General features: G+C 34.7%; 3 protein-coding genes across 4 annotated transcripts; all 3 read left to right on the top strand.

The window, feature by feature from the left end:
- The first annotated feature begins 36611 nt into the window (after window positions 1–36611).
- LOC141692366 (putative NADH dehydrogenase [ubiquinone] 1 alpha subcomplex subunit 5, mitochondrial) lies at window positions 36612–39863 on the top strand. Its single transcript, XM_074497175.1, has 3 exons — window positions 36612–36755; window positions 37035–37417; window positions 39442–39863. Exons 2-3 carry the CDS (start codon window positions 37099–37101, stop codon window positions 39630–39632), a joined length of 510 nt encoding a protein of 169 aa, XP_074353276.1. The 5' UTR covers window positions 36612–36755; window positions 37035–37098; the 3' UTR covers window positions 39633–39863.
- Window positions 39864–40469: 606 nt separating this feature from the next.
- On the top strand, window positions 40470–44498 carry LOC141692364 (enoyl-[acyl-carrier-protein] reductase, mitochondrial-like). 2 transcript variants are annotated; one of them, XM_074497174.1, is made up of 11 exons: window positions 40470–40633; window positions 41005–41056; window positions 41171–41268; window positions 41546–41677; window positions 42129–42272; window positions 42349–42451; window positions 43081–43180; window positions 43390–43466; window positions 43553–43631; window positions 43891–44006; window positions 44366–44498. In XM_074497174.1, the coding sequence occupies exons 2-11, from the start codon at window positions 41019–41021 to the stop codon at window positions 44457–44459; spliced, it is 981 nt and encodes a 326-aa protein (XP_074353275.1). In that variant the 5' UTR covers window positions 40470–40633; window positions 41005–41018; the 3' UTR covers window positions 44460–44498. The 2 variants fall into 2 exon arrangements, with proteins under 2 accessions (XP_074353275.1, XP_074353274.1); XM_074497173.1 differs by lacking the exon at window positions 40470–40633 and having other exon boundaries at window positions 40677–41056.
- Window positions 44499–68538: 24040 nt separating this feature from the next.
- LOC141691975 (uncharacterized) lies at window positions 68539–69872 on the top strand. The gene is made up of 5 exons (XM_074496723.1): window positions 68539–68788; window positions 68874–68880; window positions 69020–69128; window positions 69209–69483; window positions 69557–69872. Exons 1-5 carry the CDS (start codon window positions 68539–68541, stop codon window positions 69870–69872), a joined length of 957 nt encoding a protein of 318 aa, XP_074352824.1.
- The last annotated feature ends 2217 nt before the right edge of the window (window positions 69873–72089 follow it).

Here is a 72089-nt window from a genome sequence, read left to right as displayed (position 1 = left end):
GAAGTCCTTATAATCTTGAGAGTTTCTCAAGGAGACAGTCATGGGTTTCCATTCCTTTGGCAAGGATCTTAAAAATTTAAGATTTAAATCCTTCACCTGGTACACTCTACCATACAGCTTCAGTCCATTCAACAGCTTTTGGAATCTATTGAATGTGTCATTTAAAGATTCATTTTCTTCAAAATGAAAATACTCATACTGTTGAATGAGAAGCTGCATTTTGTTTTCTTTTACTTGTTCTGTACCTTCACACAGTAGTTGAACTGTGTCCCAAACCTCTTTGGCAGTTGTGCAATTTATCACATTATCAAACATATCCTTGTCAAGACCATTAAACAAAATGTTCATAGCCTTCTTATCCTTGTGGACTTCTTCTGTGTCTTCCATTGTCCATTCTGCTCTAGGTTTTGGAATGGATTGACCAACAACAATTGTGGCTGTAGCAACTGTGGCTACTTTGTGGGGAATGTGAGGACCATTCTCAATGCAGTTTACATAACCTTCATCTTGGGAGAGTAGATGAAGGTGCATTTTCACCTTCCAATGGTGATAACTGTCTTTGTCAAGAACTGGGATTTTTACTCCAATATCCTTCTTACTCATCTTTGTTAGTTTCCAAGAACTTTAAACTCTTTGTGTGTCAAGAGCCTGCTCTGATACCAATTGTTATTCCTAGTGAACTAACAATGAGATTTACAGAAGGGGGGTTGAATGTAAATCTCAAAACTTTTTCAAGTTTTGAGCAGTTTCAAAGGCTGTGTGTTTAAGATAAACAAGTGTGTGAATTGCTTTAAGCTTACAGACAGATATATATTCAAGCACAAAAGTACAGAACACAACAGACCTTAAAAACTTTTCTGGTGGATTTATTGTTCCACCAGAGATGGTTTTTCAGAAAATCTGTGATTCAAGAAGTTGATCACAGCTGCATCCTAGTACAAACTAGATAATTTTTCTCAAGATTTTTCTAAACAGCTCTGGAAAAATTCTCTTCTAATTACTAGCTGCTACTTGGTTTATATAACACCAAGTTTACAAGTGAAGACAAAGATAAAAAGTACAATAATAAAATAAGTTCTCCACTTGTTTCTTCTCCATTTTACTCCAGTGTATTGTTGACTATTGCCTCTTTATACTAGAGTAGAACGGCTGCTTTTTCTGATGTTCCTGAAATAGGCTACCACATCTCAGTTGTCTCTGTCAACCCATGTGCCTCTGTTTGTAGGTACAACTACCACTTGTCAACTGCTATTTAACAGAACATCCGTTGAAGCCTTCATCCGTTGATGGCTTTATCCGTTGATGTGTTAGCAGTTGAAGCTCTATCCGTTGATGCACTCATCCGTTGAAGGATGTTATCCGTTGAAGCTTTAGAGACATCCGTTGAAGCTTTGTTTCTCATCCGTTGAAGGTCTTTAAGTTATCCGTTGACACCATTTCATTTATACAAAATTACAAGGCATGAAATATTTACAATTGACCTTCCTATCTGCATATCCTTTAGTAGTCAACATGACTTATAATTTCCCTCAACATTTAAGAATTATATCTCAAATTCAGAGACTGAAATGTGCTACAACACTGGACTTATTTCTAAGTAAAGCTACACCATCAACGGATAGCCAAAGTGGTCTTATCCGTTGAGGCTACAAACACTAGATTTCTACTTAAGTGTTTTGTTAAGCATATCATTAAACTAATGCACATATATTCCTAACACATATATTTTTAACATATTTTTATTATAAAAAGTAATTAAAATGTATATATATAATTTTAAAAGAAAATATTGAATATAGAATCGCTTATATATAAATAATCTATATTGATATTACATATTTAGATAAGTTCGAATTATGATGAGTCAATGCATTTTAGTTTATTTTGAATTTGAAATCAGAATTTGGACCATTGTTCAAAAATACTCGATATTTGACTACATGACCCGGTCGAAAAATATCGTCACATTCTACGTTTAGTAAATTTAAATTACAAGCTCGACGAGAATATCTTACCAATAATGTGAAATTTTTTAATATCTTATGTTAATATAAATTAATGTGTTTGAGGTCTTTATAAGATCAAGTCAATTGATTATTTGTATTAAAATTACTAACTTCACCTGTAGTGCATTATTATTTTTGGGACTTGTCCCGATTTTAAAAATATTCAAAATTTGATACGAGATCTCACGAGATTTATTAAAACTATGATGATATATTAAAATCAATTTATTTTTCATTTTTCACTTTAAAAAACTAGATTTTTAAAAAGGGAATTTGTCTAATATATCCAAAATTAATAAGGCATTTTACAGATATGTAACATTTTGTTCAATAATTAAAAATATATCATATAGTTAACCTTTAACTCATGTATAACTTATAAACTAATATTAAATTATAACAATAAATATTTGTATACTTTATATGACTAGAATACCCCTATTAGTATTATAGTTGGTGTTAGATAATTTACTAACTTAGTTTTTTGTTACTCCCTGTATCTCTTGGTATGTAATTAGTTTCTATATTTGGCCTTTAAAAAAAATCCACTCATTATAAGATTTCAGAAATTTAGGTTTTGTAGAGATCACGTAGTGACCAATTCTATATGTTACGTGTATCACCTTAAGAAACAAGAATTAAGAAATAATAGCTTTTGATTGTTAGTTTTTATTCTCTTTTTTTATGAAACGTTTCATTTTTTTGTTATTTTAACATCTTGAGTTTCTTTAGTAATATTTGTATTAGGAATTCAAAAAAAACTTCAAGTTCGTAGCTCACAAACTAAGATATGCAATTTTAAAAATATTATTGATTTGGTTTTCAAGAGTATAATCTTTTTTGTTCTTTTTTAAATTTAAGTTTTTTTTTTAATTTTCAAACTAACAACTTGCACATCATTGTTGATTTTTAAATAATTGATTTATATATTACTTTGTATCAACCAACACTTATGTTAGAAATATGTTATAGGCTTGATGATAACTCTATAAAACACTCTAACTAGATAAGTTAAATGATTTTGTAACCATCAAAGTGATTGAGTAGCTTATGTTTAATAACTCTGTAGCACATTCCTTTACACTATAATATCTTAGAAGTTTAAAAGTTGATAGAAATGCCAAGTCATGTTGACTACTAGCAAGATATGCAGAATAGGCTTGCTAATTGTGAATAGATGATGCATTGTAATTCTGCATAAGTGAAAGAGTATCAAGTGCTAAGGAAACACTATTAACGGATAATCTGCAAAGTCCTCAACCGATGACCCAAGCCACCTTCGATGGATGATTCATAACAGACTCAACGGATAATGTTGAATGTGGCGCCCTCCAAACCCAGGTCAGAAGTTTGGGGTCCACACACACACCTTTTTTATAACCTGCTTATAACAATAATAAAGATAATAATAATATATGCAGTGATCCTACTTACCAATCACCACGGACTGCAACAGGTTAAAGTATGCACACAAGCCAAACACACTAATATATTACAAACCGTTCAAATCCCAATCATTCAAACTCAAACTGAGTATTAAACTTTATTACAACTTTTACAAACTTAAACTATCCCAAAAGAAGCCTACTAACTCCGCTCAATCAACCTGAACCCCTAGCTCTCGCACTGGACTGGGGGCCGCGGTACCAACTGGTTCCTTCTTAACTGGAAAAGAACAGAAACAATATCGCACAAATGAGCTAACTAGCTCAGCAAGTCACAATGACAAAACTGAGAATAATGATCATCAGGTGAACATGATTATGATATCAAGTGAATAATGGATTATGATTTAAAATTGGATATTATACTTTTAATTTAAAAACCAAGGTTAGGATGCTGATCAGTCACACACTAACCCTGAGCAAGGCACACAACATTGATCTAACTACTGGATCCAAGACACACATTGGCCTAACTTGACCATTATATGGTCTGACCACGAATCTGGTCCACAATTTTATAAAAACAATTCAATTCTAACATAATAACAGAATAAGAAATAATAAACAATAACCAGAATCATTAACAACAATAAGTGTTTAACAATGAAAGGGTTTCAATCCTTGTAAAGATCAATAAGATAATTTCAAAGCTTGGATGTTGGGTAATGAAAGAATTGGATAACAAAGGAATCAACATTTCAGGGTTTCAAGATTTGGGCTTTCAAAGCATAGGATACAATGTTTGAGTATATAAGTAATTCAGTTCAGTGTTTAGGATTTTGTTTGCATGTATTTGTGGAGTAGTATCGTGTACTTGAAGTTCGTGTTCGGGTATACAACAATCAATGGTCTAGAAAGAATCAGGTTACGACTCAAGATCAATAACTGGAATTAAGGTTTAGGGTACAGTGCTTCAAAGCACTTGCAATATCAACAAGACTATCAAGTATTACAATATCTCGAGAAAGTTCAGAACACTTGCCTGGTATTAGCTTACTACACTGTACTCGCTTCCAATCACAACCGTTTTACTCCTCAACTACCTGTTTCCCTTTCCTATGTCTTGCCTCTTCTGCTCACATATCATAAGCATCTATCAATAATCGACTCATAGAGTTCTATTCAACACATACTTCTATCTACCCTTCGTTTTACCCAAATCCGATTAACGGATTGAAAGTTATGCAATAATCAAGTAAACACCGAATATATAGACCGATAGTCAATCAACAAGTCACGTATAGCACATAATACATCACGTAATCAATGATATGTCATTTATAAAGAAGTCTCGGGTCATAAATAGGTTTTCGGGTATTTAAAATGATTTTTAAAATATTTTTCGTAATTAAAACGGGTTGTTGGATCAATTTCGGAATAATAAACAGTGTTTGGTTGGTCAGTTCTGGCTCTGAAACAATTTTATTATAATTATCGAGCCTTGGAAATAATTTAGAATAATATTTTAAAGCTCGAAACTATTTTTCGGAATTTTTAAATCATTTTTAAGTAATTAAATCTAATTGAATAATTAATTGAAATCAATTAATAATTAATTAAATCAATTAATCAATTAATTTCCAATTTAATTGACCAATTAATCAATTAAAAATTAACTGAATTAATTAACTAATTAATTCGGATTTAATTCTGAATTAAAAATAATTTTTGGAATTAAAATACTATTTTTTTAGAATTTTCAGAAATTAAAAATGAATTATTATAATAAAAATAAATAGGAAATATGATTTTTAAACATTTTATAAACAGGAATCCAATTTTTGAAAACTTTGCAAATTACAGGGACTAAACTTCACCATCTTCAAAAATACAGGGACTAAACTGCAATTTTGCAGTTCCAGTCGCCGGAAAATCGGGGGTGGCCGGAGAACTCACTTCCGGCATCCTCCCACCACCATCACCTCCAGAATTAAACTACATATTACCATGAACATATCCATGCAAACAAATCATTCTAATCATCCCTGTTCTGGCCGGAAATTGGCCAAGAACATCGCCGGTTTCCGGCGAACATCGGGAATTTTAAAAATACAACTCCCTACGATTCAAGCATCCTCTGTTAATGAGCTATATATCAATCGATTGCAAATTTCATAAGGAACACAACCCACTATAAATCATCAGTTAATAACCCCTGAATCAAAAACCCCCAAATTTCAATTGAAAACATTCATACGGGTTATAAACCCTAATTTTGAAATTCGAAAATTAAACCCACTTTTGAGCATGTTATTGAACTCCAAATCAGACGTATGACATGTGAAAATCATCAGGAAAACAAGCTCTACAACATGCAATCATCAAATCATACAAACATTCATCCGAACAAAAATTCATATTTTTAATAAAATAAATTTGAAAATAAATAAATTTCCAGAAAATAAACCTTTGATTCTGCAGGTATATGGATTACAGATTCTGATAGAACTTTTCAAGACCTTCAAATCCAGTACTCGAGCTTTTCAAACAAAGATCAATAACACCTTCAAAAGTTGATTTGATTCTTGGAACAATTTATGAATATATGATTAGTCTCTGTAAAATTATATATTTATCTGTCTACAAATGATTTTGATACGAAATAAAATACGGTAGAAGGCTATTTATATTTATAGAAAATTAGTATCCCGTTGGATCAAAACGGTACGTTTATTTATAAAAACTGATCCAAACAGTATCGGTTTTCGGGATAATTATCCAAACCAGTACAATTTGTACTGCGGTCTTGGTCTCAGCGCCTGGTTACAGGTATTACGAAGTGATAATTGGGATAGTTTAATAAAAAGCTCCCGTTTATCGAAAATACGGGTTTTATTGATTTACCGAAACGAATATTGTCTCGAAAATGTTGTACCGGGACCCGCGCAGAACAAACCGTACGCCGGATCGAAAAAGTCGAAACATGGAATATGCTCGGAATATTACAATTAGGTTAGGAAGGAGTTCTCGGAAGAGTTTCGGGTTCCAAAAACGTAACAACGGGTGACGTCGGTTGGTTCCCGTTTTTATAAAATAGATTTTAATTACCCGGAAAAAGATTTTAGAAATTTCATATGATTCTTATAAATCCATAAATCAACATCAAAATCATTAGAAAGATATGACAATTATCTATATTTTATTTTGGACATATAAAAATTAAAATACTCAATTAATATTATTTTTGAATATCCAAGTCCAGATAACACTTAACAATTATCTCACAGAATAGATACTGAACACACATAATAATTATTTAATAGCAAAAATAATTACACGATATATCTCGGATATTACACTGAAGTCAAAAAGAACAATCATATCTGAATAGCAGTTGAAAGCGACTTGACAGTCACATGGGTTGATTGTACATAAATGGAATGTGGTAGCCTGTAATCAAGATTATGAAGATATAGAAGCATTTCCATGTTCATGCAAAACAGGGACGTTCAAAGATGCTATATCTATCTGGATTGCATGGGACAGAGAAATGGAGCAACATGTGATTAGACCTAGATAATAGACGTATGTTTTGTCTTATCACATATGTAACTTGGTGATATATATAAACTAAGAGTAGCAAGATTTAAAACATCAATCGATCCATTGACACAAAAAATACAAGCAAGAATAAGAGAGCATTTATAAGCTGTATCTTTAGCACTCTCAAGTTAAGTTTGTAAGAACTCCTGTAAGCAGCTGTGTGCTTTTGCATCACAGAGATCTTCTACATTTATATATATATCTGGTGGAAAAATCAATCCACCAGAAAGTTTTTAAACATTTTTGTTTATTTACTTTGTGCTTGAATACTTGAATATTTCTTATCCGCAACTAGCTTATTCAAACACTGTTATATATATACATATATTCGTAAGAAGTTTTCAAAAATCCAAAAGAAACCAGAATTCTATTCAACCCCCCCTTCTGCAATTATGTTGTTAGATTATTCGGGAATAATAATTGGTATCAGAGCAAGCTCTTGACACACTAAGAGTTTAAAGATCAAAACAACTAACAACATGAGCAGGAAGGATGTTGGAGTGAAGATCCCTTTTTCTGGATAAAGACAAATATCACCACTGGAAGGTGAAAATGCACCCATATCTCCTCTCTCAAGATGAAAGGTATATTGATTGCATCGAGAAAGGTCCTCATGTTCCTCGAAGAGCTGCTACAGACACTGATGGAGCTGTAGGCAATGAGCAAAGCATTCCAAAGCCTCAATCTGAGTGGACAGATGAAGATATTGAGCAAGTGCACAAGGATAAAAAGGCTATGAACATTTTGTTCAATGGTCTTGATAGCGATATGTTTGACAATGTTATCAACTGTAAATCTGCTAAGGATATTTGGGATACAATTCAAATCATATGCGATGGAACTAAACAAGCGAAGGAAAACAAGATGCAACTTCTAATCCAGCAGCATGAACACTTTCATTGTGAGGACAGTGAATCTTTGAGTGACATTTTTAGTAGATTTCAAAAACTACAAAATGCACTGAAGCTGCATGGAAGAGTCTATCAGAAAAAAGATTCTAACCTGAAATTCCTCAGATCTCTACCAAAAGACTGGAAACCTGTGCCTGTTTCTCTCAGAAACTCTCAAGATTATAAGGAGTTCACTTTGGAAAGACTTTATGGCATTCTGAAAATTTATGAGCTTGAGTTGGAACAAGATGAGCAGTTAGAAAAAAGAAGGAAGAAAGGAGGATCTATTACATTGGTAGCTGAACAAGAGAGAGTGAAAGAGATAAAGGTCGAAGTTGTGGAATCTACACCAAGCTCAAGGGTTTGTGAAGGCAAGGGAAAGGGGCTAATGGCTGAGGACGAAGACCATCCTAGTCAGGATGAAATGGAGGACATAGATGAACATTTGGCTTTTCTATCAAGAAGATTTGCCAATCTCAAATTCAAAAAGAATTTTGGAGCAACCAAGTCAAATAGAAACATGGTGGATAAATCAAAATTCAAGTGTTTCAAATGTGGCTTGAGTGGTCATTTTTCCAATGAATGCAGAAAGCCCAATTCTGAGAAAAAGAAATTTGAGCCCGTGGATTACAAAAAGAAATACTTTAAATTTCTCAAACATAAAGAAAGGGCTTTCCTGACTCAAGAAAATGACTGAGCAGCAGATGGAGAAGATGAAGAACCAAGCTATGTCAACCTAGCCCTGATGGCCAAATCAACTGAAGCAGAAGTCAGTTCTTCAAGAAATCAGGTAATCACTACTAATCTAGCACACCTTTCTAAATATGAGTGTAACGATGCTATAAATGACATGTCAACTGAATTATATCATTTACGTGTTACATTTAAATCACTCACTAAAAAAACACAAGAATTAAAGATAAAAATATGTTCTTAAGTGAGAGAAATGTTGTGTTAGAAACTCAGTTCGTTGAGTTTGAGAAACTAAAGATAGAGTGTAAGATTGCAAAAGATGAATTGACTGAATCTTTGAAGAAAGAGGAGATTTTGAGAAAGCAGCTTGAACGAGAGCAAGAGGTAATCAAAGCTTGGAAGTCACCAAGAGATGTACATACCCAAATTGCTAAAGTTCAAGGAATAGAGTCATTCTGTGAAGAAGACTGGAAAAAGAGCAAGGAGAAACTGGATCCTGAGTTGGTAGAAGGTGTATCAATGGATGTGGAGTCAACGGATGATGAAGTGTATTTGTCGATAGTCAAAAAGGATTATCCGTCGAAAGACAGGGAACCACATTCGTTGATAGAAGAGCCTATTAGCAAAGCCAAGCTAGCTAAACTGAATGAGAAATATGGATCAATTTCCAAGAACTTTGTTACAGGAGATTTAAGTCAAGCCAAGCAGAACAAAAGAGTAAATGTGGGGCATCTGTCAATGAAATAGTTGAGTGACAGATTGGAGAAATTTGAGGTTAAGGAAGATTCTAAAAGGAAGAACAACAAGAATGAGAAAGTAGGAATTAACAAACATGACAACCACACACATGATAAATATGCACCAAGAAAAATATGTGTTAAGTGTGGCAGTGTTAATCATTTATCTGTTAATTGCAAATCTGCTATGCATGCACCCATGTCTGCACCTCCCTCATTTTCCAACATGTCCACGTTACCAATGAATGTCATGCCTATTATGCCTGCACATAATTTAAATGTCTAATTTGCTAATATGCCATTTCCATAAAATCTTTATTATGCTGCATTCAATATGCCACAAATGCCTTTTAGCATGCCTTACTAGAATAACATGTTTGTACATTTTATGCCATATCATGTTGATCAAAAAGTGCATAATAATTCTATAATTGATCATGGGATTCATAGTCAATCCCCGAGGACTAAGGTTGATTCTCAGTCACCTAAGTATGATGGTGGAAAGTCTAAGAAACCTAAGAAAAAAGCTAACTAGGCAGGACCCACGGAAACTTGGGCCAAAATCAACTTGATTTGATTTTGATGTGCATGGAATCAGAAAGAATCTTTGGTATTTGGATAGTGGTTGCTCAAGGCACATGACTGGAGATTCTACCCTGCTCACTGAGTTCAAGGAGAGAACTGGCCCAAGTATTACTTTTGGAGATGACATCAAAGGGTATACTATGGGATATGACTTGATTTATAAAGACAATATCATCATTGAAGAAGTTGCCTTAGTTGATGAACTCAAGCACAATCTACTGAGTGTAAGTTAGCTATGTGACAAAGGCAACTCAGTAACATACAATTCAGAATCCTGTGTTGTTACAAACAAGAAGAACAACAATGTGGTTCTCACTGGAGTGAGAAAAGGAAATGTGTATCTAGCTGACTTCAACTCATCAAATTCAGAATCTATCACTTGTCTTTTCAACAAAGCAAGTCAAGATGAAAGTTGGCTATGGCACAAGAAGCTGCCTTATCTGAACTTCAAGACTATGAATGAATTAGTCAGGAAAGACCTAGTCAGAGGCATTCCTCAAGTTGAGTTCTCAAAAGATGGACAGTGTGATGCCTGTCAGAAAGAAAAATAGATCAAGGCATCATTCAAAAGGAAGCTTGAATCTACAATTGAAGAACCACGATAACTATTGCACATGGACTTATTTGGACCAGTTAATGTGTAATCAATCTCAAAGAAAAGAAATTTCCTAGTGATTGTGGATGATTTCTCAAAGTTCACTTGGACATATTTCCTAAAATCTAAAGATGAAGCTAGTGAAATCATTATCAATCATGTATGGCAAGTCAACAATCATCCTGTGTTAGGTCACACACACTGTAGAAGGGGGTTGAATACAGTGTTTAGCACAATCAAATTGAATATAAGAACTCAAGTAACAGAAAACATATTTTATTCAACACAATAAACTCTGTTACAATATGGAACTATCCTCTCTGAGTGATGAACAAATTATCACGAGAGCTGTTAGGGTTACAAAGAATAATAACTTCGATAATGATAACACTTATAGTGTAAACCCTATGCCTGTGTTTATATATTACACAGTTACAAGATAAATTCTAATTGATATGGAATATAATTATGCTTCCTAAAATATATCAACTAGTTATCTTCTCTTCCAAGTATTCTATTCTTCATAGAATTCTTTCTCCATGCATATTTCTTTCTGTCTTAGTCTCGATCTTCTTTCCTTTCAATCAGCCGCCTGCCTTATCTGAAAGTCATCTTAAGTCCTGATATTATCTCCTGATAAATATCTTCTGATAACTTAAGTTCTGATAACTTAAGTTCTGATATCTTAAGTCCTGTCTTCAGTATAAGTGTTGATTTCCAGTTAAGTATTGATTTGTCCTGTTTAAGTAAGATCTGAAAACTAAACACAAATCATATTACACATGACATTATCAAATATATCTAACAATCTCCCCCAACTTATAAATTAGAATAATATACAAGTTCAACAGATATTTGATGATGTCAAAAACATTAAGTACAAATGCATGAGAATTTGACTAGATAACTACAACTTACAGTCCTTTCAGCTTTACCATCTTTAACTTCTTAACAGCTTCAGTCTGTATACACTTCAGAATTTAAGCAGTTGTAGATCTTTAACTTGGCTTCAATTTCTGATCTCTTTGATATCAGGAGTTGTTCTGAGATAGTTCTTCAACAAACATCTCTCAACATATTCAAGTTCATTGACCATCCTCCTTTTAGCATTTATCAATTCAGCTGTATCTTCACCAGTTTGAAAAATAGCTGCTCTGAGATCATTTATCTTAGCTTTTCTTATCTCCTGATCTAGTCTGATTAGATATGCCTTGTCAGACTCTAGATTGAATTCCACAACCTTATAACCCAGAAAAGTAGTTATAATCTTAGCAGAGTTAGACTTCATTTCCAACAATATCACCTTTGTGATCTCTGTACTTGGGACAGTATATGCTGTCAGACTTTACAAAATAAAGCTTCTTCTATCTTTGAATTTGAGACTTTAAATAACCTGCAGCACTATCTGTTAATCTGTCTTTCACTTGAAGTAGGAATAGAACATGTTCCAGTTCCTCAAAATACTTCAGTGGTATAGCATTCTGCCTAATCTGGTATACCTTTCCATCTATCATAAAATATAACAAGATATGTTCTTTCAAAAAGGGATGGTAAATCATTTGTACAGATTCAAGTCGATTCAATCTTTCAGGAGTTGCTCCAACACCTGGTTCACTTAAGGAAGTTGGATCATTGGTAGTGTTGTGTACTCTTCTTTCATCAGAACTACCCAATCCAGATTTATCTCTTGCTTCCTTTCCTGTAACAACTCTTGCTTCAAAACCACTTGTTGCAGTCTTCAAAGGTTGAGCTTGTTTAGCTTTGGTGAATCCTGGTAGGAGTATTTTTGAAGGTTTAATATGAACAATGTCAGAGGTTTCCTTTTCCTTATCTTCTGAAATCAAGCCAACTTGAGCTATGTCAGAGGTTGCTTGCTTCACTGTCATATTAGAACTTACTACATCTTGACTCTGAACAACATGAGCCATGTCAGAGGTTGTTTGAAAAATATTCTTATGCATCAGAGTAAGATTAGCATCTTTTTCATCATCAGTTATTTCTTCATCCATGATTGGCATATAAACCTTTACAGGTTCATCAACTTTTTCTTTGCACTTGGACCTTGGATCAATTTCCAATTGTGATTTGGCTTTGATTACCTCAGAACTCGTTCTTTCCTTTATCACAATACCCTTAGGTTTTGGAAATTTCTTTTCAATAACAGAAGCTTTAGATTTTGTCTTGACACCTTCTGCTTTGAGTCTAGCTTCTTCTTCCTTTAGACTCTCAAATTCCATTCCTGGATTTTCTTTAAGAAATAACTCCTTTGAAATTTCTTCATCAAGTTCCAGATGTTCACCAGAACTTATCCTTTTACCAGTATCAGAACTTATTCTTTTCCCGGTATCAGAACTTGTTCCTTGACTTGTAATTCTAGCTTTACTTGATGAAAATCCTATGCCTTGACCTCTACCCTTGTAAGAGTTTCCCTGGTCATCATTTCCATCATCCTTTCCTTTCAGTGTCTGAATAGATTTGCATTTGGACTTAATCACTTTCTCCCCCTTTTTGGCATCAGCAGGTAAAAGAAGAGAGACAAGCAATTCCACTGAGAATTGGATCTCATTGAGTTGAGTTTGCTGAGAAGCTTGATTCATTAGAATTTCAGAAATCTGAGCTTGTTGCTTCTCCTGAGTTTTCTCAATGTTGGCAATTTTATCAAAGGAGGGCTTGAAAAATCTGTTCTTTTCAAGTTTCACATTCATATCTTGCTGGATCAAGGTTTCTTGAATTTTATTCACCTTGTCAAGAGTTGTTGAGTGTTGACCTTGAAGGTGCCTAGTACTCAATGCAGTAACTCTCAGTTGTGCTTTAAAATCATCATTTAACAGCATTTCAACAACTTTTGTCAGATGCTCAGCAAGAATCTTTTCAGAAGGAACAAAACTAACTGTGTTCCATTCCTTAGTCCACTCCTTTCCTCTAGGAGTTTCACTCCAAGGTGCTGGTGCTTCCCCTGTAACAAACTTCTTGACTAAATCAGCTTTATTAACTGTTTGTTGAGGTGCATGTCCTGATGGACCAGCTGCACCAACATCTAAATTAGCAGCAGCTTCACCAGTAGTTTCTTCATTTGCAGCATCAGAACTTGTAGATCCTGCAGTATCAGCATCCTCTGATAAAATAACAGTATGTGAGGCTATAGAGGCTTCAACATCATCCTCAAAATTCTGATCTGCAGCCAGGTTCTGATCAACATCCAAAAGTGATGTTGTTGGTGGAGTGAGTTGAATTGGTGGAGCTTCCAAGTACAAAACCTCAGGCACAATCAGATTATTAATATCAATTTCAGCACTTGTACCCGGTTCTTCAGTATGTACTGGATCAACTATAGGTGACATATGAGGTGTAGGAATTCAGTATTGAGCAGTTTCTTATTGTGCAGAAAGAAGTGATTCAATAATAATTGGTTCTATTGAGATCGGAGATTCCTGATCCCCTTCCTTAGCTGCTTCCACTACATCCTCTGAATCTGACTCAACTATGTCCCTATGAGCTCTCTGTTTCTTTAACTTTTTTAAAGGTGGAGACACTGTAGGAGCTTTATCATCAGAATTTAACTCTCTAAGCCTTTTGAGGGGCCTAAAACTCCCAGTTACAGTATCTTTCTGAGAAGAAACCTTCTCAGCTTCTACAACAACAGGTTCTGAAATTGGAACCTGTTCCTTAGCATCTGATTCATCTCGCAGAATAATTCTCCTTCTCTTATGTTGAGTCTGAAGTACTTTCTTAGTCCTCTTGGATCGGGAAGATGAAAGCTTCACTGTCGGATCTAAAGGTTGAGGTTGAGAAGTTTGAGGTGTTTGTGTAGAGGTGGTAGGTGCTGATGGATGAGGTTCTGATTGTTGGACATCAGGATATAGTTCAGTGTATTTAACTGGATCATAGGTTATTAAGGCTTGTTTGACAGATAAAGGAACTAGGAGGGGTCTTAACATATCCTTCTTATTATCAGTAGATAATAAGTCATTAAAAGCTCTTTTAGCTAGTCTGAATGATGAGATTAATTCACTAGCTGATTGGGGCTTATTATCACAACAAAAACTATAGATAAGCTGACAGAATCTAGCAAAGTAAACAGTATTTCTGTCTTCTGTCATTGTATCCCCAATAAAACCTAAGACAACACTTGCATAATCAAAATCAGTTTGATTTATGAGAGCATACCCGATTTGTTGGCTGAATATGGGGATTATATCGAAATTAGAGCATTTGTTTGCAAAAGCCTTGGTTATGCAGTCAAAGAAGAAACTCCATTCCCTCCGTATGTAAGATCTATTCAACTGACCCAGCTTTGCCAATGTCCTCTCATACCCCAGACTGACCATCATGTTTTGAAGAACTGGCTCTTCAACAGTAGAATAAACACAGTTCTCAGGCAGCTGTAGTGCTTGTCAAACCGTAGCCAATGTCACGACATGCTCAACCTCCCCTGATGAAAAAATAATACTTGGGGACCCTTGAGCACCACCATCATCATATACTCCGCTTCTCCAGAACTCCAGCACTTGAGTACCAGAGACTGCATCAGGTTCGGTCAGAGCGTACCCAATATCAGAACTAGCAAGAAAGTCCTGAATGAAGTGAAGTTCTGATGGGGCTTCTGACTTGCTAAGAATAACGGAGAAGTTATTAGGAACAAACTTAGCTCCATCAAAAATTATGTCTTTTGGTGCCATCTTTGTAAGAAATTAAGTAAATAAGAGAATGTTTGCAAAGTGTTTGTAAAAAGTCCTGAGAGAAAAACAGCTTCAGAAAATAAAAGAGAGAGAGAGAGAGAGAGAGAGAGAGAGAGAGAGAGAAAGTAAAAGAGATTTAGAATAGAAAAGTAAGTAAAAGATTAGAAAATCTTTTATCTCTCATATATATACTCTCTCCACTCAAAAGTCATATTTTTGAAGTATGAGATACACTTTACACCTGGCACCATATGAACAGTCAGTAAACGGTTAGAATGAGAGTTAATGGGCACGTAAAAGAAGCAATAATTACCGTGCACATGCAGTTTTTCAGGACATACACGTTAACCACTAACCCATAATGATTTATGACTGTTTTATCTCACATTAACCTATATTCTGTAAAAATATTATCGTTCAGGTAATGACCAAAAAGAAACCAAGTAAATAAATACTGTCACGTCAGCATCAAAACTTGATTATTATCAGGATTTAAAAGTCATCAGAATATGGCTCCTTAACTCGAAAAGTGAATGTGTATTCCTGTAATTCTTCATACAAATACTGATATGGTTTCATCAGAACTTAATCATCAGAACTTCCATCAGAACTTGTCCTCAGAATTTATGCAATCTGACACATAGACTGTTCATCTAAAACAATATTTATCACCACAGTAATTTTCATCATTCATATGAAGTGTAAGTGTGTGCATTAAGCTAAATATCAGACAAAGAGTAAAGTTTGATTCACTTCAGTACATCTTAGAAATAAGGCATAACTAAGAACTTTGCTCAAAATCTGTCATTATTCTGAAGTCTACTTTAGAATGAGTTCATGCATGAGTCCACCTCAACTGTTTTGTGCTCATTTTATGCATCTTTTGAAATTCCATTTTACAGTGGCTTCTCAGTGTAAGTGAGTCACGACTGCTTATCAGAATTTATGTTGTTATCAGAGTATTTCTCCAGTAATCATAGAGTGTGAAAAGTCACCAAGAAAATTTTATTTTGCTTTTCTAATGCATATTATTTAATGCCAGCAATGCACTTGGGTCTTCCCTTCCATATTTTTACTCTAGATCTCAAAGGAGTACCTGATATTTATTTCTTTTCTTTTTCTTTTGATAAGTGAGGCTTATCAGCACTTAGTACATCCACCAGATTTACGAACATCAGAACTTAACAGATAAGAAGCATTATTCTAGTTTTTGACTTAGTAATAAGATACACAAAGTAAACTTAACTAACCTCAATATCAGAATTTGCTTGTATTAAAAGATTTCCACATAAACAATTACTTCAAACATGGGATCTTTAGTATATTAAAGACTACTAGGTCAACATCTAGCATAGTTATCCTCATTGGATTGAATAGTCACAGAAACATTCATATCACTATCAGAGTTTAGAAATTCACATCAGACAACAATCAGCACTTAAGTAATTTTCAATTTAAGCACAGAATACACAAAGATAGTAATATATGTAAATACTGATCATAAAGTCTGATCTATCAGAACATAAACTAAGCAGATTTAGAGAAAGAACCTGAAACCATTCTAAGTTCATTTACCAATCTTGTAAAAGTAGCTTCACACAGTGATTTTGTGAAGATATCTGCTAGTTGTTGATCTGTTGGAACAAAATACAATTCCACTGTACCTTCATCCACATGTTCCCTTATGAAGTGGTACATAATGCTGATGTGCTTTGTCATTGAGTGTTGAACTGGATTACCTGTCATAGCGATAGCACTTTGATTATCACAGTAAATAGGGATTTTAGAAAATTCTAACCCATAATCCAGTAACTGATTCTTCATCCAAAGAATCTGTGCACAACAGCTTCCTACAGCAATGTATTCTGCTTCTGCATTTGATGTGGAAATCGACTTATGTTTCTTGCTAAACCAAGAAACCAATCTGCCTCCAAGAAATTGGCAGCTTCCACTTGTGCTTTTCCTGTCAATTTTGCATCCTGCAAAATCTGTATCTGAGTAACCTATTATCTTAAAGTCTGATTCTCTAGGATACCACAATCCCAGATCAGCTGTACCCTTAAGGTACTTGAAAATTCTTTTCACAGCTGTTAAGTGAGGTTCTCTTGGATCTGCTTGAAATCTTGCACAAAGACAGGTAGCATACATGATATCAGGTCTACTTGCAGTTAGATAGAGTAGTGAACCAATCATACCTCTATAATCAGTAATATCTACTGATTTACCAGTATCCTTATCCAATTTTGTTGCAGTGGCCATAGGAGTGGATGCACTTGAACAATCTTGCATTCCAAATTTCTTCAACAAATTTATGGTGTACTTAAATTGACAAATAAAAGCTCCTTCTTCGTTCTGCTTGACTTGAAGGCCCAGAAAATAGTTAAGTTCTCCCATCATACGCATTTGATATCTTGACTGCATCAGCTTGGCAAACTTCTTACAAAGTCTGTCATTTGTATAACCAAAAATGATATCATCAACATGTATTTGCACCAAAAGTAAGTCCTTTCCATGGTTGAGGTAGAACAGTGTTTTGTCAATAGTCCCTCTGTTAAATCCACTTTCCAGAAGAAACTGAGCTAAAGTCTCATACCATGCTCTTGGAGCTTGCTTAAGGCCATAAAGTGCTTTATCAAGCCTGTAGACATGATTGGAAAATTTGGGATCTACAAAGCCTGGAGGTTGTTCAACATATACTTCCTCTTCCAATTCTCCATTAAGAAAAGCACTTTTCACATCCATTTGAAAGACTTTAAACTTCTTATGAGCATCATAAGCCAAAAATATCCTTATGGCTTCCAATCTAGCAACTGGTGCAAATGTTTCATCATATTCAATTCCCTCATGTTGAGATTATCCCTTTGCAACCAGCCTTGCTTTGTTCCTTGTAATTATGCCATCACTGTCAGTTTTGTTTCCGAACACCCATTTTGTACCAACAACAGACCTGTTCTTTGGTCTTGGCACTAGGGTCCAGACTTTATTTCTTTCAAATTCATTTAACTCTTCTTGCATTGCTTGCACCCAATCAGCATCTTGAAGAGCTTCTTCCACTTTCTTTGGTTCAGTCTGAGAAAGAAAAGAATGATAGAGACATTCATTTGATGTAGTTGTTCTAGTTCTGACACCTGCATTAGGATTTCCAATAATTAAGTCAGGTGTATGTGCTTTAGTCCACTTCCTTGCAGATGGAAGGTTTTCTCTAGAACTGGATGCTCCCCCATGATCCATGCTGTCTCCATCAACATTTTCTGATGCTCCCCCTGAAATTATGCTCTCTGAGTTGGATCCTTCAGAATTTGAGTTTCCAAAAATATCAGAACATGAGTTTCCAGAATTATAAGATTTTGGCCCATCAGAACTTGAAGAGCCTGTTGTAGGTTCTGATGCTTCTTGAGATGTGGTTGGATCTTCAGTATGCTCCCCCTGCACAGGTGCATTTTCTTCAGGCGTAGTCACCACAGTTTCAATAACATTAGAGTTTAATCCATCGGAGTTTGCAGTATCAGGATTTACAGAATCAGAATTTAAAACATCATTTTCGAATCTCAGCTGATCATGATCATTGAAATCTTCAAGTCCGGTAATCTTCTTATCATCAAAAGAGACATTGATAGATTCCATGACAACCCTTATTCTTAAATTGTAGACTCTGAAGGCTTTTGTGGAAAGTGGATATCCAACAAAAATTCCTTCATCAGCTTTTAGATCAAATTTGGATAGTGTTTGGGATGAGTCTTAAGAACAAAACACTTGCATCCAAATACATGAAAATACTTCAGATTTGGCTTCTTTTTCTTCACCATCTCATATGGTGTTTTTCCATGCTTGTTGATAAGTGTTGTATTCTGAGTAAAACAAGCAGTCTACACAGCTTCAGCCCAAAAGTAGGTTGGCAACTTTGCTTCATCAAGCATAGTCCGTGCAGCTTCAATAAGAGTTCTATTTTTTCTTTCAACAACTCCATTTTGTTGTGGAGTTCCAGGAGCAGAAAATTCCTGCTTTATTCTATGGTCTTTGCAGAACTCTTCCACGATCAAATTCTTGAACTCAATGCCATTATCACTTCTTATGATCTTCACAGAATCTTTGACCAATTTATCCAGTTGCCCGACTTGATCAATCAAGATAGATCCAATTTCACTTTTTGTGTGCAAGAAATACACCCATGTGTATCTGGTGAACTCATCCACTATGACCATAACATATTTCTTCTTTGCAATAGACATGACATTAACTGGACCAAATAGATCAACATGTAGTAGGTGATAAGGCTCAATAATTGATGATTCAGTCTTGCTCTTGAATGAATATTTTCTTTATTTTGCCTTCTGACATGAATCACAAAGGCCATCAGGAGCAAATACTGATTTTGGTAGTCCTCTCACAAGATCTTTCCTGACTAGTTCATTTATATTGTTGAAATTTAAATGAGAGAGTTTCTTGTGCCAATCCCAGATTTCTTCAATTGATGTTCTACTTAACAGACAGATTGCAGAACCATCAGTACTTGTTGAAAGCCAGGAAACCGAGACCGAGGAAAGCTAGGAAGGCGAGGAACGAGAAACCAAGTAGTAGGAATGCATTTATCCTTCCGGACCAACTTTGCCTGTAGATTTGCTTACAACTTCACAGTGTTCTTCAAAGAAATCCACATTATAACCTTTGTCATAGATTTGACTAACACTCAGCAGATTGTGTTTAAGTCCTGAGACCAGAGCTACTTTTTCAATGATGACATTCCCAAGATTGATATTGCCATATCCCAGAGTTTTTTCAATATTGCCATCTCCATAAGAAACACCTGGGCCAGCTTTCTCCATAAAGTCTGATAGCAGGGCTTTATTTCCAGTCATATGTCCTGAACATCCACTGTCCAGAACTAAGATGTTCTTCATGTTGCCCTGCAATCACAAAGACCATTAATGATTAGTTTTAAGGACCCAGACTTGCTTGGATCCTTTGGCCTTTTTAAGTTTGTTAACATTTGCAGCGGATTTAGCATCAGAGTTTATGTTAACAGTTTTCTTATCAGAATTTGCAATATCAGACTTTGCATCAGAACATACACTAGAAGGAATAATGCTAACTTTCTTTAAAGAATGTTTTATTTGATAATAATCATAGTACAAACTATGATATTCCTTACAAGTATAGATGGAATGCCATAAACTACCACAATGAAAACAAGGATTTTATGGCTTATATCTAACAGACTGACTCTTAACTCATGACTTAGAGGGTAAGGAGTTTATGTTTTTTATTCTTCCTGCAAAAAGAAGCCAGATGGTTAGAATTTCCACGGTTATGACATGTTTTTCTAGGAGCATTAGAAACAGGCTTATAATTGTTACTTTTGTTTACACCTTCCTTTCCATTCCTATTCTTCCTAGGTGGCTTTACCTTGTTTACATTCTTAACACCTTTTAGCTTATGCTTAAGCTGCTTCTTTGTCATTAAGCCTATGTTAACTTCAGCTGGCTTATCCTGTTTAGGTTTGTCAGAAGTTACTTTCTCCTTAACTTCTGATTTCTCATTATTAGACTTTGCAGTTACAAACTTTACAGGATTTACCTTTGGTTTTTGTTTAACAACTATAGGCTCAGTTTCTACAATTCCCTTACTGTTCTTATCATCTCCATATCCTAATCCCTCTTTCCAGTTTCCACTACTAAGAATATCCTGAGTTGCTTTACCAGAGTTAGTCCAAGTCCTGATAATCTCTCTTTCCTTTTCTAACTCAGTTTTTAGAGATTCATTCATTTTTAGCACTTCATCCCTAACATAAAAGGCATCATCTATATCTTTCTGAGTTTGATGGAACATGACTAACTCTTTTTCTACCATTCCTCTTTTTATAAGCAAGATTTTCAGAAGTTAATATTTCACATGTTAAAGTTTGATCTTTATAACTAATGAACATGGTTTTAAGATATCTTCTCAACTCAGTAATATCATTAGTATGAAAGGCATAAGTAGTTTGAGGTACCTTTAAGTCAGCAGTATCAGAACTGCTATCAGCATTTGCCATCAAGGCATAGTTTTCCTCATCCTCAGAATCTGAAGCATCTGACCAGCTTTTCTTCTTTATGACAAGAGCCCTACCATTGTCACTTTTCCCTTTTCTGTAATCAGGAGATATGTGGCCTTTCTCACCACAGTTGTAGCATTTAACATTTGAGTAATCTCCTCTGTCAGACTTTCCTCCTTTGCCTTCAGATTTTATGAAACCTTTCTTATCGGAACTTGCACCTTTCCTGGAAAACTTCTTTCCTCTCCTGAATTTCCTGTATGCAATCTTTGTAATTCCTTTCACCATAAGAGCACACAGCTTCATCATCTCCTCATCAGGGTCCATCTCAGGTATACTTTCAGTTTCTGAGTCATCATCACTATCAGAACTTGATGACTCAGTATCAGACTTTGTGATGAGAGCCTCTCCCTTGACTTTCTTTAAGGCAACAACTTTGGGACTTTCCTCCTCAACCACAAAAGCAACTGTCCTTGACTTTCTTCCGTTCCTCTTGCTTCTTTGTTCCATCTCAAGTTCATGAGTCTTGAGCATCCCATAAATTTTATCAAGAGTTGTTTCATCAAGACTCTAGTTGTCTCTTATTATTGTGGCCTTCAAATCCCATCTTTCAGGAAGAGCTAACAGGAACTTAAGATTTGAATCTTCAATATCATACTCTTTGTCAACTAGTGACAAATCATTCAAGAGTTTGACAAATCTGTCATATAAATCAGTTAATGACTCATCAGGGTTTGAGTCAAAGTGCTCATACTCTTGAGTGAGTATGGTCTTCCTGTTCTTCTTGATTGAATCAGTTCCCTGATATCTTGTTTCCAAAGCATCCCATATCTCTTTTGCAGTCTTGCATTGAATTACCCTGTTTGACATGACATTATCAATGGCACTATGCAGCAAGTGTCTTACCTTTGCATCCTTTGCAATCGATGAGATATCTTCAGCAGTGTAATCACTTTTCTCCTTTGGTACAGACTTTGTTGGCTGACCTGCAACTTCCACAGAGAGTTTGGTTGGCATATGTGGTCCTTCATAAATCCTGTCGAGATATTCTAGATCAGTAGCTTCCAGAAACATAGTCATCTTCACTTTCCATATGGAATACTCGGAAGGTTTCAATATGGGAACTCTTATAGTCTCATATCGACTATGGGTTATGGTTTTTGGAGGTTCTTTAGTTTTGGTGGGCTTGGTTGGAGTTTCTTCTTCAGACATGATTGTTTTTGGATCTTAAACTGTTTGTGTGTTAACAGATTGCTCTGATACCACTTGTTAGGTCACATACACTGTAGAAGGGGGTTGAATACAGTGTTTAGCACAATCAAATCGAATATAAGAACTCAAGTAACAGAAAACAGATTTTATTCAACACAATAAACTCTGTTACAATATGGAACTGTCCTCTCTCAGTGATGAACAAATTATCACGAGAGTTGCTAGGGTTATAAAGAATAATAACTTCGATAATGATAACACTTATAGTGTAAACCCTATGCCTGTGTTTATATACTACACAGTTACAAGATAAATTCTAATTGATATGGAATATAATTCTGCTTCCTAAATATATCAACTAGTTATCTTTTCTTCCAAGTATTATATTCTTCATAGAATTCTTTCTTCATGCATATTTCTTTCTGTCTTAGTCTCGATATTCTTTCCTTTCAATCAGCCGTCTGCCTTATCTAAAAGTCATCTTAAGTCCTGATATTATCTCCTGATAAATATCTCCTGATAACTTAAGTTCTGATATCTTAAGTCATGTCTTCAGTATAAGTGCTGATTTCCAGTTAAGTATTGATTTGTCCTGTTTAAGTAAGATCTGAAAACTAAACACAAATCATATTACACATGACATTATCAAATATATCTAACATCCTGATCTTAAGGTTAGAAGAATCAGGAGTGACAATGGAACCGAGTTCAAGAATTCTGCAATGAGATTGTTTTGTGAAGAAAATGGGATCATGCATGAGTTTTTATCAGAAAGGACTCCACAATAAAATGGAGTGGTGGAAAGAAAGAATAGATCTCTTATTGAAGCTGCAAGAACAATGCTAGAAGAATCAAAGTTACCAACTTATTTTTGGGCAGAAGCTGTAAATACTGCATGCTACACTCATAATATATCTTTGGTCAATCAAGCAAAATGCATGAATTCTTATCAATTGTTCAAGAACAGGAAGCCAATACTGAACTTTCTTCACGTCTTTGGCTACAAATGCTATATTCTAAGGAATCAAACTAAGCAACATGGAAAGTTTGATACCAAAGTAGATGAAGGTATTTTTGTTGGATATGCAGTTGGAAAAGCATACAGAGTCTACAATCTCAGAACCAAGATTGTTATTGAATCTGTACATATTGTGTTTGATGATAAGAAGATTGAAGGACTACAAATGAAGATTTTCGTGAAAGCCTCAAATTTGACAATGTTGAGATGAACTGTGATAATAGTGATGATGAAAGTGATCAAGAAATAATCTCTAAGGAAAATGCAGAAAAGTCAGCAACAAATGAAGCACAGAATTCTACATTCGTCGAAAGACAAGGTGCATCATCCGTTGAAAGTCAAACTGCATCATCCGTCGAAAGGCAAAACTCAACATCCATTGAACCATCAATAGGAGTTGAAAGTCAGTATAGATCACACACGAAAAGGACCCCAACTTCAAGTCAAAGATCCACAAACTCAGGGGGAGTTTCTTCTAATCAAAACTCATTCACTCATCAAGACAATAATGAGGCCTCTTACTCTAGAGCTAATCTACGACAACAAAGGAAGTGGACAAGAGATCACCCATTTGAACTAATTATTGGTGATGCATCTTCAAGAGTGCAAACAAGAAAAACCACTCAAGAGGAATGTCTATATAGCAGCTTTATGTCTTAGGAAGAGCCAAAGAAGGTATAAGAAGCTTTGTGAGATCCTGATTGGATTTTAGCCATGCAAGAGGAGCCAAACCAATTTGAAAGGAATAAAGTGTGGAAGCTGGTACCCAAACCTAAAGGCATGAATTTTATTGACACCAAATGGGTATTCAGAAAAAAGATGGATGAAAATGGCATAATCATCAGGAACAAAGCTAGATTGGTTGCCAAGGGCTACTATCAACAAGAAGGGATAGATTTTGATGAGACTTTTGCTCCTGTTGCAAAACTTGAAGCCATCAAAATCTGTCTAGCCTATGCAGCCCATGCCAATTTCAAAGTCTATAAAATGGATGTCAGAAGTGTATTTATGAATGGAGATTTGGAGGAGGAAGTCTATGTAAGTCAGCCTACTGGTTTTGAAGACCCCAACTTTCCAGATTATGTCTACTATCTTTTGAAAGCACTTTATGGATTGAAGCAAGCACCTAGAGCCTGGTATGATACTTTGTCAAAGTTCCTTTTAGAAAATCACTTCACCAGAGGTACTGTTGAAAAAACTCTTTTCTTTAGAAATGTTAATGGTTCTAGTATACTTGTTCAAATTTATGTAGATGATATTATATTTGGCTTTATAGATGAGAAACTTTGTAAAAAGTTTGTCAAACTGATGCAAAGTAAGTATGAAATGAGCATGATGGGAGAACTAACTTACTTTCTTGGTTTACAAGTTAAGAAAGTTAGTGATGGAATATTCATTAGTCAAACCAAATATATTCATGATTTGTTAAAGAAGTTTGACTTAATAGATTGCACATCTGCAAAAACTCTCATGGCTACTGCTACTAAGCTTGAATTGAACACTACTGAAAAGTCTGTGGACATTTCAAGTTATAGGGGCATGGTTGGCTCACTTTTATATTAAACAGCCAGTAGGTCGGATATAATATTTGCTACTTATCTTTGTGCTAGATTTCAGGCTGATTCTAAAGAATCTCATTTGAGAGTTATTAAGAAAATTTTCAGATATCTCAAAGGAACACCAAAACTTGTCATTTGGTATCCTAAAGATTCTGGTTTTGATCTAATTGGTTATTCAGATGCAGATTATGCATGTTGTAAAATAGACAAAAAAAACACTACAGGAACCTGTCAATTTCTAGGAAACAAGCTTGTGTCCTGGTTCAGTAAGAAACAGAACTCAGTTTCTACTTCTACAGCTGAAGCTGAATATATGGTTGCTGGTAGCTGTTGTGCACAGATCTTGTGAATGAAGAATCAACTGTTGGATTATGGTCTGCATGTGGTCAAGATCCCAATTTTATGTGACAACACAAGTGTCATTGCCATCACTGGAAATCCTGTGCAGCACTCAAGGACAAAGCACATAGACATCAAGTACCACTTCATTAGAGAACATGTTATGAATGGTACAGTGGAACTTCATTTTGTTCCAAATGAGCAGCAACTTGCAGACATATTTACCAAGCCACTTGATGAGTCCACCTTTACTAGGTTGGTAAGTGAGTTAGGTATGCTTAATTATTCCTAAAGTTATTTTGATGTCTAAGCAATCTGTAGCAGAGTCAGAAATAAGTTTGACTTTATAAAAGATATAAATCAGGATTTGCAAGTTATCAGATCCAAACATTGGCATCAGGATTTGCAAGTGGTCAGATCCTGACATTAACCATCATGATTTGCCAGCTGTCAGATCCTGACACCAAAATCAGGATTTGCTAAAGGTAAATACTGATAGCATTCAACGTATAAGAATTATCCGTTGAAAGTCAAAATATTTACGGGTACCTCATTATTCAACAAATAAAGGTACACCATGTATCCGTTGAGTTGATTCAATCTTAACCATTAATTCCAAACCCTAGCCGTCGACTATACTTACAACATGTATGTATCTGTCGATGGATTAATTTTGGAATTTCTACAGTCTGCTTTATTTCTAAACGGTTATTTTTGGAGAATTTTATTGGATACTTTATTTATTTTTAATTATCTACTCATCTTTTTCGGAGTTAGTATAAAAGCCCAATTCATTTCTGTATTTCACTTTTATCTCTCTCTAAATTTCTTAGCAACTTTTACTCTCTTCATCGCCAAAAACCCCATTTCTACGTAACTGCTCTCTAATCACAACAATGGCACTCGTAGTCAAGATTATGTCTCAGTATGGGTTTTTCTATGAAAAGAACAACTTTGTGGCACTGGTGGACAAGAAGATTGCTGCTTCTGAGGACTATCACAAGATGATTGATTTCATTCGCAACTATAAACTAAGCTATGCTATGCTTGAGTCCCCAGTAATCTATTGTGAAGTTGTGGAGCAAATCTGGACCACGGTGGTGTACAACTCGAAAGACAAAACCATTGTTTTTCTATGAAAGGTAATGATTACTGTATTAATTGTGATGAAATACAAACATGCTTTCATTTGCCTGAAAACAACACTGATGTTCCACACACAGACATAGATGTGAGCACCATGCTTAGGTCTATGGGTTATTCTCTCATTCGCACCAAGTTATGTGAGGTTAGGAGAATGGGCCTTAGAAAAGAATGGAGCTTTCTTTGTGACTCTTTTATCAAAGCATTTTCTGGAAAAATTAGCAACTTTGATGCAGTTACTTATTTCATGGTTAACATGTTATACATACTTTTGAGTGACAAGTACTTTAACTTTAGTAACTCTGTCATGATGGAGTTAGGATATAAATTAAGAGATATTAAGAAAAGGTCAAAGAACATATATTATGCTAGGTTCTTTATGATTCGGGCTAACTTTGTTTCTGAGAACCTTGTAATTAAGAAACCAAACAACAAGCTTGATTATTGGGTTCAAGAAAAGAGAGTGCTTGCAGATCTGAGCAGGAATAACCTCAACAATGGAGTGCCCCTCAACTATCTTCCAATCTTTGAGGCACAACAGGTAAATGAGGTAACTACTTCTGCTCCAATCTTTTCTCAACCCATCACTTCTTTGACTTCTACTGTGGCAATGACATCCGTGATAGTGACCAAAAAGATTCCCACCCAGGCTACAAAACCTAAATCTAAATCCAAGTCTAAGAAGCCAACCTTTTTTGTCTCTCAAAAGATAGCAGTTGTAATAACTACTACTTCACTTGAGGGGAATGCTCAGGGTAGTCAGATGGATGAGGGAAGGGGTGAACATCAAAGAAGCCCCAACAATAAGGAGGGTGAGGTATGTGTGACCCAAACCATCCACACTATAGTCTCCCAATAACTATAGTGCTTGATAAGGAAATTAGCTCATCGTTAGTTGCATCCTCCCAAAAGGATGTGGCTATTGAAACAAGCTCTCAACTAAGAGCACATGCTAAAAGGGGAAGAGACACAAACAAAACCCAAACTTATATCAGAAAGAAGAAATCTAAACCAATGGCGGAGTCACAGGGTGCACACAATGCCAACTGAAGTCAAAGACTCAGTTACTACACCATCTCAAATTCAGATTGATGTGCCTCCAATAAATGTGGAGTCACATCCAAAATCTCTCATTATCGAAACACCACATACACAAAACTCTCCAACTATCTCTCTGGATGTGGACATGATAAAAACATCAGTTCTTGATTCTCCTTCTCTTACATTTATGGAGGAGCCAAAATCTAGTGCAACTGAGCATCATCTTATTAATGATTTGTTGGCTCGGTTGCCCATTCTTTCTCAAACTGTTGAAAAATTTGTACACCTAAATTTAAAATCAATCTCCACAGATTCTATAATAGTTTCAACTCCTATCTCTATTATTTCTACTTTTTCGACGAATATTCCTCATCCGTTGATCAGTGATTGTCCTTCGAAGGATAAGCCTAACAGCAGTCATCCGTTAATACACACAACTGCTACTTCAACAGATATCACTCATCCATTGATAGTCTCTGCACCTCCTGATATATCTAAAATTATTACTAGTACAGATGATTTAGTAGTTGTTTAATCACTCTTAGGACTAAGGGAAGGGAGTGATATGAGTGAGAGGCTGGGTTGCTCCAGGCAAAAGGAGAGGAAAAGAGTAAACATATGCATGTTATTTCTTCCAGCATGGCAAAAGTGAGTGAGAGGAGTCCCACCTTAGATGGTGAAGGTGAGGGTGGTGAGACAAGGGGAGCCCTTGATGCAAAAACAGAGAGAACATGAGAGGAAGGCAGGTACTGGAGCAATAAGGGTGGAAACCATTGCAAGTGAGTCAATGAGGCAGAAAGGAAAGACTATATCAACAAGAATACAAAGATGTAATAGATTCTATTTCCCTATATGCTGAGACATTTACTCATCATGTTAAAGCCTATCATACTTTGGCTGTTCAGGGCAATGAGGAAGCAAAGAGGATTCTCAATCTGGTACATACAACAGCTTCAATGCTAAGAGCAAAGGATGCAATCAAGTCTCTTCCACCTACAGCTGGTGATGACTTTAAATATGATTCTGGTGACTCTTTTGGTGATGAGTCTCATGGGGAAAATACTGATTAAGTTGGCATGGACTTAGGGGGAGCTGCAGGTCCTAGTACCTTTACTAGTACTCCAGCCTGGATGCTAACCAATGAATGTAACTATCACCATTTCAACTCCACAATGTTCAAGCTTATTTATCAGACTCAATCAGCAATAGAAGCCACTGTCATTGCTAATACCAGAAGCCTTCTATAAGCCCATCTTGAATCTCTACAGCTGCACAAAATTCAGACTCATAAACATAATCAAAATGTAGATGAGCTCAAACAAGCCATTGATACAGTCAAGAAAGACATCAATGATATAATAGAGGTTAAGCTTCTTGAGTCAACTAAAATGGATATTCATCAGAAACTCAGAAAGGACAATGATCTCAATAGAAAGGTTGAGGCCTTGGGTTCCAGAATGACAGTTGTTGAGAACTCAGTGGCCAAGATACTTTCAAACCAAGAAGCTCAAACTCAATTACTTCAACAGTTGGTGGCTTATCAAACTTCCAACCTTACTTCTCTTGATGATAACAAAAAAGGGGAAGACGGATGCAATTGTCCAACTCAATAAAAGGGAGAAGAATGTGAATATTCAATTCAGCAAAGTGGTAGTACCAACTATCACTATCTCTAAGCCAACGGCTGTAGATAGTATTGATATGATCAATCTAGCAGCAGCCGAGCTCAGGATAAAAGAGCAAATGAAGAATATTGATGAGAGAATTGAGAAGGTTTTTGGCTCAACTGCTAATCAAGCTCAATCAGTGAAACACTTCACTCAGTTGAGACCAATCACCATAAAAGACATGCATCTAGGAAAAGGAGAAATGGGTGAGCCCTCTATGAAGAATGAGTTCAACAACTTTGTGGTGCTAAAACCCAAACAGGCAAATACCATTATGACAACAAAGCATCCACTGTTGGTTGATTATTCTCCTCCTAGGGCATAAAAATTAATAGCTTCAAGGCCACCAAAGATGCCAATTTGACAGATAGAATAGCAAGAATCTATAGACATGGCAAGATGATTTGTGTGATGTCTTGACACCCTCAGTTTGGTGAAGCTAAAGATGAAGAAAATACAATACTGAAAGCTCATAAAAGAAGATTAAAGCAGGCCACTAAAGGAACAAAAAGGAAATTGGAGATGCCTGCTACTTCAAATATGACTGAGAAAACTTTAGCTGATGATCCAAAGAAGAAGGAAGCATGACAAAAGTGGGTAAAAAGAATTAGGATGAAGGCCATGCAAAAAGGCCAGTTAGTCCTACTGGAAGGGAAACTGATCAAGTTCAATCTACAATTTTAAGTCAACCAACTGTGTCCACTAAGGAACCCGTCGAAGCCAAGGTTTATCCAGGCATCAACTTTCATTGTGAGCCTATCATACCCAAGGATGAACCTATAGATTGGATCAATCTACCTTTACCTGATTTGAACATTCCAGTACCCACCACAATGAAGAACAAAAGAAAGAGGAAGATTATGGGAGTCAAGTCGAATCCACCTCAACACAAAGTGATCTCCAAGCCCAATCCCAAAGTCAACAAAGATGATCAATTGTTCATATGTGACATCAAGGAATTCTCAGACCTTAATCTCTACCTGGATGAGCTTGATGAAGTAAGGGGAATTGCTGCTAACACCAAGCTACCAAAATGATTAGTGTTTAGATACAAGGGAGGCAGAGAGATCATTTGGCCTCTATACAGGATCCTCAATGAAAGCCACATTGTACTAATAAAGGTGTTCTCTGCTATGAAGAAGAATTTTGGTTTCACAAAAACAGCCAAAACTGAAGTTCTCAACAGGATCAACCAAATTAGACAAAGCTGGAGAGATCCAAATGCATCTCACATACTGGTGATACAGTGCATTTGAGACCTTACTGGATAATGGAGTTTAGAGATGAAAGGGGAGTCATAAGATTTTCAGACTTGAAGATCAGCTGCAAATATCTAACAATGAAACTCTCAAAGAAATGCAGGATAAGTTGGATCCCAATGATGGTAATGATGCTGAATTTTATAGACAACTCCAACATCAAATTGAGGAGAATGACAAGAAGCTGAGGAAGAGGTCCAGAGTTTCAAGAAGAAAGTAATGATCAGCTCAGGCTAAAGGAGCATCTTGAATGCACTGCATAGAGTTTCAAAGCTGGAGAGATCCAAATGCACTGCATAGAGTCTTAACTATCTCACATACTGGCGATACAGTGCATTTGAGACCTTACTGGATAATGGAGTTTAGAGATGAAAGGGGAGTCATAAGATTTTCAGACTTGAAGATCAGCTGCAAATATCTAACAATGAAACTCACAAATAAATGCAGGATAAGTTGGATCCCAATGATGGTAATGAAGCTAAATTTCATAGACAACTCCAACATCAAATTGAGGAGAATGACAAGAAGTTGAGGAAGAGGTCTAGAGTTTCAAGAAGAAAATAATGATCAGCTCAGGCTAAAGGAGCATCTTGAAATGACATGTAACCATACTCAACGTTCTTTATTTGAAGAATTTTGCAACTTATCTACTGCTTACTGTCTTAGTCTTATTTAAAGTGTTTTTTCATCAAGTTGACCTGAATTTATGTCTATAATTCTATTAGACATAAATTATGGGAGATTGTTAGGAATATGTTGTAGGCTTGATGATAACTCTACAAAACACTCTAAGTAGATAAGTTAAATAATTTTTTAACCATTAAAGTGATGGAGTAGCTCATGTTTAATTAAGTCTGTAGCACATTTTTGTACACTATAATATCTTAGAAGTTGATAGAAATTCCAAGTCATGTTGACTACTAGCAAGATATACAAAATAGGCTTGCTAATTGTAAATAGATGATGCAGATGACCCAAGCCACCTTCAACGGATGATTCATAACAGACTCAACGGATAATGCTGAAGTCTAAAAGAACAATCAGATTTGAATAGCAGTTGAAAGTGACTTGACAGTCACATGGGTTGATTGTACACAAATGGAATATGGTAGCCTGTAATTAGGATTATGAAGATATAGAAGCATTTCCATTTTCATGCAAAACAGGGACGTTCAAAGATGCTAAATCTATCTGGATTGCATGGGACAGAGAAATGGAGCAACATTTGATTAGACCTAGATAATAGACGTATGTTTTGTCTTATCACATATGTAACTTGGTAATATATATATATATAAACCAAGAGTAGCAAGAGTTAAAGCATCAATCGTTCCATTGACACAAAAAATACAAGCAAGAACAAAAGAGAATTTGTAAGCTGTATCTTTAGCACTCTCAAGTTAAGTTTGTAAGAACTCTTGTAAGCAGCTGTGTGCTATTGCATCACAGAGATCTTCTATATACATATATATATATATTTATATATATATGGTGGAAAAATCAATCCACCCGAAAATTTTTAAACATTTTTGTTTATTTACTTTGTGCTTGAATACTTGAATATTTCTTATCCGTAACTAGCTTATTCAAACACTATTATATATATACATATATTCGTAAGAAGTTTTCAAAAATCCAAAAGAAATCAGAATTTCATTCACCCCCCCCCCCCTTTCTATAATTCTATTGTTAGATTGTTCGAGAATAAGAATTTAAAGTGTCTTGTTTATATTGTACCACTTCCTTATATTTTTAAAAAATTATTTGTGAAAATATAATCCTACCACTAGTAAGTAATTTATAGAAGAAAAAATTTCATTCATTTGTTAGTAATAAGGGTTATATAAGTCATTTACAAATATGAAATATTAAATTTAACATTGGTTAATTTAAAGTAATAAAAAAAATTAAATATACGATATATTTGTAAATATAATTATTAATGAGACATTTTTATAAATCAGTTTTCAAAACGGGATATATCAGTAAAACACCATTTTTAAAAAGAATTCTTTTAGATAAACAATATTCATTGATCAAGATAATATTGTACAAATATTTTGAATTAATCAAATAAAAATTATATCTATACTATATTGTAACATTTGATTCAGTGCATTTTATACTATTTAAAGAAAAAAAAATATATTGTTCAATAATTTGAAGGAATTAACTAGTTCAACTGATATTTATAAAACTTTATCGAATTGAAAAATATTTAATTTTAGGAGAATAGTATACAATGTTATCAAATTATGAAGAAATATTAGAGTCGTGATGAAAGAACTTTAAAAACGGTTTAAATAACGATATAATTATAATTTTTTCCTTCGAATTCTTGAAAAAAAACATGAACATCAATAATAAGTATTTACATTATATAATTTATTTTTATGTTACAACCATGATTAATAATCGGTTGCGTAAAAAATAGATATGGATTTTTTTCAGTGATAATGTGAATACCATATATAAATCATTGCAGTTTATTTATTACTTAATTTTAATTTTTGAATTATTATAAATGCATGTTATTTAAGTAATCAATTGTCTCACTAGATGTTAATAATGATTATACATGTACATAAATCAGATATTTAGCATATAAATAATTGAAATCATCGTAATTAACTAAGAAATATAACATATGATAATTTACATGCTGATACACACACCTATAACTTAATCTTACTTTGTTAATATTAGTGCAAATAAAAAACTAACATTTTTCCATACATACATACGTTGAATTTCAAAAACTAACATTTTTCATTAAAATCAACTTTATATTAATAGTTGTATAATTTTACATTATTGTATATTATGATTGCAAGTCATTCTGACTTCAGTTATGCATTTTTAATCTTTTTAAATTGAGTAAGTTAATTGTAAGTTAGTAGTGAACTCGGTAATAATATAGACAAGAACATATAGTTTATTTAAATAAAATTCAAAATTTTTGGTCAACTATGTATTCAACATATATGATAATTATTAGCTTTTTCTTTGTAAACATACTAACGACATTATACAGATTAAGTTTAATCGTTTCGTTTTGAACGTACACTGACTACCCTGTTAATATTCATTCATTAAATACAAATTATATAACACAAACAAGAATATATATATTTTGCTTAATGAGCTATATTAGAAACGTTGTGTATTTTGGTAATGTCTTGTATGAAAATTATACACAATGATAAATAATCAACTTGTATTTGACATACGTTAGACATTGTACAACATTTACAAATAAGAAAATAACTAATAACAATATAATTGCATGTTGCATAAAAAAACTCTAGAAAATGACTAGCGCCTCACACAGGTTATTATGCTAGTTATATATATAATTGAGCAAATGGGGGTTTCAATCAGACAATTTAATCAAGTAAAATGACTATTATACCCCTAAGATGTAAAATGATATTTAAACCCTCATCCTATTTATTTAGTATTAATACCTCCATTATTATAACATATTTAATTATATACATATTAATAACTAATCTTGATTATTTAATTTTACATAATATCTCGTATAAAAAATAATAAAATGGAATTAATAAATTACTTATTTGTATTATTTGGACATATTTTGACCAATTAGCAGTGATGTTGGAACTTAAGTTTTAAGTCTTTGTGTTTTTCAAATCTATCAAGGAAAATGGTTTATTTGGGTATCAAATATGATTGCAAACAACCTTCATCACTAACATAACATAATTTGACAATATCACTGACATAACCATACTACTAATCACTAACATAAGTACATACATAGCTACACTAATAATCATTAACATGACTAATCACTCGTCTTCATCTTTCTTACAAATGAGATAAGCAATAATTACAATCCAAGTCAAAAGCAGAAAAATCATACGCCAAGTACACCAAGAAGCTCCATTTTTTTCGTTAATTGTGCTTTCAATTTCATTTCCAATTTAGTATTTTCACCTTCCAATCTGTTCACCCTTCGAAACAAACCCATGATGACAGTTTGACCTCGATGACAAAAAGGCTCGTCTAACTATTGGAATGATATGTTGCGGCTCCGATTTGAACAAGTAATGAACATTCGCCCAATATTTACTTATGTCCAGGCCTTTTGCTGCACAATCCAATTGCCACATACACACATTTTACTCATGAATTTATTGACAATTCATAGAACAGAGCTCTGAATTTTTTTAAGGGGGCATACATATATTTTGATATAGAAGTTGTTATGTAAGGAATAATATTACCGTTACAAAGCAATTTCCAACTATACCCCTGCAAAATGTAACATTAGTTGTGAACTTTTTTGGATATTCGTTAAAAGGATGTAAATTGTAGCGAGACCGGAAGTTAAGGGATGTAAAGTGCATATACCTATACTACATGTTGCAAAGTGCAATAAGCCAAAACCAAGATGTAAAGTGCAAATTGCTCTACGATATATAATAGAGCAAATGGGGGTTTCGATGAGACAATTTAATCAAGTAAGATAACTGTTATGCCCCCTAAGATGTAAAATGACATTTTAACCCCCGTCCTATTCATTTCGTATTAATAACTCCATTATTATAATTAGTCTTGATTATTTTATTTTAAAAAATTTATAAAAATAATAAAATGTAATTAATAAATTAATAATATTCAAAAACTTACAAATATAACATGATTTCATGATATCCAAATTTTAATAATATGACATATTTTCGCATTATGTTAATTAGTTAAGGGGTTGACAAAATTAATTATTCATCATCAACTAAATTTGGAGTACATGCAAACCATGTTGAGTGAAGAATATATTACATATTATTAAATAATTACTTACAAATCGAACCACATGTAAATATGCATCTGTCTTACACAAATTTCCTACGTACTAAACGAACATCACACAAAAATAAAGGATATTAACCTAATAACAATAATTGATAACTTAATTTTTTAAATAACTCGAAAATAATCGAACTTCCAACATATTAAACGAATACATCACATAAAAATACAATATACTAATCTTGGAACAACTATTGCTAACTTAGGGGTGTATTGAACTGAGATTTTAATGCATTATATATAATCCATGTCTGATTTTGATTTTACGTGAATTTTAGATAAAATGTCGTAGTGTGTCATAGAGTTGATGAAGAGTCCTTAGAATTTAAACACAATCTTTCAAAATCTCATGAATTATGACGGGATTTCAAAAACTATAAAATACATTAAACAATCCCACAAAATCGATCATTTTATGAAGTCCAAAAAATCCGTCAGCATGTGAATACCATCAGATTTTAATGAATTTTAAATAATCTCATTTGAATACCATCAGATTTTAAGCAAAATTTAAAATTCTGATTGAAAAACACCAGATTTTGTAGCATAATTTAAAATCATAGTTGAATACCATAAAATTCTAATATATTTTTTAAAATTTCAGTTAAATACACCTAAATTTTATGAATGATTTTTTTTTAAAATCCAAGTTTAATATACCCCTTATTTTTTGGGTTAAATATGAAGTAGGTCACTTACTGCGTCCAAATATATCAAGTGAGTCACTGGTTACAAAACTGACTCAAATGAGTCACTCATTTAAAAATTTATATAAAAAATATTACTCTATCGTTAGTCGAAATTCTTAAAAATATTATATATTGAGTTTCCCACATTTTTTGTGAATGATATTACATCCAAATGAAAGGTTACGAGTTCTACTATTTTAGATAATATTGTTAGATTTTTAAAATTTTATCAACTATTTATTTTTAATTTTTTGATTGTATTATTTGATTTAAATAAAAATAAATAGTAAATAAATTTTTAAAAAAATAAAAATATTATCTAAAATACTAGAACTCAGAATCTTTCATTTCGATGTAATATCATTCATAAAAAATGTGCTAAACTCAATATATAATATTTTTAAGAATTTCGACTAACGATAGAGTTATATTTTTGATACAAATTTTCAAATGAGTGATTCATTTAAGTCAGTTTTGTAACTAGTGACTCAGTTGATACATTTGGATGCAGTAAGTGACCTGCTTAATATTTAACCCCTTATTTTTTTAAAAAACTCGAAAACAATAAAAAATTAATGAAAATTTTACATATATTTTAGAAGATACACGGCTCTGAAGCTATTTGATATTTTAAACAAGAGTATGTTATACTTTTTTTTTGTCGGGATTTAACTTCCTTTTTTCCCAGTACACACTCGCCTGATATTTAAAAGAGAAAAAGGACACATAATATTTACTAAGATTGCTGCTTTGCATTTGGCACCGGAGATTAGCGAATCATCGAGGTAAATATTTGTGTTCAAATCTTGAAATTGTTTGTAATTTAGCATGAATCTGAAGTATTATAACTAATAATCTGTGTAATGTCTTCGCTTATTGGTTCATTTCTGTGCCTAATTTTGGGTTTTAGGGTTTCTATTATTTAGCTCACTTAACTTTCTGTTGTAAATTTGTTGCTCGAAAACATGATTATTTAGATTTGCGTGAAGCTAAAATTTTCGACAGTGATTATTCAATTTTTAATCCCTAACATTTTAAAATGTATGCGATCATAACTCAATTAGGTAAAGAGAAATTGTCAGCATTTTAAGCTCAATTAAACGAGCGACACTGATTCGAGTTGTAAAGATGTTTCTACGGAGATTTACGCGTCCATTGATGATGATGTCGAGAGTGAAAGATACGACAGGGATTGTAGGGCTAGATGTTGTCCCAAATGCTAGACAAGTATTGATTGGTCTTTACAGCAAGACGTTGAAGGAGATTCAGGCGGTTCCTGAGGATGAAGGTTACAGGAAAGCTGTTGAGAGCTTCACGCGCCACCGTCTCAAGGTTTGTCAGGAGGAGAATGATTGGGAAGTGATTGAGAAGCGCCTTGGTTGTGGACAGGTTGAGGAGCTCATTGAAGAAGCGGAAGATGAGCTCAAGCTGATTGATAAAATGATTGGTCAGTATATTCTGTACTTTGACCTCTCTTTCTTTCTTGTAGCATCAATTTTGTTCTTCATATTCGTGGGAGTAAATTTCATAATTTTCATTCCAATTGCATGAATTTTGGATCCATTAGACTTGATCGATTATTGAGATATTACTTTGTGTGCGTGCAAATTATCAAATGTTGCAGGTTTTAGGTCATAGATATATACAATGAAAAATTTACAGGCAAAAATGATGTTAGTTCAGTACGCCAATTTCCAGCCTAAAAGGTCAGGCAGTCTAGGTAAAATTTAGAACTAGTGGTGGAAATTAGTAATTTATAAACGTCCCTCTAGAAACAAGTTATTGTGAGGCCTTGCAAATCATTTTGAACTAGATTGATGGAAGTAAAATTGTCCAGTTTCAATATGAATATGAAGGATCCGACTCAGATTGCTTACGCCACGCCCATGTCATGTCCGGTCGATACGGGTATGACCGTATGAGGGACAAATTGAAGAGTCGGTCGACACGGGTATGAGGGAAAAATTGAAGAGTTCGGTTAACAGAGTTTAAACCAATATTTAGTAGTATTGCAGTGATTGTAATAGTACAACTTGCCTTGGTACAGTACAAACTTAATTAGCTTGCAATTAGGTAATGCGAATATATTAAAAGTTCGCGGTGGTTGATCTTGCTTCCAAACTATTCCCTCATATCCCATGTACTTTCTAAAACCTGCTGGATATATGAAAACATTATTATACTATTTTGAGTAATGTACGAATCAAAGTTTGCTTAAAATACACATTCCTAAGGTTGTGGACCCCCGTCGCCGTTCACATTCATGTCAATTGTTGTTGGTGGTGCGTTTGTGACACCGGTGTAGTTCTGAATGAATTTGCAACTCGAGATAATAATCAGAACTGGGTGCTCAGTTGCTTCGTTAAAGTTCATCTTAAAGTTTGTAGCAAAATCATCCCAAAAACATACCCTCACATTGTGACTGACCAATGAAATTTAATAGTTAAATAACCTGCTTCTAAAATTTGTGGACTATGATGCAGATAATATGGACAAAATGATGAATAAGAATGAATTAGTAGATATACTTAAATTAAATTGTATGAACATTATACTTTACAAATTTACATTACAATAATAATAGTTATATATGAATTTTACATGCTATGAACTCATTAGGAGAATATTTGTATTGTTAGAGTTTCATGACTTAGAAACCCTCTGAACTTGTTTGGTTGATTCAATATAGCTAATTAAGTTGCTACGTCAGTATTTCCTGGAAAATGCTTGTATAAAGCTATTTACTGAAGGGATACATGGAAATATTTTGCTTGAAATGTCAAATCAGTAAGAGGTCTATCTTCTAGTATAAAGAAGAAGCTACGATGTAATAGTTTGTTAGGCGACTCAGGCGATGATGGAGTTTGATATCTCATTGCACTAAATTGGATCTGCTATGTCAGCCTCAAATATCGGAGGTATGGACTCTTGTAATCCCCTGCATTAATTTTTCAAAATATATGAAACCATGGATCATACAGGTGATACTCCTTTTATCCCCTTTCTCGCCTCCTTGCTTTCCTTCACCGCTCCTGACTCCCGTTTCTAACCATTACTTATTCAATCAATTATGAGGCATTTCGGGTTTCCTGATGCAGAGTTTGATATTATTTTAAGCTCTGCTTAGAAGACTCAACTTCCGCATTTGTGTTCCCTCAAATTCTTACATGATTTTTTTCTTTTGTATATTCATTGAAATGCTTTTGTACTGTCAAGCGATATATAAGCTACATTAGATAAATCCCATATTTAAGTTATCAAGTACTCCCACATTTTTTTGGGAGAAGCAATAATGGTAAGAGTGGACAAGAAAATCGGGACGGAGGGAGTATAAGTTAAGATATTGCTCCAGTGTTTTTCTATGCCATTCTTGTTGGTTTAGTGTAGCTCTTATGTGCATTACCTTGAACCCTGATATTTAATCATGAACTTGTATATTGTGTTGCTAATGGTCTTCCGTATGGATCACAGAGTGGGATCCATGGGGCGTGCCTGAAGACTATGAGTGCGAAGTTATAGAGAATGATGCACCAGTTCCCAAACATGTTCCTCTGCATCGACCCGGTCCTCTTCCCGAGGAGTTCTACAAGACGTTGGAGACTGTCACAACAGGCACGTTGGAGGACATCACCATAAATAAGAAAGATCCTTCTATAGCCTAATGCAAGTAGCAATGGAGTTTCCCCCAACAATTGTATTTTTTGCTCTTGGGAAAGAACATTTTATCAAGAAATCTGATTACTGTTTTCTACCAAGGTCTTGTGAAGTGTGTTATAATGTACTCGTAAATAATCTCGCACAAGAGGACCTGTCTCGGCCATGTCAAGAAGGCCTGGTTATGTACTGCAGTCTTTAATTTTATTATGTTCAAACATTAATTATTTTGTTTAAAATTTCAAAACTGCGGAAACCTATGTAGTAGAATGGAGCGTTAAGAACAGCGTGATCGCCTTTAAACACTTGGATATCATGATTTCATCTCAATTTGGATGTTTGATAGTTAAGGAAAAAGAAAATATCACCGACTTTCATTGTCTGAATATCTTCTTGAGTTTTTTTCTGAATGTAGAGAAGTAAAATAAATATTGGAACACTAGGTGTATATATAGGAGTTATGGTGGTAGAAGTTTCTTAATAAGAGCGTCAGATAAGTATGTAAAATATCTCTTGCATCTTGTATCCAACAACCAAAAGCCATGCGAAGATAACACAGTTTCGCCCGCAAGTGTGATGGCACTCCCCGCTGGAAAATCTGTTTGAGGCAGAAGAGTACTTCAATCATTAACAAACTGCAGTGTGCAGTAAAATCGTCTGCGTAAAATTCTATCTTGAGAATATACTGGTTCAAGGTCAATGCTATCTAACAGACGTATTAAAATGATTTTTTTTATATAGATTATAGGAGGTAGAGAGGCCCATCATGGTTGGATTAATATTTTTTTTTAATTCTGCAGATTGTTTACGCCGCGGGGTAAGAATTACTTTACCTTGCGACGGACCAGGTGTTGCAGCACTGGTGGGGCGACCGGCCAGCTCTCCGGAGCTGGCATTAGCAGCCCCTAGAAAGTAAAGATGCGTCAGGGCGATCCAAGGAATTATCCAGCAGTTGCTGAATAAGGTTGATGATGATTGAACCAGTGCAAGGATCTTTTAAGAAGATTGAGTATATTCTTTTTTCTCCTTTGGTGTGTTGATTAGTTCTTTCTGGTTAGGAAAAAAGTATTAATTTCTATTGCCAAGCTCACATAACTACACTCTGTGCCGCAGGAACGATGCTCACGTAGATGTTCTAAAATAGTAGAGTAGATAGTAGATATTAGATAGTAGATGGTAGATAATAGATTATGTATATATCTAAATCAAATATACCCTGATTTTATAAACATTTTAATATCTTAAAGAAATATTTGTCAGATTCCAAAATAATTTTCAAAATACACATGGGATACCCTGCACTGCACTTCTTCAATCTTGATTAACCATTTTTCTTATTTCAAATCTTCCGTCTGATCATTCTCGCTGCCATGTCACCAGCTTCCATTGCTGTTATGTATGACGAGGAAGGCCCTCCTGATTCTGTCACCAAGTAAATTTTCGCTTTTGATAGATTAATAATCTTACCAAGTTAATATTATTTTCAAGTAAAGAAGACATGATGTAAATTTCTGTGTACTGAAATGTGTGTGACATTCGGGTGCAGAATGGTGAAGGTACCTTCGGTTGAAGTAAAAGAGAACGATATTTGTGTGAAGATGCTAGCTGCTCCTATTAATCCGTCCGATATTAATAAAATTCAAGGTTGCCTAACTATCTCAATTCAATTTATTCTCTCGTCTTTTTTGAAATGCATGTTAAAAAAAAATTGAATGATTAATTGGAGCTATGGAGACCGTGTTTGTGTTTTGAAATGGTTAACATGCTCAAATGTATTAATGTATAGGTTCATTTTGAGTTTAATGTATAGGTAATTTAATCTTGTGTTTGATTTGAACTGCATAGTGTTGATTTGATCTGCATAGACATATACAAAATACAGTTAATTTTGCTTCATTATTTCTTATCATATGCATTATAGGTGTATACCCTGTGAGGCAACAGGTTCCGGCAGTTGGTGGTTCTGAGGGTGTTGGACAGGTACACTCGTTGGGCTCTGCAGTGAAGGGTTTTTCTCCTGGCGATTTAGTCATTCCATATCCGCCTAGTTTTGGTATCCTTTTTTTGCTTTACGTATTTTAGTAAGAATATCCATGTAATTGCCAGTTCTCTTGTTTATTTAACTGTGGCAAGTTTGAAAGAGATACCGCATCATTACAAGTTTTTGTGTTATTAAAGTTCTAATTAAACACAATATAAATAGAATATCCATGAGGAAAAAATATAGTATGTTTATTGCTCAAACTATTGAATTTTTTTAATCCCTGAGCAAACCATGTTTCCGGGGTATGAAGATAATGGATTTTACTCGTAGGATTGTAGATAATAGAAGAAGAATCAAGTGCCCATAGTGTAAAGTGCTATTCAATCTTTATACTATAAATGATTCAAGTGATCTACTTTAGATAGCTACAATGTAACTGTACCACAACAAGGTATTCTATTTTAATTTTCATTCCATGAAAATATATTTGGAAGTTATAACATGATGCTTTTTGATTTAGGTACGTGGCAGACATATGTGGTGAAAGATCAGAGTTTTTGGCATAAAGTTGCCAAGGGTACACCAGTTGAATATGCTGCCACTGTGTTTGTTAATCCTTTGACGGCCTTAAGGATGCTCGAGGACTTTGTGGATCTAAATGCAGGTGATTTCAGCTTAACATTTAATTGTTTGGTTTATCTTGTTGTACATGACCCTAATTAGTTGTGATGCCTGAGCAGGAGATGCCATTGTGCAAAATGGAGCTACAAGCATCGTTGGACAGTGCATCATTCAGCTTGCTCGACTTCGTGGTATCAGGAGCATTAATATTATAAGGGACAGGTGCTAAGTAGAATAATTGAGATTTTATATTAACTCAAATTTAAATATGCTAATGCACAGTTCAAGCTTTACTCTGCTTAGAATTGTCAGATCACGCTCTTTATATAGGTATATTGCAGTGAGTCAGTGACATATAAACTCGAAATCATGCTATGTATTTCTAAGCACACATGTTTGACCTTATGGCAGTCCTCTGTATTTCTATGTTGAGTGATGCAAGGGCCAAGGAGTATAATCACGGATGAAATACTTTATAGATCTGGCAATGTGAATCTTTTGAATTAGTGTTTCTTTTGCTTGGGGAATTGATGGATACAATATACTGAATTTGTAGTAGGATAATGGAAAAAGCCACATGAACATAGATATTAGACTTATACTTAGTTAGGACCTAATCACCGCAGTAGGGTACATTATTCTGTTTTGATGCTTTTCATTTGGCAATTCTAAAAGTGATAACTTTTCTTGGCCTTTCCTACAAAAGTATTGCCTAATCACTGAGTAGTTACCGGATTTCTGAAGTTGGTGCACCAGCAACTGTTTAATATATTTGGTAGCAGGTTATTATAACTTATAAAGTTCGTGATTTGGAATCATTGCTCTGGTTTCTTATGGAGTTTCTTCTGCAGACCCGGATCAGATGAAGCAAAAGAAAAACTGAAAAAGTTGGGTGCTGATGAAGTATATACGGAGAGCCAACTGGAAGTGAAAAATGTCAAAAGTCTCCTGGTATGAGATACTTCTGTATCCCCGAATTAGGTGAACCATTATCTTGTACTACAACTTGGGGTTATATACTGCCTAGATGAAGACATAGTACAGTACTATCATACTTTATTCATGGCACTGAGCCTGAACCAGGGTGTTGTGTTTCTGTTTCAGATGCATCTGCTTTCCCTTCCGTATATGTTTTAATTGTGAAATTTCCATTGTTCTAGGGTAACATTCCTGAACCAGCTTTGGGATTTAACTGTGTTGGTGGAAATGCTGCCACTCTGGTTATGAAATTCTTGAGGTAAGATGGTATATACCAGATTTCGTTAACTTAAACTTCATGATTTATCCTAGAACTTTCCTCGTAAAAGTCATTCATGGGTTCAGGCAGCGAGGAACCATGGTAACATATGGCGGAATGTCCAAGAAACCTGTTACTGTATCAACATCGGCCTTTATATTTAAGGTAATGAAATTATTGAAGAAATATTTCATGAATCTAAACAAGATGATGAGTCAAAGACTAGGTTTATTATCACTTTACAAAATAAATGGTCAAGTGCATAAACAGGTTTGGCCTTTGTGATGATCAATCCCAGAAAACATAAGAGATCGATGAGAATAATAAGAACCTACAATGAATAAATTAGCAAAAATATGACGTATTCACAATTGGCACGACTCTTACGATTCTTTACTGTCTCATGCACCTGAACTGTTTATAGGAACTTTCCTTGAGGGGATTTTGGTTGCAAAATTTGATCAGTTCTGCTAAAGAAGAGTGCAAGAGTATGGTTGATTACCTTTTGGGCCTCGCGCGGGAAGGGAAATTGACATACGAGTATGTTCTTCCCCATGTTTGAACTTGTAACAAGTTTATAACAAAATATATTAGCATTTCAGCTTTATATAGCGGAAGTAATTAACGTACACCAAGATTACTCGGTACATGAAAAACGGCTAAATATATATTCTTATTCTTTTGTAGTGACTCTTTTGCGAACATACGAAGAACAGTCTTGCTACCTGTGTTAGCTAGATATTTGATCTCTTATTCAACCTTTCAGTGCACTATATCTGATTGATAGTAGAGAGCATGTACACATCAGAAACGATCATGATACTGCCAATTTTTATTCTGCTGGTATTGTTCTTTCGTCACATATATAATTTCATGTTAATTTGAATTATGTTTTACAGGATGGAATCAACCCCTTTTAAGGATTTCCGGACAGCGCTGGATAAATCAATGGGGAAGCTAGGAAGCCAGCCTAAACAAATTATTAGATTTTAACCGGGGATCAGAGGACGGAAGCTATTTTTTTTTATAATGTTATTCCTAGAAGACTAACAATGAGATTTACAGAAGGGGGGTTGAATGTAAATCTCAAAACTTTTTCAAGTTTTGAGCAGTTTATAAAGTTGTGTGTTCAAGAAGAACAAGTGTGTGAATTGCTTTAAGCTAATACAGACAGATATATATTCAAGCACAAATGTAAAGAACACAACAGACCTTAAAAACTTTTCTGGTGGATTTGTTGTTCCACCAGAGATGGTATATTAGAAAATCTGTGTTCAACAATGTTGATCACAGCTGCATCCTAGTACAAACTAGATGAATTTTCTCTCAAGATATTTCTTGACAGCTCTGGAAAAATTCTCTCTAATTACTAGCTTCTTCTTGGTTCATATATATTACCAAGTGTACAAGTGAAAAACAATATTAAATTACAATAGTAAAATAAGTTCTTCACTTGCTTCTTTTCCTGTTCACTCAAGTACTTTGTTGACTATTGCAACTTTGTACAAAAGAAGAACGGCTGCTTTTTCTGTTGATCCTGAAATTCGGCTACCACATCTCAGTTTTCTCTGTCAACCCACGTGCCTCTGCTTGTAGGTACAACTACCACTTATCAACGGCTGATTAGCAGAACATCCGTTGAAGCTTTCATCCGTTGATGACTTCATCCGTTGAAGGATGTTATCCGTTGAAGCTTTCATCCGTTGATGCTCTCATCCGTTGAAGGATGTTATCCGTTGAAGCTTTCATCCGTTGATGCTCTCATCCGTTGAAGGATGTTATCCGTTGAAGCTTTAGAGACATCCGTTGAAGCTTAGCTTCTCATCCGTTGAAGGTCTTTTAAGTCATCCGTTGATACCACTTCATTTATACAAAATTACAAGGCATGAAATATTTACAATTGGCCTTCCTATCTGCATATCATCTAGTAGTCAACATGACTCATAGTTTCTCTCAACTTCTAAGAATTACAATTTTAAATACAGAGACTGAAATATGCTACAATACTAGACTTATTTCTAAGTAAAGCTACACCATCAACGGATAGCCAAAGTGGTCTTATCCGTTGAGGCTACAGACACTAAATTTCTACTTAAGTGTTTTGTTAAACATATCATCAAACTAATGCACATATATTCCTAACAATCTCCCCCTATTTATGTCTATAAGAACTGTAGGCATAAATTCAGGGTTAACTTGATGATAACAAAACACTTAACACATATTTGAATTGAAACTAAGTAGAAATATAAAAAGTGCTGCAAAAGTGTATGTACTAGGAGGTAATTGAAGATTTACAGTATTTCCAAGGGTGCTCCTCTAGCCTGAGCAAAACATCATTTTCTTCTTTGTTCCCTGGTTTTCTTTCCTAGCCCTTTGTCATTTCCCTCAATTTGGAGTTGGAGTTTTCTGAAGAATTCAGCTTCATCTTCATCACTGATATCCAACTTAGATTGCATTTCCTTGAGAGTTTCATTGCTGGCAATCTTGAGTTGGTCTTCAAGTCTGAAAAATCTTCTGACTCCTTTGTCATCTCTAAATTCCATCAACCAATGAGGTGATTTGTGAATTTTAGTTCCCCTTTCTTGTATGAGTAAGGTTCTGGGCAAAGCATTTGGTTCCCTCCAAGTCTTCCTTATGTTGGCAATCTTGTTGAGAATTTCAGTCTTGGCTGTTCTGGTAAAGCCAGAATCCTTTTTAATGGCTGAAAAGACTCTGATCAAGGTAGAGTAGCCTTCATTTAGAATCCTGTGGAGAGGCCATGTTCTTTCCCCAGCTCCTTTATATCTGAACACTAATCTTTCTGGTAACTGTCTGTAGGCAGCTATTCCCCTTACATCCTCCAGCTCATCCAGATAGAGTTCAATGTCTGAAATTTCTTTTATGTCACAGATGTGAACATAATCATCTCTAGAAATGGGTGACTTAGGTTTAGGTTTTTGTTTTTGAGTGAATTTCTTAGAGGTTGTGGGAGGTGTAGATTTTGGTTTTCTTTTCTGTTTCTTTGGTGGTGGAAGAGTGGTTAGAAAGGTAGGCAATGTGATGTTGTCCCAATCAATAGGTTCCTCTTTTGGAATGATTGGTTCACCATGGATATTTATAGAGGGATCAGTAACAAAAGGTTCAGGTATGGAAGGTAGTGGTTTAGATGTAGATTTGGTATCTTCAGGGTTATCTTCACTCCTTCTGTGTGCCTTGGCCTTTCTTCTGTTTCCCTTCTGCCATTCCTCTCTTTCCTCCATATTTTCACCAAATATGCTCCCAAGAACCTCATCTAAGTTAGCAATCTTTTCTTCACCCCTGACTTCAATTCCTTTCATTTCTTCAACTTGGCTTGACTTTAGCTGTTTTTCAAGCTTTGCTTGTGCTCTTTTGTCAGCCTTTAATTGCTTGGCTTCTTCTTTCTTAGCTATTGAGAATTTGGGATGTCCTTGCATCACACATATGCTCTTTCCCTCTCTAATGATAATAGCTCTATTTCTCCTTACAGCCTCATCCATGGACTTTTTGAGATAGGCAATACTCCTGCCTAAGATCTTGTTCTCATCATCTTTTGAAGGAGGAAAGTCCACTTCTTTTAAAGGATTCTTTGTTGAGTCCTTATTGGATCTTTCATTGGGCTTGAGGATTATAGCTTGTAGCTCTTTGGAAGAAGCTTCTCCATCCTTAAGACTCCCTACTGGCATGAGCTCCATGTTGATTGGTTCAATCTTTGTGCTAAATTTCACAGATGTTGATTTATTTTGTGTAGAACCAAACACCAATTGCAACCTTTCATCAATTCTCCTCCATTGTTCTTTCATTTGTATTTCAGCTGCTGCTAGCTGAATCAAATCAATTCCATCAGATTTACCCTTGATTTGAATGATTGGAGAGGTAGTGATGGCAGGAACTAGCACTTTAGATATCTGAATCTTTGTAGAGGGCTCTCCTTCCCCTTCCCTTTTATTCTCCCCCTTTTTGTTATCATCAAGGAGAGGGGTCAAGCCTTGTGCTTTTGCCAGCTGCATTAGGAGATTGGTTTGAGATTGTTGGTTGAGAAGAAGGGTGGCCACAGAATCTTCAATTCCTTGAACTCTGTCTTCCAACTTGGCCAGCCTTTGTTCAGTAACTGATTCCTTTTTCAATCTCGAAACCAAGTCCTGCAAAGTACCATAGGGCATGACTGAATCCAATTTTTCTGAAGTGAAGGATTTCAAGTCAGCAATATCTTTCCTGAGATCATTTAGACTCATATCTTGCTTTACTTTCTGCAACTTCATGAGATGCAGTGAGTCCAGGTGAGCTTGGAGGATAGCCTTGATATTTGCATTTGAAGTGTTCTGAATGGCCTGTTGAATAGTGATGATTTGTTTGACCAGGTGGACATTGAATTCACCTGTTCTATGCTCCTTAGTCAGGGCCCATTCAGGTAGATTAGGAATGGAACTAGGGTCTTCATCTCCCCCTATGTTCATGCTTCCATCAGAAGAAATAGAGTCATCATCATCAGAATTTACTCCAAATTCCTCAGATGGCTCACCAGCTGTAGAAGGCATCCTGTTAATAGCAGCTTTATCCCTTTGAAGAGATTCTGTTGAGTGCACTAGATGTAGTGTCCTCTCTGCCTCCTCATTGCCCTGAGCAGCCAACAGTTGATAGGCTGTCACAGGATGAGTAAAAGTGTCAGCATCCAAGGAAATGTTATCAATTACAGCTTTGTAATGTTGCTGAAATTGTCTTTCCTTTTCAGCATCATCCACAATCATTGACTCATGAGCAATGGCTGGTTCCACCCTTGTATCAACTGTACCTGCTTTTCTCTCTTTTTCTCTATGTTCTTGCATCAGGGGCTCCCCCTGGCTCACACATCTCACTCCCTCACCTTCACCTTCTAAGGTGGTACTCCACTCACTGACTTTTGCCATGCTGGAAGAAATAGCATGCATTTTTGTGCTCTCAATCTCTCCTTTTGCCTGGGAGCAACCCAGCCTCTCACTCAAATTTTCACTCCCTGCCCTCAATCCTAAAAGTGATTGCACAGTATTCATGTCTTCTACACTTGGAATCATTTCAGTTATTTGTGTAGAGACTATCAACGGATGTGGAATATCCGTTGAAGTTGAAACTGTTGTTATCAACGGATAACTGCTGTTAAGCTTATCCGTTGAAGAGCAACCACTTGTCAACGGATGAGTGATATCCATTGAAGAAGGAAAAGAAGATGAAATTGAAAGTGATATAACTGTTGAATCTGTATAGATTGATTTGATATGTGTTGATACAGATCCTTCAATTATATCTGAAAGAATTTGCGGGTGATCCAACAAATCATCTAAAAGATGATGATCACCTGTATTTGAGTGGGGCTTCTCCCTGAGTTGTAAAGAGGGAGAATCAGGAATTGATGGGAATAGCATATCCACATCCAGAGATGGTGAAGAAGTATTTGGTGATTGATGTGTAGTTATTGTGAGAGAATGGGGCTGTGACTCCACATTTATTGGAGTCACATCAAACTGAGTTTGAGAAGGCACAGAGACAGATGGATGTATCTGTGCAGTGTGTGCACCCTGTGTAGAAGATTGGGTTCTAGCCTTCTTTCTTCTAATAAAGGCTTTTGTAGGTGAGTGTTTGGCTTTAGTGTCCCTCCCTCTTTTGTTCTGTGTTCCTGGATGGGAACTCTTTTCAATAGTAACATCCTTTTGGGAGGATGCTACTAGGGATGTGCTAGAGACCTTTTCAACCACCACAGCTTTTTGAGAAACTGGGGCTTGGCTAGCTTGGGAAGCACTCAACTCTCCTTCCTTATCCTGGGGGTTTCTTTGATGTTCACCCCTCCCCTCACCACTCACACCCTGATCACTTCCCTCAGGGTTAATGGTTGTTGTTACAACTGTTGTCTTTTGAGAAACAACAGAGGTGGTTTTCTTTGTCTTGGATTTTGAAAGTTTGGATTTGGTGACCTTGGTAGAAATCTGTTGGGGCATTGACACAGATTTCATGGCCACACTAGAAGATAAAGAAATAGAGGGGTTGGAAGAAGTAGGAGTTGTAGAAGCAATTACCTCACCTACCTGGGGTGCATTCATGATTGGTAAATATACCAATTGCACACTGCTGTTAAGATCCATTCTCTTCAAGTCTGCAAGAACTCTTTTCTCTTGTGCCCAGCACTTGAGTTTATTATTCTCATTGATTATGACTAAACCTTCAGCAACATGGTTAGCCAATAACATAAAGAATCTAGCATAATAGATGTTATTAGGTCTATTAGCTTTGTTACCTAATCTAGTACCTAATTCTAGCATCACATAGTTGCTAAAGTTAAAGTACCTATCAGAAACAAGCATATAGAACATGTTAACAAGAGATGAAGTTATGGCATCAAAATTACTAATTTTCCCAGAGAAAACCTTTATGAAGGCATCCCCAAGAAAACTCCATTCTTTCCTAAGGCCTTTTCGTCTAATACCCCCTAAATTAGCAGAGTTAAGAGAGTAACCTATGGAATCTAACATGCTGGATACATCACTATCAGTGTGTGGTGTCATGGCATTGTTCTCAGGTAATTTAAAACATGCTTGTAAGTCATCACAGTTTATACAGTGATTTTTACCTTTGAGAGTGAAGGAGATAGTCATATCCATGGAGTTGAACTCAGCAGTTGTCCAAATCTCCTCAACTACTTCACAGAAAATCGTTGGGGCTTCCAGCATTGCATAGCTAAGTTTACAGTTTTTGATGAAGTCCATCATTTTGTGATAATCTGAGTGGGCTTCATTCTTCTCTACCAGAGCTATGAAATTATTCTTCTCGTAGATGAACCCAGATTGAGACATAATCTTCACGACTGGTGCCATTGTTGTGAGTAGAAATTGCAGAGAATAACTTGAGGGTTTTGCAGAGAGAAAATGGTAAATGCTTGAAATTCTAAGAAAGCGTAAAGTAATAATGAACAATCAGAAGGGCTTATATGCTTTAAAAAAAAAATAAATAAAGGATTAATCAATAAATAGGTGTTGGTGAATTTCAGCCGTTTAAGAATAAACTGTAAGTATTCTAATAACTACCTTTAAAACCAATACATACAGATGTATGTATGGTATCAACGGTTAAGAAAATAGAATCAACGGCTGTGAAACACCTCAAACGTCTGATGTGACATTTCAACGGATAATGTAAATTGTCATCCGTTGAAAGGTACTTCAGCTTTATCCGTTGACGGATAAAAGTTCCAGAGATATACTTGTCTTTCAACGGATAATGAATATCCGTTGATAGAGCAATTTTGACTTTCAACGGATAGGGAACATCCGTTGATGGAATAAACTTTGTTAAAAGTCAAATTTGTTCTAGCAACTAATATATTTCAGGCTCCACATCAAATTGCAAAGAAGACATGAATTTTAAGAGTAATTAAGCATACCTAGCTCACTTACCAATCTTGTGAATGTTGATTCATCAAGTGGCTTGGTAAATATGTCAGCAATTTGTTGTTCACTTGGAACAAAATGTAGTTCTACTGTACCATTCATGACATGCTCCCTGATGAAGTGGTACTTAATATCAATGTGCTTGGTCCTTGAGTGCTGCACAGGATTCTCTGTTATGGCTATGGCACTTGTGTTGTCACAAAAGATAGGTATTCTATCAACATGAAGTCCATAATCAAGGAGTTGATTCCTCATCCATAACATTTGAGAACAGCAACTTCCAGCAGCAATGTATTCAGCCTCAGCTGTAGAAGTAGAGACTGAATTTTGCTTTTTGCTAAACCATGATACAAGCTTGTTTCCCAGGAATTGACAGGAGCCTGTTGTACTTTTCCTGTCTATTTTGCAACCTGCATAGTCTGCATCTGAATAACCAATTAGATCAAAGCCAGATTCTCTAGGATACCAAATTCCTAAATTTGGTGTACCCTTGAGATATCTGAAAATTCTCTTGATAGCAATTAAGTGAGACTCCCTAGGATCAGCTTGAAATCTCGCACACAGACATGTAGCAAACATTATATCTGGTCTGCTAGCAGTTAAATATAAAAGTGAACCAACCATGCCTCTATAACTTGTAATGTCCACAGACCTTTCAGTCTTATTTAATTCAAGTTTGGTGGCAGTGGCCATGGGAGTTTTTGCAGATGAACATTCCATTAAGTCAAACTTCTTTAAAAGATCATGAATATATTTAGTTTGACTAATGAAAATTCCATTACTAACTTGTTTAATTTGTAAACCAAGAAAATAGGTTAGTTCTCCCATTAGGCTCATTTCATAATTACTTTGCATTAGCTTAGCAAACTTCTTACAAAGATTATTATCTTTAGAACCAAATATTATGTCATCTACATAAATTTGAACAAGTATACTAGAGCCATTAACATTTCTAAAGAAGAGAGTTTTATCAACAGTACCTCTAGTGAAGTGATTCTCCAAAAGAAATTTTGATAAAGTTTCATACCAGGCTCTAGGTGCTTGCTTCAGTCCATAGAGTGCTTTCAACAGATAATACACATAGTCTGGAAAATTTGGATCTTCAAATCCTGGAGGTTGACTTACATAGACTTCTTCCTCTAATTTCCCATTTAGAAATGCACTCTTGACATCCATTTGATAGACTTTGAAATTGGCATGGGCTGCATAGGCTAGAAAGATTCTGATAGCTTCAAGTCTTGCAACAGGAGCATATGTCTCATCAAAATCTATTCCCTCTTGCTGAGAATAGCCTTTAGCAACCAATCTGGCTTTATTCCTTATGATAATGCCATTTTCATCCATCTTATTTCTGAATACCCATTTTGTATCAATAGGACTCTTGTTCTTTGGTTTGGGTACCAGCTTCCAAACTTGGTTTCTCTCAAATTGGTTTAGCTCTTCCTGCATAGCTAATATCCAATCTGGATCCAATAAGGCTTCTTCCACTTTCTTAGGTTCCTCCTGAGATAGAAAACTACTATACAGACATTCATCTTGAGTAGCTCTTCTTGTTTGCACTTTAGATGATGCATCACCAATGATCAGTTCAAAGGGATGATTCTTGGTCCATTTCCTTTGAGGTGGAAGATGAGCTCTAGATGAGGTGATCTCAGTATTGTCATGATGTGAGATAGAGTTTTGATTAGTTGAAACTCCCCCTGAGTTGTTGGTCCTTTGCAGGGAACTTGGAGTTCCATCAATTAATGATGTAAATTGATTATCAGTTGATGAGCTATGATCAACGGATGTTTCATTAAGTACTTCAACGGATGATGCACAATGTCTTTCAACGGATGCTGAATTTTGTGCATTATCCAGGAGCAAATTTTGTATTCCTTTTGAAGTGTCGTCTCCATCAATCTCTTCTTCACTATCATCACAATATATTTCAATATTGTCAAATTTGAGTCTCTCATAATGTTCCTCATCTGTTAGTCCATCAATCTTTTTATCATCAAACACAACATGCACAGATTCCATAACAATGTTGGTTCTTAGATTGTAGACCCTATAAGATTTTCCAGCTGAATAACCAACAAATATTCCTTCATCAGCCTTTGCATCAAACTTCCCTTTATGGTCAGATTGATTCCTTAGTATAAAACATTTACATCCAAAGACATGAAGAAAGTTTAGAGTTGGTTTTCTTTTCTTGAACAACTGATAAGGAGTCATGCCTTTAGCTTGATTGATCAGAGAAATATTTTGAGTGAAACAGGCACAATTAACAGCTTCAGCCCAAAAATATGTTGGTAACTTTGATTCTTCAAGCATTGTTCTGGCAGCCTCAATTAAAGATCTGTTCTTTCTTTCAACTACCCCATTTTGCTGAGGTGTTCTTGGAGCTGAGAACTCATGCATGATTCCATTTTCTTCACAGAACAGCCTTAATGTCAAATTCTTGAACTCAGTTCCATTGTCACTCCTGATGTTTCTTACTTTTAAGTCAGGATGATTATTGACTTGCCTGATGTGATTGATAATGATTTCACTTGCTTCATCCTTTGATCCAAGAAAACAGACCCATGTGAACTTTGAGAAATCATCTACAATCACTAAACAATATCTTTTTCTTGCTATTGACAATACATTGACTGGTCCAAACAAATCCATATGTAACAGCTGTAATGGTTCATCAATTGTTGTTTCAAGCTTCTTCTGAAATGATGCTTTCCTTTGTTTGCCTTTCTGACAAGCATCACACAGACCATCCCTTGAGAATTCAACAAGAGGAATTCCTCTTACTAAGTCCTTTTTGACTAGATCATTCATTGTCTTGAAATTCAAATGGGATAGCTTCTTGTGCCATAGCCAACTCTCAACTGAACTTGCTTTGCTGAAAAGACAAGTAATAGATTCTGCATCTGTAGAGTTGAAGTCAGCTAAGTACACATTTCCTTTTCTAACTCCAGTTAGAACCACTTTGTTGTCTTTCTTACTAGTGACAACACAGGCTTCAGAATTGAAGGAAACTGTATTCCCTCTATCACATAGTTGACTGATACTCAGTAGGTTGTGCTTGAGACCATCAACTAATGCAACTTCTTCAATGATGACATTCCTTGTTGAAATCAAGCCATATCCCATAGTAAACCCTTTGCTGTCATCTCCAAAGGTTATGCTGGGGCCAGCTCTCTCTTTAAACTCTGTGAGCAGGGAGAAATCTCCAGTCATGTGTCTTGAACAGCCACTGTCCAAGTACCATAGATTTCTTCTATTTTCCTGCACACCACAAAATCAATCAATTTGATTTTGGTACCCAAGTTTCCTTGGGTCCATTCTTGTTAGCCTTTCTCCTAGACTTCATTCCTCCTGCATCTTTAGACTTAGGTGAGTTTGAGTCAACCTTGGTCTTAGATGTGGTTGGTTGAGGTGTAGGGTTAGTCACAACATTATCCAGCACATTTATAGTATTATTAGGCATGGATTGTGCATACATGTTATTCCACATTGGCATATTGTATGGCAATTGAGGCATACTGAATGCAGCAAGATAAGAATTGTTAAAATATGGCATGTTTGCAAAATGTGCATAAGGATTTTGTTGAGACATAACAGGCAGAGCATGTAGAGGTGATACAGACATGTTAGGCATGGAAGAGGGTACAGTTATGGGAGATTTCTTAATAGATTTACAGTAAGCAGATAGATGATTAACACTACTACAATGCACACAGCTTTTTCTAGGAGCATACTTGTCAGGTGTGTAATTGTTATGTTTGTTAACTCCTACCTTCCCATTTCTGTTGGATTTCCTTTTGGATTCCTTTTTATCCTCAACCATCTTGAGCCTATTGTTTAACTGTTCTAAGGTCATGTGCCCTACATTCACCTTTCTGACATCTTTGGATGTGCTTGCTCCTTCTTTGACAAAGTTCTTTGAAGTTGAACCAAACTTTTTGTTGAGTTTCTTTAGATTTTCTCTTTTAGAAACATCTGCCTGTTTTAATTGAGGAACCTTCAACGGATGTTCCTTTTCTTCCTTCAACGGATAACTTTCATCATCCGTTGATTCCACATCCGTTGACAGTCCATCAATTAATTCCAGTTTCTTTTTATTTTTATCCCAGGCAGTTTCACAGAATGATTCAATTCCTTGGACTTTGGCAATTTGAGCACTTACATCCCTAGATGTTTTCCAGGCTTTAATCACCTCTTGCTCTTTCTCTAATTGATTGGAAAGTATTTCTACTTTCTTAATAGATTCAGCTAGTTCATTTTCAACAGATACACAATGCAGCTTAGTCTTTTCTAGGTCAATTAACTTATCTTCTAACACAGCATTTCTATTACTTAAAAACAGATTGTTCTCTTTAATCCTACTATTTTCTTTAGCAAGAGATTTAAGAGATACACGCAAATGATACAGTTCAGTAGACATGTCATTAAAAGCATCATTGCACTCTTCTTTAGTAAGCTGTGTTATATCAGTAGTAATTACCTGGTTGCTTGATGAACTAACTTCATTCTCCTCAGAATCAGCCATGAGAGCCAAGTTAACATATTCCATGTCTTCATCCTCTTCTTCTCCATCAGCTGCCCAGTCTCTTTCTTGAGTAATGAAAGCCCTTTCCTTCTGTTTGAGCAGATCAAAATATTTCTTTTTGTAATCTACTTGTTCAAATTTCTTCTTTTCAGAGGTTGGCTTTCTGCACTCACTTGCAAAGTGTCCACTCATACCACAATTAAAACACTTGAACTTGAATTTGTCCACCATGTTCTTATGGGGTTTAGTGGCTCTAGTGTTTTTCCTGAACTTCATCTTTGCAAATCTCCTGGACAGAAATGCAAGATGCTCATCAATACCATCAGAGTCATCTTGACTGGAGTTGTCTTCATTTTCAGCAACTTGCCCTTTACCCTTGTCTGATTCTGGATTTCTTACACCATCTTTGGAGCTTGATGTAGATCTCACAGTTTCTTTTCTGCATTCTTTCTCATTTTCAGCTACCAATGCAACTGAACCTCCTTTCTTTCTCCCCCTCTCCAATACCTCATCCTGTTCCAACTCTAGTTCATAAGTCTTCAAGATTCCATATAATCTTTCAAGAGTAAAGTCCTTATAATCTTGAGAGTTTCTTAAGGAAACAGTCATGGGTTTCCATTCCTTTGGTAAGGATCTCAAAAATTTAAGATTTGAATCCTTCACCTGGTACACTCTACCATACAGCTTCAGTCCATTCAACAGTTTTTGGAATCTATTGAATGTGTCATTTAAAGATTCATTTTCTTCAAAATGAAAGTGCTCATACTGTTGAATGAGAAGCTGCATTTTGTTCTCTCTTACTTGTTCTGTACCTTCACACAGCAGCTGAACTGTGTCCCAAACCTCTTTGGCAGTTGAACAATTTATCACATTATCAAACATATCCTTGTCAAGACCATTAAACAAAATGTTCATAGCCTTCTTATCCTTGTGGACTTCTTCTGTGTCTTCCATTGTCCATTCTGCTCTGGGTTTTGGAATGGATTGACCAACAGCAATTGTGGCCGTAGCAACTGTGGCTACTTTGTGGGGAATGTGAGGACCATTCTCAATGCAGTTTACATAACCTTCATCTTGGGAGAGTAGATGAAGGTGCATTTTCACCTTCCAGTGGTGATAACTGTCTTTGTCAAGAACTGGGATCTTTACTCCAATATCCTTCTTACTCATCTTTGTTAGATTCCAAGATCTTTAAACTCTTTGTGTGTCAAGAGCCTGCTCTGATACCAATTGTTATTCCTAGAAGACTAACAATGAGATTTACAGAAGGGGGGTTGAATGTAAATCTCAAAACTTTTTCAAGTTTTGAGCAGTTTATAAAGTTGTGTGTTCAAGAAGAACAAGTGTGTGAATTGCTTTAAGCTAATACAGACAGATATATATTCAAGCACAAATGTAAAGAACACAACAGACCTTAAAAACTTTTCTGGTGGATTTGTTGTTCCACCAGAGATGGTATATTAGAAAATCTGTGTTCAACAATGTTGATCACAGCTGCATCCTAGTACAAACTAGATGAATTTTCTCTCAAGATATTTCTTGACAGCTCTGGAAAAATTCTCTCTAATTACTAGCTTCTTCTTGGTTCATATATATTACCAAGTGTACAAGTGAAAAACAATATTAAATTACAATAGTAAAATAAGTTCTTCACTTGCTTCTTTTCCTGTTCACTCAAGTACTTTGTTGACTATTGCAACTTTGTACAAAAGAAGAACGGCTGCTTTTTCTGTTGATCCTGAAATTCGGCTACCACATCTCAGTTTTCTCTGTCAACCCACGTGCCTCTGCTTGTAGGTACAACTACCACTTATCAACGGCTGATTAGCAGAACATCCGTTGAAGCTTTCATCCGTTGATGACTTCATCCGTTGAAGGATGTTATCCGTTGAAGCTTTCATCCGTTGATGCTCTCATCCGTTGAAGGATGTTATCCGTTGAAGCTTTCATCCGTTGATGCTCTCATCCGTTGAAGGATGTTATCCGTTGAAGCTTTAGAGACATCCGTTGAAGCTTAGCTTCTCATCCGTTGAAGGTCTTTTAAGTCATCCGTTGATACCACTTCATTTATACAAAATTACAAGGCATGAAATATTTACAATTGGCCTTCCTATCTGCATATCATCTAGTAGTCAACATGACTCATAGTTTCTCTCAACTTCTAAGAATTACAATTTTAAATACAGAGACTGAAATATGCTACAATACTAGACTTATTTCTAAGTAAAGCTACACCATCAACGGATAGCCAAAGTGGTCTTATCCGTTGAGGCTACAGACACTAAATTTCTACTTAAGTGTTTTGTTAAACATATCATCAAACTAATGCACATATATTCCTAACATATAATTATAGCTGTTTATGTTGTTAAGAGAAACAGGAGATAGAGGGAAGCCACTGGAGGAAAGAAAAAAGAAAAAAAAGATGCACGATTGCAATATTTTTTTTTTGACGAAAATCGTATTTGCATTACTCATAAAGCTTCAGAACAGATTGCATGATGAATAAAATCAGGAGCATTAACGTGTCACTCCTAAAAATAGGCTGATTTTACTAATTTATGAGCAATCCTATTCGCAGATCTACTTAACAAACATACTAACACTTCATCAAAGTGATAAATCAATACAATCTCTGACAATTGTATAAAAAAAGATCTTCCATCTTATCCTTTGCATGCTCGAACCAGAACTTGTGAATCAGTTTCAAAAACACACCGCTGGAACCCTTTATGCACGATTGCTATCTATGAACGAAAAGCAGAACTGTTTTTCATATTTGTTAAAGATGAATTGAATATTTATGTATTGACTAGCTTTTTTTTTCAACTAAAATTCCAATAATTTAAGGAATAATCCAACAATATAAGGGAGGAGAAATAAAAGAGTTCACAATTCCAGACATGCAAGGAAGCCTAACTATGTCATGAACTAACTTATTAGTTTGTCGTCCAATATCTTAAACTTTCACATCATTTCTTTGATGAAGAATTGATGTGCAGCCTTTAAAGTTCAAATATATTCCCCACATAGGATGTTTTAATTTAAAACATTTTTATATAAATTTTAATTATATAAATAAATTAGTTATTTTAATACATGAATAAAATGTAAAAAAGGGTAAAATCATCATTTTACTTAGAATAAAAAGTCTCATAAATTTTATCATCGTGTTCTTCTATTATATATTGAAGAGATTTTTAATGTATGTTGTATAATACATGCATGTACTTTAACAAGACTAAGATATTATGTCAACCCTAGGTAAGTTGTATTGTTATCTTAACTAGCTCTATAATCCGTGCAATGCACGGGCATGTTCTATAGTGCGTGAATTAATGTCATTTTGATTGTAATTATCGACGATATATTCATGTTTGTGGCGCCCTCCAAACCCGGGTCAGAAGTTTGGGGTCCACACACACACCTTATTAATAACCTGCTTATAACAATGATAAATATAATAATATGCACTGACCCTACTTACCAACTATCATGGACCGCAACAGGTCAAAGTATGCACACAAGCCAAGCACACCTACTTATATTACAAACGTTCAAATCCCAACTATTCCAAACTCAGAACTGAGTATTAAACATTATTACAAACTTTTACAAACTTAAATTATTCCAAAAGAAGCCTACTAGCTTAGCTCGATCAACCTGAACCCTAGCTCTCGCGCTGGACTGGGGATCCTCGGTACCAACCGGTTCCTTCTTAACTGGAAAAGAACATAAACAACATCGCACAGATGAGCTAACTAGCTCAGCAAGTCACAATGACAAAACTGAGAATAATGATCATCAGGTGGAAATGGTTACGATATCAATTGAACAATGAATTATGATTTAGAATTGGATATTATACTTTCATTTTAAAAACCAAGGTTAGGCTGCTGATCAGTCACGCACTAACCCCGAGCAAAGCACACAGCACTGCTCTAACTACTGGATCCAGGGCACACATTGGCCTAACTTAACCATTATATGGTCTGACCACGAATCTGGTCCACAATTTTATAAAAACAATCCAATTCTAACATAATAACAGAATAATCAGTAATAAACAATAAACAACATCATTAACAACATTAGACGTTCAATAATGAAAATGGTTTCAATCTGCATAGGGATCAATATGGCAGTTTCAAAGCATGGATGCTAGGTAATGAAAGAATTGGATAGCAAAGGAAATAATGTTTCAAGGATTTGGCCTTTCAAAGTATAGGATACAATGGTTTGAGTGTGTAAGCAATCTGGTTCAGTGTTTGATATTTAGTTTGCATGTATTTGTGGAGCAGTATCGTATCTGGATGCACAACAATCAATGGTTTAGAAAGAATAAGGTTTACGGCTCAAGATCAATAACTGGAACCAGGGTTTAGGGTTCAGTGCTTCAAAGCACTTGCAATATAAAACAGGACTATCAATCACTACAATATCTCGAGAAAGTTCAGAATACTTGCCTGGTACTAGCTTACTATACTGCACTCGCTTTCAATCACCACTGTCTTACTCCTCGACTACCTGTTTCCCTTTCCTACGCCTTGCCTCTTCTGCTCACATATCATAAGCATCTATAAATATTCAACTCGCATAATTCTATTCGACACATACTTCTATCTACCCTTCGTTTCACCCAAATTCGATTAACGGATTGAAAGTTACGCAATAAACAAGTAACATCGAGTACATAGACCGACAGTTAACCAATCATGTCACATATAGCACATAACACATCACATAATCAATGATATAACGTTTATAAAGAAGTCTCGGGTCATAAACAAGCTTTTGGATATTTAAAATGATTTTTAAAATATTTTTCAGAATTAAAACAGATCGTTGAATCAATTTCGAAGTAGTAAACAGGGTTCGGTTGGCCAATTCTGGCTTCAAAACAATTTTATAATAATTATCGAGCCTTGAAAACAATTTAAAATGATATTTTAAAGCTCGAAACTATTTTTCGGAATTTTTAAATCATTTTTAAATAATTAAATCTAATTAAATAATTGTATAAAATTAATTAATAATTAATTAAATCAATTAATCAATTAATTTTCGAATTAATTGACTAATTAATCAATTAAAAATTAACTGAAATTAATTAACTAATTAATTCAGATTTATTTTTGAATTAAATATAATTTTTGGAATTAAAATAATAATTTTTGGAATTTTCAGAAATTAAAATCGAATTTTTATAATAAAAATAAATAGAAAATATGATTTTTGAATATTTTTAAAACAGGAATCCAAAATTTGCAAGTTCTGGAAACCTCAGGGACCTAACTGTTTCTTCCCCAAAAGATTATGTACTAAACTGTAATTTTACAGGGGGGTCGCCGGAAAAGTTCTGTCTCGCCGGAGAAGACGATCCCGCCGTCCTCACCCCACCAACACTTCCAGATACGATCTACACATCCCCAGGAACTTATTCATGCAATCAAAACACATCAATCATCCCTGTTTTGGCCGGAAAATGAACAAGAACATTGCCGGTTTCCGACGAACATCGAATATCTTCAAAACACAACTCCCTTCGATTCACTAATCCTCTGTTAACGAGCTATATACCAATCGATTGCAAATTTTATAAGGAACATAATCCACTATAAATTAACAGCTAATAACCCCTAAATCAAAAAGCCCCAAATTTCAATTGAAAACATTCATACGGGTTATAAACCCTAATTTTGAAATTCGAGAATTAAACCCACTTTTGAGCATGTTATTGAACTCCAAATCAGACGTATGACATATGAAAATCATCAGGAAAACAAGCTCTACAACATACAAGTATCAAATCATACAAACAATCATCCGAACAAAAATTCATATTTTTAATAAAATTAATTCGAAAATAAATAAATTTTCAGAAAATAAACCTTGATTTCTGCAGTGATATGGAACACAGAATCTGGTAGTACTCCTTGAGACCTTCGATTTGGTTACTCCAACTTTTCCAACTGATTTCAATAACACCTTGAAATTGTAGTTTGATTCTCAGAAGGTTTTATGAATTTAGGGGTTTTCTCTGGAAAATTATATAATTAACTGACTGCAAATGATTTTGATACGAAATAAAATACGGGAAAAGACTATTTATAATTACGGAAAATTAGTATCCCGTTGGATCATTCCGGATATAAAACGGTACGTTTATTTGTAAAAACTGATCCAAACGGTATCGGTTTTCGGGACAGTTATCCAAACCAGTACAATTTGTATTGCGGTCTTGGTCTCAGCGCCTGGTTACACGTACTACGAGGTGATAATTGGGATAGTTTAATATAAAGCTCTCGTTTATCGAAAATACGAGTTTTATTGATTTACCGAAACGAATATTGTATCGAAAATGTTGCGTCGGGACCCGCGCAGGACAAACCGTACGCCGGATTGAAAAAGTCGAAACATGGAATATGCTCGGAATTTTACAATTGGGTTAGGAAGGAGTTCTCGGAAGAGTTTCGGGTTTCAAAAACGTAATAACGGATGACGTCGGTTGGTTCCCGTTTTTATAAAATAGATTTTAAATACCCGGAAAAAGATTTTATAAATTTCATATGATCCTTATAAATTCATAAATCAACATAAAAATAATTAGGAAGATATGACAATTATCTATATTTTATTTTGGACATATAAAAATTAAAATACTCAATTAATAATATTTTTAAATATCCAAACATATTTAACACTTAACAATTAATTCACAGAACAGATACTGAACACATATATTAATTATTTATTAGCAAAAATACTTACACGATATATCCCGGATATTACAATGTTGCTTCATGATGGATCGATTAACTAAATATCTCTCTTTATGAAATTGAGATCGATGTCGTACTTAACGTGTTTTTTCTCAAAATGAATTGAATATGCGGAAATGAAATCGTAATATACGATCAAAATATAATACAAATGAAAGCACACATATCCTATGAAAATAATTACAACTCATAAGAATGAAATATTGCGGAGTTGTTTAAAGAGTTATTATAGTTGTTTACATGGTACAATTAGTGATACAAAATACAATGAATATGAGGTACTCTTACTTTCCATATTAGAAAATATAATGATTGAATATGAAAACTGACATATTAAATATAATATTGTACAATTGACAATATAAATACACTTTTCAAATACATCATTTTTTATGATAAATATATTAATAGATAGGTCAGTAATCAATGGTAATGAAAATTGAAAAATGGACTAAATTGGTGGAACTACTGAATTACGGTTTATCAAAAATCGAGAATTTATCGAAATGCTAAATCGAAATAATATCGAATATATTTTTATATTCTTTTTAAATATATAAGTAAAATAATTATATTTGAGATGTGTAAAATTGTATTTGTACATCCGTACTAAGTTATAACATTATTTTGTGTGCATTATTTATTAAAATAATAAGAGTCTTATGGTGTGTTTGGTATTGCTGTTGCAGACAGCAACAACAGTTTTTCGCTGAAAAGCAGTTAAAAATTGTTTGGTAAAATTTAAAAGCTGCTTTTCGGAAAAGTGCTTTTGGCATAAAAGCTGTTGTTAGAGAAAGTAAGTCCCCCCATGCTTTTAGAAAAAGCTGCTTTTCAGCTGTTGCGGGAAGCAGGTGTTGATTTCACCATCAAACCTTACCAAAAGTATCATTATTTTTAATTTTTTGCATCAACACATATACGTATCAAAAAAATTACCAAACAGTCATCTGATTTTTACAACAGCACTTTTTCTAACAGCATAGCAATTTTTAATAGCAATCCCAAACAAAGCCTTAATCATCTTTACGCATCTCTCTTCTTCTTCCCTTATCTTTTCAGTTTCTATTCAATAAACGTCTGATTTCTTCATTTAAAATCGTCATTCTTCACCAACTCGATGCTGAGTATATTTCTTCTTCCTTTTCTTCTCTTCATAGCCTCAAATCGTGTGTTTGATTCGTCAAATTTTGACCTGAAAATTGCCGATTTTGATCAAAAATGACAAAAATGTTGTATGCTCCGATTTTGCTCAATAGATTGTTTGATTGTCTTGTAGCAATTTATCGGCGAAATGTGCAGTAATCTTATAATTCTTTTACTTATACCTCTGAAAAAACTTTAAATTGGTAAATGTAAGAAAAATGATTCGCCTTACTATTATAAAATATTAATGTAACTGTAATGAACTTGACATTTTAATATTTTATTATATATATTCAAAAATCTTCAAACTAGTCTTAGTTTATATTCGATTTGGTCATATAATAAGAATCTCAACTTTGTTATAAACCCCCCCCATAACCCACTCTTTTATTCATATACAAAGAGAATATCTAGAAAATTTATTGAATTTAATACTTGATACACTAACATTCTCATTTTCATATTAGTTAACATATTAAATTTATTTGCTGAAAATAAATTTATTTTATATCAAGTCTTCAAAAAAAATAAGAATTTAGTATATATATAGGCAAATATTATTAAATTTTAGATATTTAATTATAGATTGTTAATATTCAATGATAAATGATAACATATATAATATTATTAATACTAATGAGTTAGGTGTAATTAATATATGTTATTAAATATGGAAATTATTTATATTTATTAATAAGGAGTAATAATGATTTAAGTGTAACTAATACATGGTATTAAATTTGACAATTATTTGTATTTATTATTGAGGGGTAAATTAGTAATTTGAAATAAATTATCTCAGCCAACCCCTATTTGCTCTATTATATATATAATAGATTTGCATTTTGTACTTGTAACACTCAAAGTCTGTAAAAATATCAAAGGAGCAGACTGGAGTCTTTTTCTATAAACAGTGTCAAGCCTAAGAATTCTATCTGGAAGAAGATCATGAAGATCATGCCTCAGGAGAATTATGAAGAAGCTTGGAGTTGAATAAATCTGTTTTAGGAAAAATATTCTAAGTCAAGATCTCTACAAGTCACAGATTTAGTGTTATAGAGAAGTCATTCGAGAACTCCAGAATGACTTATAGAGAACTCAGGAAAGCTTATAGAGAACTCAGAAATATCGACTAGTCAAATTGAAGACATGGAGATTGGAGATATCGACAAGTCATTTCTTCACTAGAGAACTCAGAGTTATCGACAAGTCAACATTCATTAGATAACTCTGAGTTATCGATAAGTCAAATTCCACTAGAGAACTCAGAGATATCGATAAGTCAACATTCACTAGAGAACTTTGAGTTGTCGACAAGTCAAATTTGACTAAGAGAACTCTGAGTTATCGATAAGTCAATAAACCATTAGAGAACTCAGAGATATCGATAAGTCGAAGTGAAGATATGAAGACTAGAGATCTCAACAAGCCAAAATTCTTTTATAGAGAACTGAAGACCTCTACAAGCCAAATTAAATATAGAGTACTAAAGATCTCGATAAGCCAATATACTTATCGAGATGTCAAGTTCTCTATAGACCAAAACTGGAGATCTCGAGGTAAAATCTCAAAGTACAAAATTGCAGATCGGTTCAATATCCAAGATTAACAATCAACAAACAATACAAACAGCTGGATTGACAGGTCTACAAAAAGCAGCTTGAAGAATGTGAAAGATCAATGGTGAAGATTAACCGACAAAGGAAGATCAAGATAATCACAGGATGCTAAAGATATGCTAAGCCAAAAATAGAAGATATACTTTTCTATCAATGGAAATGACAAGTGACTGTTTACAAAAGCAATAGCATATTTTATTGTACACTGTGTAAACTAGCAGTTAACTAAGTTATAAAGTTAACACCGGTCCTTTAGTCAGTTGTAATAATTGAGATAGAAAATGTTGTAACACTCTCAAGAAGAAGTTAAGCTCTTTATCAACAAAGAGCCTATAAATTTTTTAGCAAAATATTCTTAATTTTAATATAAAATTAAGCGAGTTTTGAAGATTTGTGTTCTTTATTTTCTGCAAGCTTAATTTTTGCATGAACACATTTTACTACAAGATTTAATTTACTTTGTTCGACCATAAAAGATCAAGAAAAGCTTAAAAACAGTAAAACGCATTCACCCCCCCCCCCCTCTTGTGTTATTCATTTCCTAACAATGGAAGACTATACGAAATATACATTGACACATATATATAATTATTGAATTACTTATAGTTTTAGGAAAAAAATTATATAATAAAACAACTATATAAGTTGATTAATAAGCATTTAAATCATTTTTGACATATATATCAATATCATTACCCTTTGCGATACATTCCTATTATTACCAACAATGTCACATCACTGTCAAAATTATCAAAATCAGACCAGAATCACTGTTTTTTTTATTAAAATTACATCAACAACATCACCTACATCACCAAAATAATCAAAATCAAAGTAAAATTACTAAAATATGAATTCAAATAATTAAAATTTTGAAACATAAATTATCATTATTTTAAACATCTAAAATTTTGACAGTTGTCGAAATTGATGGTACAATGATATTGTCGACGATTGAATAGGTGAAAATAACATCATTGACGGTTTTTTAAATTTATATCTACCGTGAAAGGATGAAAAATAAGATGGATGGTTTCGCCCATGTGTGATCTAAATGTAGTTAAAATTAAGTGACAAATTTGTTTGTAAATAGTTGCTAGAATGATGATTTGGTGATATGAAGAAATGGCTGAATGAGTGACGTATTCACGATGAAAACGTAAAAATAGAGGAGGGAGGATATGTAACGATAACATATTGTTGAAACTGGTGTAAAAATGAAGAATGCATGATGATCAATGTGAAAATGTATATTAAATATGAATGAGTTATTACGATTTAATACTTGTATAAAGAATAAAAGTATAAGATTAGTTCTTAATTTTAATTTGAGTAATTACACGCCCATTGACACATGTCAGTCTACTTGATAAATTTTAAAAAATCATTAGTTTTTTTTTGTTTAACATATGAAATTCAGATAAGAAGTTCAAATTAGTATCAATTTTTATAAAAAAAATATATTTTAACAAATATATCATATTAATATGATAGTTTAAAAATCACGAATCCCAATTCCAAAAATAAAAAAAGTCAGAATTATATTATGAGTAAAAAGTACTTTGTGTACGTGCACTTTAGGTGTCAGACCATTTATGGTACTGCATTTAATAATCTAGCACATGTTATATTGCATTTAATAACTACTTAAATTTTTTGTATCACCGTGAGTTATCCCTAACTCCGTTAACTTCTTGAGGGGTAAATCAGTCTTTTCATTTTTCTTTTTACAGTTTAATCGTATATGAATAAAAAACACATCCCGTAACTTTATTCTCTTATCTCAAAACTCTTCCCTCTTCATTACCCCCTTCATCTTCCTGCCCCATATTGCCACAAGGACGATTGGAATTCCGTCGGCATGGTCTGGTTTTGAAGAGCTGCAGAGGACGTAGATGTGTACTTGCCTGACGATGGTCCTCGTTATGGAGGTAGTTTCTGGCCTTCACTTCTTGTGCGTGTGTATCGACTAAATTAGGGTTAATGATTGTGGTGTTAAATAGTTATAGAGACTTTTAATTAAATTATGTATTTTTCTTTACTTGAATGTCTGTTATAAGAGATGCATGTAAAGTTATATTGTTTTGATTTTAGGGTTTCAATATTGATTTGGTTAATTGGCTCCACTATGGACCTTTTGTGTTTGATGATGTCTAGTAAAAAGACAATTGTTTAGAGTAAATTTTATATTATTATGATAGTGATGTGTCTGTTGTGTTTCATATGCATAAAATTAGATTTTAAGTCCCATATTTTATGCAGAAGATTCAGGCCTTTTTAGTATAAAGTATCACCATGGTGGGGGAATTTAGAGTGAACCCTACTATGTGGGTGGGAGTGTAGATTATTTTGACCTATGTGATGCTGACACAATGAGTTTGATTGAGTTAATTTCAATGGCTAAAGAAACTGGCGAGATAGGTTCTATAAGTTTCTTCTACAAATGGCCTAAGACAGACATGAATAGGGGTTTGCATCCAATTAAAAATAATGCAGATGTGGTTGAAATGTGTGAGATATTGCCACCATCTAGGGTTATACATGTTTATTCCATAACAATGAAGGTTGTATATGCTGTTGGTGCTGATGAGAATCCAACACAAGAGTATGCATCATCTCAGGATCCAGACATTGAGTATGTGGATGGTGAGCAAGTGCAAGATAATTTGAACAATCCTTTAGGTCATGTGAATGATGTAAAGTATATTGATGGTAATACTGATGATGAATATAATCCTACAACTGATAAGGATGTGATGTCTGACTGTAGTTTTTACTCAGATTTTTCCAATGTGGATAACACTGATGATGAAGTTTGTGATCACAAGTCTGAGAGAACTAGAAAGAGGGAATCCAGGGCACATGCCAAGGCAAAGGAGAAGGCGTAGGGTAAAAGAAAAATTGGGGTGGATGAAGCGGTTCAAGAGAAAGTTCCAAGCAAGCCATTGATTGATAATTCCAAAGATGAAGTCAGCGCAGATGAAGAAGATGGACCGAATGACAGTGATTATTCTACTCACTATGCCTTAAGTGATGAGGAGAGAATGACCTCAAATTCAACAGATGAAGATGGAATCTCTTATCCAGTGTTCAATGAGAGGAAAAATATGCATGATCCAAAGTTTCAGTTGGGCATGTTGTTCTCAACAACAAAGGTTTTCAGGGCCGCAGTCAAGAAGCAGGCAATAAAGGAAAAGGAGACCAATCAAACAGTGCAGAAATTATGGAATCAGAGTTAAATTTATTTATGAGAAACCCTGTGAATGGAAGATTTATGCTAGTAAAATGTAGAGGACAGATTCATACCAGATAAAAGTGTACAATTCAAATCACACATGCCAGACCACATTTCATCAGAAACATAACAATTCTAGATGGATTGCAGAACAGTATGAGGATGACATAAGGATTAACCCTACATGGCCTTTGCAGTCATTCTTACAGAAGGTTGTTAATGATTGGCACTGTCATGTGAGTATATATGCTATTGATAGGGCAAAGAGAAAAGCATTGGAGAAGATTAGGGGGAATCATGTTGATTAATATGCCAAGTTATGGGACTATGGAAATGCATTACTGAAGGAAATGCCAGGGAGTACCATTCAATTGATGACTGAAGGCCAAGAAATGCCTGATGGTAGGAAGAGGTTTAAGAGATTTTATATCTGCCTTGCTCCACTGAAAAATGGTTTCATAAATGGGTGTAGACCTTTGCTAGGGCTTGATGGGTGTCACCTTAAAGGCCCTTATGATGGTCAACTATTGGCTGCAGTGGTAACTGATGCTAATAATGGAATGTACCCATTGGCATGGGCAGTTGTTGAGGCAGAGAACAGTGATAGTTGGAGCTGGTTCCTATAACTTATAAATGATGATCTAAGGATTCAGAATAGTGGTGCCTTCACATTTGTATCATACAGGCAAAAGGTACATTCAATTTATTTGCAATTATCATTCCCTTGTATGTACTATATCTAATAGCTGGTTATTGATAGGGCCCGATAAATGCACTAGAAGCAGTATTCCCAAATGCATAACATATATTCCGTGTGATGCACTTGTACAGAAATATGTGGAAGGACCACAAAGGCATAGGAATAAGGATGTTGTTGTGGTTGGCAGCTAGGGCCACCACCGACTACACTTTTAACAAGCACATGGAGGAGATGAAAAAGGTAAAGCTTGAGTCTATGAGTGTTTTTATTATACAAAGACTGTTTTTAATAGTACCATGATAGCAACATTGTATATACAGCTGTCCAAGAAATGTTTTAATTGGTTAAGTGAGAAACCTAGATCACAGTGGTCTAGGAGTGCTTTCCGACCTTTTTGCAAATCAGACATGTTTGTAAACAACCACTCAGAAGTGTTCAACAGTAGCATAAGGAGGTATAGAGATTTGCCAATAATTTCCATGTTCAAATTCATACATGTTGATGTAATGAGAAGGATTCAGATGAGGAGGGATAAAATGCAAAATAGTTATGCATTGAACCCTATTTGCCCTAATGCTATGGGGAGGCTTAACAAGTAAGTGCCTAACTTATCTATTTATTGTGGTTAATTTTTAAATATACACTGCATGTGCACACTTGCTTACTAGATACATTTTATTGACAATTAACTTTATTTTTAAAGCAATAGAGCAAAGTAGAGGCTATCATGTTATTTGGAGTGGAGGAGCAAGGTACCTGGTCACAATGACCTCTGATGGATATGAAATATTTGTTGATCTAGATGCTCATACATGTGCTTGCAAGAAGTGGCAGTTGTCTGGAATCCCATGTTACCATGCATGTGCCTGCATTGCTTGGAGTAAGAAACCCTTTGAACCATTTATCCATCAGTCATATAACAAAGATATGTTTTTGTCATGTTATCAACATATTGTGGAACCTATATATGGAGAAGAAGAGTGAGAGGAAACAAATTATCCCAAGCCTTTACCTCCACATGTTAAGCCTCAGGTAGGCAGACCTAAGAAAAAAAGAAATAATAGGAATGATGTGATTGCTACAGATCCAACAAGACTGAAAATCAAAACACAAAGGTCAAATACAGCTATTATACTGAGTACAACCACAATGCAAGAACTTGCCCAGCTAGGGTAAGAGTGTTTAAATTTTTAATACTTATGCACTTAGTCATGAAGTGGAGATTGCTGCTCATAATTATTCTTGAAAATGGCTGATAGAGCAAATGGCTGTGAAAAACAGTTCAAGATGAGAACTAATGCACCAAAGAAGAAGACACCATCTGTTGGTGCCAATGAGAGTGCCATTGGTGCAGATGGTGCAACAAATGGAGGAGCTGATGTTGAAAAAACTAAAAGAAGGACTAGAGGACAATTCAAGGCTAGTGAAGGTGCCCATAAAAAAACCACTGAAGGAGGATCAGGCAACAAATCAACAACCAATGAGAACAATCAGGAAAAAAGGAGGGCAATGCAAGCTGAGCTCAGGAAACATCCAGTTTGGAAAATTTGAACTTGTGTAGCATTTTATTAGAACTGTTATTGGTATGTTGTGACATCCAGAAAAGAATTGTGTTTGGTATTTTGTGTCTCCTTCAACAGGGTATTTTGTGTTTGGATGTCGTACAATTGTTAAGTTATTTTATATGGCCTTCAAACTCGTTGACGTTATGGTAATGCTATAACAAGTACGCATCTTACAATGTCATATTTTTGCCTTTACGCTTGGTTAAATTTAGTGATTAGATATACTTTATTATGTACGAACTTTAAATAAATGGTAGAACTAAACCAAATAAGTGACACGAATAAGTGACACAAATAAGTCGAATTTTGCATTACAAGCATTGCAAGCATTACCATAGTAATTAGTCCAACATTGAATTACAAGCGTCATCCAAATTGAAAATTATAAAAAAAGGAGGATAAATTAACCAACACCTAAATGGCAACAAAGATACTAAACCAAACACTTCATTGCTTCACTCTTCTTCAGAATCAGATTCAGCCACCAGAAACTCGGTGTACTTACCCACAGCCTGGAGCACCATATTCATCATGCACGAGAACAGCACAAACATTGCAACCACTGTCATCTCTTGCTTCCTCTTCATTACATTCATCTGGGTTTGATGTTTTTCAATCAAACGATCAATCCTTCGCCCGTACCTGTGGTACGACTCAACAATCCTATCCTGCAGCTCCTCGATGACTGCTACAGCCCGCAGACCAAGTGGTGGGTCAACCCACCTGTGATATCCACACTCCTCATCTCCACACTCGCGGTGCCTCCTACCAGCATTCTCCCCATACCCACGGATCTTCACCACGCTGAGCTGATTACAGTCACACATAAGATCGAACAAATCATCAGAAGGAAGCATTTTTTCACCCATTTTGAGTTGTGGTCAAGGATGAGCTGTGAAATTAGGGTGGGAAGTTAGAGATGAGGAACAAATGGGGGTTACAACACTTTATAAACACATTACAGATCCGTTGAAAAATGAAAAGACTGATTTACCGCTCAAGAAGTTAACGGAGTTAGGGATAACTCACGGCGGTACACAAAATTTAAGTAGTTATTAAATAACATGTGCTTGATTATTAAATGCAGTACCATAAGTCGTATGACACCAAAAGTGGGATGGTGACCTTATATGTCACTTTGACATAGAAAATGGTCAAAATTGTCATTTTCGAAAAAGATGGCCCTATATGTCATTTCTTAAGAAAACATTGTGTTCCGTTTTGATTTTTTTTAAGGTAAGACGGAATTTCGTCTGCCGTTTTAGCACTTTAATTATTTTTTATATATGGGAAAACGGAACTTCGTGTACCGTTTTAGCACTTTGATTTTTTTCATAGGGCAAAACGTTAGATAAAGCAGCGTTTTGTAGCAAAACGTCACATAAAGTAACGTTTTTACCTTTTTAAAAAAATAATAATAAACAAAACACTATATCTTGTAAATTATTAAATCATAAATTAATAAAAAATATTTTAAATTATTTTCTAAAACCCAAAGGGGAATTGGTGAACCCTAAATGTTAAAAATTATTAAATTAAGTTACATCCTTAAATTTTATAATTATTTAATTTAAAATTAATATTTCCGGTTCTAGGGTTTAGGGCCTAGATTAAATTAGGGTTTAGGCTTTTAGGG

Source organism: Apium graveolens, chromosome 10 (genome assembly GCF_009905375.1).
Source record: "Apium graveolens cultivar Ventura chromosome 10, ASM990537v1, whole genome shotgun sequence".
NCBI lineage: Eukaryota > Viridiplantae > Streptophyta > Magnoliopsida > Apiales > Apiaceae > Apium > Apium graveolens.
Note: the sequence above shows the minus strand (reverse complement) of the source record. Positions and strands in the feature narration are given on the sequence as shown.

What these genes read in the sequence shown, in the direction of transcription:
- LOC141691975 (XM_074496723.1), top strand. Translation starts at nt 68,539, where the DNA reads ATGCCAGGGAGTACCATTCAATTGATGACTGAAGGCCAAGAAATGCCT. An exon ending in ACATGGAGGAGATGAAAAAG is followed by an intron (nt 69,129 to 69,208) that starts GTAAAGCTTGAG and finishes TTGTATATACAG; the next exon opens with CTGTCCAAGAAATGTTTTAA. An exon ending in GCTATGGGGAGGCTTAACAA is followed by an intron (nt 69,484 to 69,556) that starts GTAAGTGCCTAA and finishes CTTGCTTACTAG; the next exon opens with ATACATTTTATTGACAATTA.
- LOC141692364 (XM_074497173.1), top strand. Translation starts at nt 40,995, where the DNA reads ATGTCACCAGCTTCCATTGCTGTTATGTATGACGAGGAAGGCCCTCCT. An exon ending in TCCATATCCGCCTAGTTTTG is followed by an intron (nt 41,678 to 42,128) that starts GTATCCTTTTTT and finishes TTTTTGATTTAG; the next exon opens with GTACGTGGCAGACATATGTG. An exon ending in CTGGTTATGAAATTCTTGAG is followed by an intron (nt 43,467 to 43,552) that starts GTAAGATGGTAT and finishes TCATGGGTTCAG; the next exon opens with GCAGCGAGGAACCATGGTAA.
- LOC141692366 (XM_074497175.1), top strand. Translation starts at nt 37,099, where the DNA reads ATGTTTCTACGGAGATTTACGCGTCCATTGATGATGATGTCGAGAGTG. An exon ending in GCTGATTGATAAAATGATTG is followed by an intron (nt 37,418 to 39,441) that starts GTCAGTATATTC and finishes TATGGATCACAG; the next exon opens with AGTGGGATCCATGGGGCGTG.